Consider the following 72089-nt stretch of genomic DNA (forward strand, 5'->3'; position numbering starts at 1 on the left):
AAGTTCTGAATAGCTTTATAAAAGGCTGGGAACATGGAACACCATTGGGATTCTTTTAGCCAATCAAGCCAATGTCTTGTGGTGTTTGTAGTACATTCTTTTGAAACACATGTATCATAGCCCTGAAGCCACTTCACATCTGTGGACATTTTACATTTATTGGCCATTATTTTGAGGTCATCTTTGCCAATGGTTAAACTTAACAAATTACCCATTGCAGTTAATAATATACAGGTTTCTTGTTCAAATCTCTGGTCAATGCCATCTATCATGGAGTCAGGGAGTGGATAAGATGAAGTAATTCTCTCCTGTTCATCTTGTATTGAAGTGATGCTGGGATTTAAATGCATAGTCAATGCGAGTCGATATTCTGCTCTTCCTAACGGAAGGCGTTGATATATCTTTCTCTACATATTGGGGGTCCAGTTGATCACACGTAGCATCTTTTTGATGCTCGTGCGATCAACTAGACGCTGCCTTTGGGGGAGGGTATTTTAGCATATCAAGGCTGCGATCGCTTGTGCAGCCCTGCTATGCTAAAAAAGTTTCCTGTAAAAGAAGACCAGAGTAAGAGTTACTTACCCTGTGCGATGGATCCAGCGATGAAGGTCCCGGAATTGACGTCAGACGTCCGCCCTCCAAACGCCTGGACACGCATACGTTTGGATCTCCACGCCCGGAAAATGGTGAGTTGACGCCCCGGATCGCCGCCTCTTGTCATTCTTCTTGCGCTCGCTGCTGCGACTGCTTTCTTCGTATGCAGCATCGCTGCCCGTCGCCGGGCAATGTGCGCCTTCGCAATGCGACCGCCGCGCATGCGCAGTTCCAACCCGTTCGCACTGCTGCAATGAACCGCAGCGTGCGAATGGGTCGGAATGACCTCCCATTGTACCATAGTAACATAGTTGATGAGGTTGAAAAAAGACAAAGGGCCAAATGTAATAGAGTGAGAGTTTCAGAAAGTGAGAGATTTCGTAAGGTTGTTCAGTTTTTTTAAAGTGGCAATCATTTACACTGCAAAACCAGGTTGATGATTACCACTTTAAAAAAAAACTGCAAAACCTTACCAAATCTCTTACTTTTTGAAACTCTCACTCTATAAGGCGCCCATAACTTTATTGTGATTAACATAAAACTTTCTTAAGCTAGCTTATCACTAAATTAAAACGACACACACTGAAATAAAGACACGGACACGGTAGCTGGAGTTAAAGGTCAGACGATATTTATTGATCGCTGACCAACTCTTTAAACTATAATTGTAATTGAAATTAATTAGATTGTAAAGTTAAATTTAGATTGGAGGATGGCAAAGAAAAAGTCGCTACCAGACACCTGCTCCAGTCACTTAGATAAAATCCAACAAACCAAGGAGGGGAGTACCCAAACCCTGCCTTCTTCCTGCATAACCCGCATTGTGCTGGCCTCGCCACTCTTTTCTCTGGCAAACGTTCGGTTCCCGCAGGGGACCGTCTAAATGTCCAACCGCAAGAGAAGGACACACCTGCCGTCCTTCTAAAGAGGGTGCCCCACAATGACCACTTATGCCTGTTTGACCGCTGGTTTGTAGCGACTTTCCGCCAATCTGGCTGTCAATAGCCAACTGTAGAGGACAAGAACAAATGAAAAATAATCAGAAAGGGTGGGAGGGCATACAATAATGGCAAGAGGAAGTCTGAGGCACATGACTATGCATTATATATTATCCCGAGACCAACCCCTTAAAACGTGACGGACAGCCCTATGATCCTATAGGAAAAAACAACCGGAAACCATGATCTACCTAGCAACTGCTTAGTCGTAAAACAACCAATCACAAAAAATTGGGCTCTTATATGGCCTCAGGCTTATGCAGCCTTCAGCTAATCTAAGGTGCCCATAACTTTATTGTGATTAACATAAAACTTTCTTAAGCTAGCTTATCACTAAATTAAAACGACACACACTGAAATAAAGACACGGACACGGTAGCTGGAGTTAAAGGTCAGACGATATTTATTGATCGCTGACCAACTCTTTAAACTATAATTGTAATTGAAATTAATTAGATTGTAAAGTTAAATTTAGATTGGAGGATGGCAAAGGAAAAGTCGCTACCAGACACCAGCTCCAGTCACTTAGATGAAATCCAACAAACCAAGGAGGGGAGTACCCAAACCCCACCTCCTTCCTGCATAACCCGCATTGTGTTGGCCTCACCACTTTTTTCTCTGGCAAACGTTCGGTTCCCGCAGGGGAACGTCTAAATGTCCAACCGCAAGAGAAGGACACACCTGCCGTCCTTCTAAAGAGGGTGCCCAACAATGACCACTTATGCCTGTTTGACCGCTGGTTGGTAGCGACTTCCCACCACAAAGGTTTAACAAACCGCCACCGCCATCCGAACAAGCAAACAAAAACAAACTAAAGAGCCCTAACGGAAAGGACCAAAAACATCCTCCAGGAAAACCTGAACTCCGTCCGGAGAAAGATGAACCCCATCCTCCTTGTAGAACTGCCTATTACGCAGCACAAGTAAAGGATACCTGTTACGTTCTTGGTGCTTCAGAACAAAGGTGAGGTGTAGCAAGTCTAAAGCACCAGAACGTGACGCTGAAATAGTGACTAGGCGAGATGGTAGCCCCCAGCAACCTACCTCCGTTGTTTCCCCCGCGTGGTCAGTTCACGCCTGCGAGACTGTGGTTTCTTGGGCCCACGGCAGCCGCGTTTGAAGGGCGGATTAGGTCTGCCAAACTCCGATGCCCCCAGGTCTTAGTGTGAGACAAGGCGTGAACCGAGACGGGAGGATAACAAGGGGACCTCTGACTAAACACAACCGAGAGCTAGGGGCTACTAAGAAACCTAAAAATATATGTGCGGCACGCCGCCAAAGAAAAACGAACAACAAAGGTACCACTGTCCACACCCTACACGGCACCGTCGTGTACCGGGGAGGACAGTGAGGGCGGAAACCTCCGCAAAAACACCAGTACCAAATAAATACAAGGAGTAAGCGACCTAGGCCACAAGACGTGGCAGAAGCCACCACTCACGAAACCGGGAGAGAAACCCCAACGGGCAAGAATCCCGAGAAGACGGTCACAGGTGCACTTGAGTTGAGAATGGGAGAGGTTCACAGGACCGGCTTCTGAACACCAAGACTCAGGATCACAGGGAGCAGGATCAACCGGATAACAGAATGCTGGACAATGGATACAGCTGGGCAGGAACAGCATACAGGAAGCTATCACCGGCGTTTGTGTGAGGCACTGAGGAGGCATATAACAGGGAACCCTCCAATGGCAGTGCAGAGCCTGATTGATGAATGTCGTGCAGCTGCCCTGCTGCACGACCAGGGGAGAACAGGTGTGAGTACTCTCATGGCAACGGGGAAAGCAGTCCGCCTGTGGCGTCCCCGTTGCCATGGACCCGGCGGCTCTGGGCGCACGGCGTCCTAGCGTTGCCAGGTACCCGGCGGCTATAGCGCGCACGGCGTCCTAGCGTTGCCAGGTACCCGGTGGCTATAGCGCGCACGGCGTTGCTAGGCACCGTGCGGGAGCAGACAGAGCGAGAGGCGCGGTCTCCGTGACCGCTGCTCGGTCAGAGCGCAGACAAGAACCGCCACGCCTAACAGTACCCCCCCCCTTGAGGAGGGGTTAAAGAACCCCTAGAGCCGGGTTTCTGAGGAAACTCCTGAAAGAATATTTTGTTAAGTTTAGGAGCATGTAAATCCTTATCCAGCACCCAAGACCTTTCTTCAGGGCCATAGCCTTTCCAGTGGACCAAAAAATAAAGCCGGCCACGAGAAAGCTTAGAATCTAAAACCTTCTCCACCAGGAACTCTTGTTGACCCTGAACATCCACCGGAAGTCTACCCTGGGAAATCTTCCAGGGGAACCTCCTTGAAACAATATATCTCCTCAAAAGAGAGCAGTGGAAAGTGTTGCCAACTTTAAGTGATTTAGGCAACCGCAGCCGAAAAGCCACTGGATTGACTTTCTTGACAATAAGAAACGGTCCAATAAATTTGGGTCCCAATCTAGCCGAGAGTTGTCAGAGCTCGATGTTACGGGTTGACAACCACACCTTATCTCCCACCTTAAAAGTGCACGGCCGTCGGCACCTATCCGAAAAAAAATTATCTCGGAAGGCAGCCTTCTTCAGGGCAAGGTGCACCTTTTTCCAAATCATTCTGAGGCGGGAAGTTAAGGTCAACGAAGAGCCTGGAAAATGAGGATAAAAGGAATTGGCTCTAGGATGAAAGCCCAGGACCGAAAAGAATGGAGACTCCTTGGTGGAAGAATGGCAAGAGTTATTATAGGCAAACTCGGCCAAAGGAAGAAATTCAGACCAATCATTCTGAAGTTTGGCCGAATACAGCCGTAAATACTGTTTTAATGACTGATTAACACGTTCAGTTTGTCCGTTAGACTGTGGATGGTATCCAGATGTTAAAGAGAGTTTCATATTTAATGAGGCACAAAAACGTTTCCAGAAACGGGCAATGAATTGTGGTCCCCGGTCAGAGACAATATCCACGGGTAAACCATGGAGCCTGAAGACATGGCTGAGAAACAAAACTGCCAAAACTTGAGCGGAGGGTAATCGGGGAAGAGCAATGCAGTGGGCCATCTTACTAAAACGGTCTACCACCACCCAAATGACCCGGAATCTGGATGAAAGAGGAAGGTCCACCACGAAATCCATGGAAATGTGTGACCACGGCCTGAGAGGGATGGCTAAAGGCATGAGTTGCCCGACTGGCAACGATCGGGATATCTTGTGCTGAGCACAGACCTGACAAGAAAGGACAAATTCCCTTACGTCCTTGGAAAGATTAGGCCACCACACCGAGCGAGAAATTAATTCCAAGGTTTTAGTAACACCCGGATGACCAGAAACTTTATTATCGTGGAACTCAGCTAGGACAGTGCCTCTCAGGGACGAAGAGATGATCAGCAGGAGTAACACTGGGAGCCAGCTGCTGAAGCTGGACTAGCTGTGTGAACAAATCCTGTGTGAGGCCAGCCCGGATGACGGACAATGAAACAATGGGGGTTGTGGCCGGGTGGTTATTGTGAACAGGAAGAAAACAACGTGACAGGGCATCGGCCTTGGTATTCTTAGAACTGGGCCTGAAGGTGATGACGAACTTGAATCGAGTAAAAAACAGCGCCCAACGAGCCTGCCGAGCATTTAGCCGTTTTGCTGATTCAATATACTGCAAGTTCTTGTGGTCAGTAAACACAGTAATGGTATGTTTTGCTCCTTCAAGCCAATGCCTCCACTCCTCGAAAGCCCATTTGACTGCCAGCAATTCTCGATTACCAACATCATAGTTGGATTCTGCGGAGGAGAATTTCCTGGACATAAAGGCACATGGGTGTAATTCCAGAGACTCCGGGTCTTCCTGAGAAAGGATGGCTCCCACTCCAACCTCTGAGGCATCCACCTCGACAATAAAGGGAAGATCTGGGTTAGGATGTCTGAGTACAGGAGCTGAGACAAAGGCCTGCTTTAGGGCCAGGAAGGCAGACTTGGCTTGAGGCGACCAATTGGAAGGATCCGCTCCTTTCTTAGTCAACGCCACTATAGGAGCAACTAAATCTGAAAAGGTATGAATGAAACGCCTATAATAATTTGCAAAACCTAAAAATCGCTAGATTGCCTTTTAGTTCGTGGGTTGTGTCCAACTTAGGATTGCCTGCAGCTTCTTTGGTTCCATATAAAACCCCTTTGGAGAAATAATATACCCCAAAAAGGATACCTCCGTGATGTGGAAATCACATTTCTCCAATTTGGCGTACAGATGATTCTCCCGTAACCTCTGAAGTACCCGTCGCACATGGATAACATGTTGTTCAGAGGATTCTGAATAAATCAAAATATCGTCTAAATAAATGACTACGAACTTTCCAAGAAAGTCGCGGAGGACATCATTAATAAGATCCTGGAACACAGCAGGAGCATTAGACAGACCAAATGGCATTACAAGATATTCATAATGTCCTGACTGTGTACTAAAAGCCGTCTTCCATTCATCCCCAGATCTTATTCGGATGAGGTTGTAAGCCCCTCTGAGATCGATTTTGGAAAAAATAACGGCAGTACGGAGCTGATCAAACAGTACCGAGATCAGCGGCAAGGGGTAGGTGTTTTTAACAGAAATCTTATTCAGAGCCCGATAATCAATACATGGTCTGAGCGACCCATCTTTTTTCTCAACAAAAAAGAACACTGCACTTAATGGAGATTTCGAGGGCCTAATAAAGCCCTTCTTCAGGCTCTCCTGTACATACTCATCCATTGCCGTAGTTTCCGGGCCAGACAGGGCATATAGTCTCCCTTTAGGCAAAGAGGCACCGGGAACTAGGTCAATGGCGCAGTCATAGGACCGATGAGGGGGCAGAATATCCGCATTACCCTTGGAGAAAACATTGGCAAAGTCCTGATATTCCAAAGGAATAAGTTCTGGGGTGACAGCCGCAACCCGGACTGGACGGGAAATACATTCCTTAACACAAAAGGGATCCCATCGGGAAATCTCCCCAGACCGCCAATCTATGGTGGGATTATGAAAGGCAAGCCACGGGTGACCCAAAACTACGGGGACAGCCGGACAATGGGTAAGGTAAAACTCGATTTTCTCTGAATGCAGGGCCCCCACTGTCAGTTGTACTGGAGGTGTGTGGTGAGTGATTACCCCATTAGAAAGCGGACCACCGTCCAAGCCGTGCATGGTGATACATTTATCCAAAGGTATCTGCGGAATGCCCAAAGCCTGAGCCCAACCAAGATCCATAAAATTTCCCGCAGCTCCACTGTCGACGAAGGACGACACCAACGGACTGAGACTACCAAAGGAAATTTTTACAGGAATTAATAAGGAATCATTAGAGGAGATCAATTGCAGACCCAAGTGAACCCCCTCACAATTCACTTGGTCAGAGCGTTTCCCTGCTTATTTGGGCAATTACGCGCGACATGTCCCTTGCCACCACAATACAAGCAGAGACCAGAATTTAGCCTTCTGGCTCTTTCCTCTGGGGACAGCCGGGAGAGACCCATTTGCATGGGCTCCTCGACGTCCTCAGGGAAAGCATACACACATGGACTAGGCCTGAAACTAGCTCCTCTTTGAGCCCTCCGCTCTGGGAGACGACGATCAATTTTAATAGCAAGCTCCATGAGTTTGTCTAAAGGCTCTGGAGCGGGGTACTGAAGGAGACTGTCTTTAATAACTTCAGACAAACCGAGGCGAAACTGACTGCGCAGGGCCGGGTCATTCCAGCCACAGTCGTTCGACCAACGGCGAAACTCGGTACAATACGCCTCTGCTGGATTTATCCCTTGCTTAAGTGCACGCAGGTGGCTCTCAGTCGACGCTTCTCTATCAGGGTAGTCATACAAAAGGCCTAAGGACTTAAAAAAGGCATCTACCGATAGCAAGGCTGCGTCATCGGCTTTTAACCCAAAAGCCCAGGTTTGTGGGTCGCCTTGAAGCAAAGACATCACAATCCCGACCCGTTGAGACTCAGTACCAGAGGATCGGGGCCTTAACCGAAAATAAAGTTTACAAGCTTCCTTAAAATTAAAAAAATCCTTTCGGTTACCCGAAAAACAGTCAGGAAGATGCATCTTTGGTTCAGGAATCATACCCGGGGAGGCTCAAAAAAGATCTTCCTGCGATCTCACCCGAAGGGTAAGATCCTGAACCATCTGAGTGAGTTCCTGAATCTGATTGGCCAAAAGCTGGCTGGGATTCGGTCCTAATGCCGCCGGATTCATGAGGCCGAATTTCAAGGCCAACCAGAAACAATTAACCCCTTTTTTTTTTGTTTTTTTATTTCTTTTTGGGCCGGTGATAATGTTACGTTCTTGGTGCTTCAGGACAAAGGTGAGGTGTAGCAAGTCTAAAGCACCAGAACGTGACGCTGAAATAGTGACTAGGCGAGATGGTAGCCCCTAGCAACCTACCTCCGTTGTTTCCCCCGCGTGGTCAGTTCACGCCTGCGAGACTGTGGTTTCTTGGGCCCACAGCAGCCGCGTTTGAAGGGCGGATTAGGTCTGCCCAACTCCGAGGCCCCCAGGTGTGAGACAAGGCGTGAACCGAGACAGGAGGATAACAAGGGGACCACTGACTAAACACAACCGAGAGCTAGGGGCTACTAAGAAACCTAAAACTAAATATATATGTGCGGCACGCCGCCAAAGAAAAACGAACAACAAAGGTACCACTGTCCACACCCTACACGGCACCGTCGTGTACCGGGGAGGACAGTGAGGGCGGAAACCTCCGCAAAAACACCAGTACCAAATAAATACAAGGAGTAAGCGACCTAGGCCGCAAGACGTGGCAGAAGCCACCACTCACGAAACCGGGAGAGAAACCCCAACGAGCAAGAATCCCGAGAAGACGGTCACAGGTGCACTTGAGTTGAGAATGGGAGAGGTTCACAGGACCGGCTTCTGAACACCAAGACTCAGGATCACATGGAGCAGGATCAACCGGATAACAGAATGCTGGACAATGGATACAGCTGGGCAGGAACAGCATACAGGAAGCTATCACCAGTGTTTGTGTGAGGCACTGAGGAGGCATATAACAGGGAACCCTCCAATGGCAGTGCAGAGCCTGATTGATGAATGTCGTGCAGCTGCCCTGCTGCACGACCAGGGGAGAACAGGTGTGAGTACTCTCATGGCAATGGGGAACGCGGTTCGCCTGTGGCGTCCCCGTTGCCATGGACCCGGCGGCTCTGGGCGCACGGCGTCCTAGCGTTGCCAGGGACCCGGCGGCTATAGCGCGCACGGCGTCCCGGCGTTTCTAGGCGCCGTGCGGGAGCAGACAGAGCGAGAGGCGCGGCAGCCGTGACCGCTGCTCGGTCAGAGCGCGGACAAGAACCGCCGCGCCTAACAATGCCTAATAGCTACGCCACCTATGGCCCTAACAAACAGAGACACCGCCGAATTCACCTTGCGAGCCTTCTCCAGAGCCGAGATACGCACCGCACTTTGCCAATGAAAACGCGGAACTATCTCAGACCAGATAATACGGACTCCCGGCCAGTGACAACGAATCGCCACCAAATCCGCCTTAATGGACAAAATTAAATTGATGCCTTTAACTCGGCCCAAATCATTGCCGCCTAAATGCACTACAATACAGCTGGGACGACCCCAGCGGCGCTCACGCTGAAAAAGGAGACGCAACAAATCACCCCAAAGCATGCCCCTAACAACTAACCAACGCAACTCTCTAGTCCCAAAAACGTCAGCCGCCCTAAGTGCCATAGGATGCCTTGCCGCCCAAAAAATATAAGAATGGCCAACCAGCCACACTTGCTCCCCAAAATCAACGACAGCTGAAAAAGAAAAACACCCTAACATCAGAAATTTGAACACAAAACTTAGATAAATGCAATAAACAGAAATAACCCAAGTGAAGGAGAAAACTCAAAAAACCTCCCGTGGACCTTAAGAGAACAGCCAATTGAAATTAGGCCCCCTCGGAGGAAAATGTAAAAATTCACTTCACACCCTCGATTCCTGAACGGTAAGCGGTCAAAAACCGACGAGTAAACAAGTTTTTGGGTTAGCGCAACAGGCGCACCTAAATCTTATCAAAACGAACATAAGACTTATAGGAGGCAGACTTCCAACGGCCCAGCTCCCGAATAGCCGCCGGGGAGGAGCCCGTACCTGCGGCATGGGTAGCTGCCCCAATCCGAAAGGAATGGGTGCCGAATTCCGCCCCGTGCAAGCCGAGCGCCTCCAAACATTTCTTAAACACTGCAGCAAATTGGAACTTAGTCAGCGGGCCAGCGTGCGCGTGCACTTGCAACTGATCGCCACCCGAAGGCCTCAACCGGAGATACTCCTGTGCGAGCCGCAGTGGGCAAACACTCGCATCCTCCCGGGCCTCCAAGGACACCCAGCGACCCCGACCTGTTTGATCTGTCTTGGACCGCACAATCCTACAGAGCAACAAGCCATCCTGCAGGCGCACATTCTCGTAAAGCATACCGGACTCACGAGATGACTTACTGCACGCCACTAACTCGCTCACTCGGAAAGCCCCAAAGGAAGCCAGGGCGCACAACTAAATAGGGCCACCTCGAAATCCGAGGTCGCAATTCGAGGCAGCACACGCAGCAACTCCGTGAGACGCTGCAAAGTCACGGGTCTACGGGAGTCCGCGGGCGCGGTCGCATCCTAGCCCATCCTTTAAGCGCAAGACCCGGTGGGGTCCGTCATCCCGTGGAGCCGAGAGTGAAAGGAAATGCCCGCAAGGGCAGAAGACATGGCTGCTTTCGACCTACCCCCTTGATAATGTTCCCAAACAAAGGCCATCAAAACGTCACCCGGGGACCCACCTACTTTGAAAGGCCGACCAATCACGCCAGGCCGCATCATACACCCTGAGCGTGTAAGGAGCCAATGCACACCTGGCCAGAGCAGCTAACCTGACTCGACAATCTGCCAGACAGAAGGCGGGCACGGTAAACCCTCCGCCGCCGCTCCCGGAACCAACGCCCGGAATTGATCAAACTGGAACCGAGACAACGCATCCGCAATTCCGTTGTCGATTCCGGGAACGTGACGGGCCCTGAAATTAATATTGCTTCGCAAGCAAACTACACCAGATGTCGCAAAAGCCGCAAAGCCTGTGCAAAGGAAGAACGCTGGTTATTGATAGCGTGCACCACTCCCAAGTTGTCGCAACGGAACGAGATGTCCCGATTCGAGAACAGGCAGGCCCACAACTCCAGAGCAACTATGATCGGGAACAACTCCAGCAAAAGGAGGTTCTTGGTGAAACCCCGTGCCACCCAAGAGGACGGCCAAGCAGCAGCGCACCACGACCCGGCAAAAAATGCCCCAAAGCCCTGACTGCCCGAGGCATCAGTGAACAACTGGAGCCAACTGTTGGAACAACAAGGGGGAGGCCACAAAACCTCCCTGTTGAAAGACACCAGGAAAGAAACCCAAATCCGCAAATCATCTCTGATCTCGCGGGAGAGGTACACGGTGTGATGCTGCCGGACCGTCCCCGCCGTGGCCCGTTCAAGTTTGCGACAGAAAACCCTACTCATGGGGATAATCCGGCACGCAAAGTTGAAGGAACCCAGCAAAGACTGTACCTGCTTAAGCCGAACCCAGCGCTTGCCCAAACAATCGTGAATTAAACCCAACAGCTTACGCACTTTATCCTCAGGGAGGCGACAGCAACCCGCCACCATGTCTATTTCAATTCCCAAATAGCTAAGACAACTGCAGGGGCCCTCACACTTGTCTGACGCGACGGGAACCCCCAAACTGTCGAACCAGGACCTGGCAACCGACAGAATATCGCCACAGACTGAACTTCCCCCTGGGCCCATAAAGAGAAAATCGTCCAGGTAGTGAGCCACCCCGGGTTGCTCGGAGGCGGCCTGGACGCACCAGTGCAAAAAAGTGCTAAATCTCTCAAAATAGGCGCAGGAGACCGAACAGCCCATTGGGAGACACCGATCCACGTAAAACTCGGCCCCCAATTTGAAACCCATGAACCGCAGGGAATCCGGGTGCAGGGGAAGGAGCCGAAAAGCCGATTCGACGTCTAATTTCGCCAACAGGGCCCCCGGCCCACAGTCCCGCACCAAGCGCAGAGCGTCATCAAAAGACTGATAACGCACCCTGCACACGGCCTCAGGAATGGAGTCATTAACCGAAACGCCAGGAGGATGCGACAAGTGCTGTATCAGGCGGAACTTACCCGGGGCCTTCTTGGGCACCTCCCCCACGGGAGATATGCACAAGGAGGGCAGAGGGGGAAAGGCGTAGGGCCCACACATGCGCCCCAAGCCGATCTCCGCGTCCACTTTCCGCCGGACCTCATGCAGGAATTCGCGAGCCGACTTCAAATTCTGTCGCGCCACCACGTGCACCGAATCCGAAATGGGCAGGCGAAAACCATGCCTAAAACCCTCCAAAAGGAACAACGCAGCCGACTTGTCGGGGTATAAACTAAGCCAGCAACGCAATTCGGGAACCCGAATAGGGGAGGGAGCCTTACTTACCAACTCCCCCGGCCTCGGCTGGAGCGGAGGTCTTACCGCTCGCTGCCAAGGTGCAGTCCTTGGCTACCCCGCATCCACTGGTGAAAATTACGGAAAGCACTCTCCCCAATGCCCCCCGGTTTCTTAGCTGCGTCAAAAGCCTGCCGCATCTCAGCAGTAAGGGTGAAGATGTCAACGTACTTCCCCTTCCTGATTTTTTCCCGCATCCGCTTGCGAACCCCCCTTGTAACGGCCATATTGGCGCAGTGCACCATCTCCGTATAGCGGGGGGGGGGGGGTCAGAGGGAACCGGCGCTGCCGCCTTACGCGATTCCTTAGCCACGCGCCTCGCAATAAGTCTAGCCAATTTACGCGGGTGCCGCGGAGAACCTGAAGAAACACTAGTAGAGGAGGAGGAAGTGCTAGAAGAACAATGAGTATGAATAGCGTGCTCACCAGCGCTTGAAGGCCCCGGGACAGCGTCATCCGCTTCACCCGTCTCCGGTTGGGGTGGAACATCTCCTCTCGGTGCCGCGGCCTACAGCCCCCTCTGACCTCCGGCACCTCCGCGACGAAGTCCCGGAACTCGCCATCACCTGAGCGGAGGAAACAGAAGGGACAACAGGCGCAGGAGAAAACAGCGCATCAACAGACAGGGGTGGAACAGGCAGGAGCGGGGGCAAAGCACATTCGCTCGGCGGAGGGGGACCTGCGGGCAGCGGCGGGGGAGGACCCCCCAAGGAGGAGGACGCAACGGTGGAGGGGAAAGGAGCCCTGACCCCCGGCGCGCCACCAACGGCGTAGGCAGGAAGCCACGCGGGAGGTGAAAGGCACCCCGCCGACCCGGGGAATCCCGACGAAACAGTATGGAACGGAGGAGGAACGGGGGGTGGCTGCCAAAATTGGGCCAACGGGTTCGTCCCAGCCGGGGGGGACCCGAAATACGAGTCCGTAAAGGCAGGGGGGGATAGCAACCCGAGGGCCGCCGACTGACCGCTTGCGGCCGGACTGGCAAAATACGGTGAAATGTGCGGTGCTGAGGAAACCTGGAGGCCCGTGAAAGGCGCCCCGGAGGACGCGGGAAACGCCTGCGCAACTGGCCAGGGAAGGCCACCGGGGAAAAACTGTCCCCCGGCAAAACCGTGTGGCACAGAAAACGACAGCGGAGGGCCAGGCAGGTGGAATGCAGCAGCAATGGACGACTGCGTCGACACCAGCTGCACCGCCCCCACCGGGCCGTGGGGAAATGCCTGGAGCCCAACGCCCGGGGACGCCGTCGCGCGCCGAAACCCAGCAGGTGACCGGGAACCCAGCGTAAATGCCCCCGCCGAAATATCCCCAGCCGGGGACCCCGGCGCCGACACCGTCCGCGGGGCCCTTGACGTGGCATTCCGAAAAACCTCCCCCCCCCCTCCCTAACGCACCAGGGCCAGTCCTAATGGCCCCATCCCCAATAAATGAACTGGCAGAAAATGCCCCCCCCCCGCAGAGGGGAGCCCGTCCGTCGCAGCCCTGGCCGTCGGCATACAGGTCACAGGAGACCCCTGAAAACCCGCAGCAATAAATCTCCCTTGGGCGCCCGTGCCGCTGACCGCAGCCGCCGGCGGGGGAGGAAGGGGAGACATGTTAGCTCCGGCCGCGCCGGGCGAGGGAGCCGCCCGGCTCACAGCAGCCGCCGGGGACACCCGCGGCCCGGCCGAGACCTCCCTCGTAGCCGCACGGGCATCGCGCCCGCTGGCCGCACTATCGTCTCCGGCAGGGGTGCGGGCCGCAGCGGCCCGACCCCGCCGCGACACGGCAGACGCCGGGGGGCCGCACTGCGGGATCGCGGGCGCAGTGCACCAGCGGCCTCCACGAGGTGGTGGGAGGGGGGGGGCGGAACACCGGGGACGCGGCATGATTAGAGCAGCAAAAATGAACAGCAAGCAGGGCACGAAGAATAAGTGAGGAGGGAGGGCAAGGGAGGCAGCAATTGTACACAGAAATAAAACAATGAAAGTAATACCAGAGATGCAAACTGAAAGAAATACAAGGCAAACCAACACAGTACCCAAGGGCAGCAATATACTCAGCCTTCCTGGGCCATACAATAATGGCAAGAGGGAGTCTGAGGCACATGACTATGCATTATATATTATCCCGAGACCAACCCCTTAAAACTTGACGGACAGCCCTATGATCCTATAGGAAAAAACAACCGGAAACTATGATCTACCTAGCAACTGCTTAGTCATAAAACAACCAATCACAAAAAATTGGGCTCTTATATGGCCTCAGGCTTATGCAGCCTTCAGCTAATCTAACATATGGCCCAAGATGTCCATCGAGTTCAACCATGCTGTCACAGATTCTTGATAAATTGACGGAAAATGTTGTTCTGGGTCATTTCTCATCGAAGATAATAAGTTTTGCAAGTTCTTCACACCTGCCATTGCTGTAAGTAAGTTGAGTTCTGAGTCTTGAAGACTTTAACCACTATTTGAAGTATAGGGTGCATCAAGTGAAGGCCAAAGATGAAGTCAAATGACTTAAGCTCACAGATAAGACCTTTGGCTTTTATTTTTATGTCTGGAAGTTGAGTTTCTTGAATAATTTTATCTTAAGCTTGTAGAATGATGGAGTAGTTTTGTTTTACAGCAGGCACAGCTTCTGCTATGCAAGCTCATCTTGTGTTTGACAGGGACTTCAAAGTCTTCAACTGGGATCCTACAGCTTGGCAAATTTTCTCCATTCTTGCATGTCGAACTGAACTGCCCTCCGTGAAGTTAAAAACAGTTCTGTTCTGTTTACTTGAAGTGCATGCATCTGCTAGGATGAGATTCAAACAATGCGTTTTCACACAGCAGGGGATCAGATCCGAACATGCGTCTGCACCGCAATGTGCAGGCGCGTCGGACGGCTACATCAGGCATCGCTAGTCAGCGACGGGATGGTGCGAAGAATCCATTCGCAAGGTGATTGACAGGAAGAGACCGTTTGTGGGTGGCAACTGACCGTTTTCAGGGAGTGTCTGGAAAAACGCAGGCGTGTCCAAGCGTTTGTCCCGAACAGGCTGATGTGATCGCTGCGGCTGAATAAGTCCTGGGCTGCGCAGAGACTGCACAAAATCAGTTTGTGCAGCTCTGCTACACATGCGAGTACACATGTATTCAGTTGATTAAAAATAGGCTGAGCATCAACCGTGAAAAGTCTGAACAGTCAACTGGACTATGTTTAGGAATGTCAAAATACCGCACCACAACAGACATCTGTTCATGATGTCCACAGTCAGTGGTGTCATCTGCAATTATCGCAAGCACTTTTCCATTTAGAAAGGACACAATGTTTGGTAGTACAAAGTTGTGTATGGCCACAATTAAATATTTTTGGATGCGATTACCTAGATGGGTAGCATTTCGAGGAGATTCTTTTGTATGGTTTGCCATCACAGGATCATATTTTTGAAGCATATTTACAAGACTAAGAAATAATCCTCTTTCAAGTCTATCACATTTTTCATTGTGACCCGTGGATTGTCTTCCACCTTTTGCCAAACACAGAACTATGACCATCAGTCATTCCATTACACGTCGGTTATGGCATCGCAGGTCTTCTGCTTGCCTTCATCTAACAGTATATCAACAGGTTTCTCTTTAATAAAAGAGGTCCATGATGCATGGCTGAATGCATGGGATTTAGACAGTTGATGATTTTTGAAACATTAATTTGCCTTATGCCAACCATTATTAATAAATGCCGAATCAGTGCGACCTTTGCTTACTGCATCATTACTGGGGGGAAAAACGTCAGTAAAACAAAATGCTACGTCTTTTGATGGGTTGTATTCTAACCATATCAGCCCTTCATACCAATATTCATACCAATCAGAACGAAAACTTCTTTGTTTAGATCCTATTTTACTTCTAGGATACATACTCATTCTTGACGGAAAGGGCCCTCTAGATCAGAGGTTCTCAAACTCGGTCCTCGGGTGCACACACAGTGCATGTTTTGCAGGTAACCCAGCAGGTGCACAGGTGTATTAATTACTCACTGACACATTTTAAAAGGTCCACAGGTGGAGCTAATTATTTCACTTGCGATTCTGTGAGGAGACCTGCAAAACATGCACTGTGTGTGCACCCGAGGACCGAGTTTGAGAACCTCTGCTCTAGATATTCGTAATTGGCGTTTCAATCTGTTTTTTGGAAATTTGGAGGCTTTGAATAGTGACTTGAACTAAGATACAAAGATGTTTGTTGTTCACAAATTGAACTACATGCACCAACACTGGTGTCTGCATTATCTTCCTGTAATCTTGCAATTTGGGATTCGGAGGTGACTGTGGTTTGTTGTTGGTCAGAACTACATGCACCAACACTGGTGTCGCCATTATCTTCCTGTAATCTTGTAATTTAGGATTCAGAGATCACTGTAGTTTGTTGTTGGTCAGAACTACATGCACCAATACTGGTGTCTGCATTATCTTCCTGTAATCTTGCAATTTGGGATTCGGAGGTGACTGTGGTTTGTTGTTGGTCAGAACTACATGCACCAACACTGGTGTCAGCATTATCTTCCTGTAATCTTGTAATTTAGGATTCAGAGGTCACTGTAGTTTGTTGTTGGTCAAAACTACATGCACCAATACTGGTGTCGGCATTATCTTCCTGTAATCTTGCAATTTGGGATTCGGAGGTGACTGTGGTTTGTTGTTGGTCAGAACTACATGCACCAACACTGGTGTCGGCATTATCTTCCTGTAATCTTGCAATTTGGGATTCGGAGGTGACTGTGGTTTGTTGTTGGTCAGAACTACATGCACCAACACTGGTGTCGGCATTATCTTCCTGTAATCTTGCAATTTGGGATTCGGAGGTGACTGTGGTTTGTTGTTGGTCAGAACTACATGCACCAACACTGGTGTCGGCATTATCTTCCTGTAATCTTGCAATTTGGGATTCGGAGGTGACTGTGGTTTGTTGTTGGTCAGAACTACATGCACCAACACTGGTGTCGGCATTATCTTCCTGTAATCTTGTAATTTAGGATTCAGAGGTCACTGTAGTTTGTTGTTGGTCAAAACTACATGCACCAATACTGGTGTCGGCATTATCTTCCTGTAATCTTGCAATTTGGGATTCGGAGGTGACTGTGGTTTGTTGTTGGTCAGAACTACATGCACCAACACTGGTGTCGGCATTATCTTCCTGTAATCTTGTAATTTAGGATTCAGAGGTCACTGTAGTTTGTTGCTGGTCAGAACTACATGCACCAATACTGATGTCGGCATTATCTTCTTGTAATCTTGTAACTTGGGATTCGGAGGTGACTGTGGTTTGTTGTTGGTCAGAACTACATGCACCAACACTGGTGTCGGCATTATCTTCCTGATTTAGAGGTCACTGTAGTTTGTTGCTGGTCAGAACTACATGCACCAATACTGGTGTCAGCATTATCTTCATGTAATCTTGCAATTTGGGATTCGGAGGTGACTGTGGTTTGTTGTTGGTCAGAACTACATGCACCAACACTGGTGTCGGCATTATTTTCCTGTAATCTTGCAATTTAGGATTCAGAGATCACTGTAGTTTGTTGCTGGTCAGAACTACATGCACCAATACTGGTGTCGGCATTATCATCTTGTAACTTGGGATTCGGAGGTGACTGTGGTTTGTTGTTGGTCAGAACTACATGTACCAACACTGGTGTCGGCATTATCTTCCTGTAATCTTGTAATTTAGGATTCAGAGGTCACTGTAGTTTGTTGCTGGTCAGAACTACATGCACCAATACTGGTGTCGGCATTATCTTATTGTAATCTTGTAATTTGGGATTCGGAGGTGACTGGCTTGTTGTTGGTCAGAACTACATGCACCAACACTGGTGTCAGCATTATATTCCTGTAATCTTGTAATTTAGGATTCAGAGATCACTGTAGTTTGTTGCTGGTCAGAACTACATGCACCAATACTGGTGTCGGCATTATCTTACTGTAATCTTGTAACTTGGGATTCAGAGGTGACTGTGGTTTGTTGTTGGTCAGAACTACATGTACCAACACTGGTGTCTGCATTATCTTTCTGCAATCTTGTCATTTAGGATTTAGAGGTCACTGTAGTTTGTTGCTGGTCAGAACTACATGCACCAATACTGGTGTCAGCATTATCTTCCTGTAATCTTGCAATTTGGGATTCGGAGGTGACTGTGGTTTGTTGTTGGTCAGAACTACATGCACCAACACTGGTGTCGGCATTATTTTCCTGTAATCTTGTAATTTAGGATTCAGAGATCACTGTAGTTTGTTGCTGGTCAGAACTACATGCACCAATACTGGTGTCGGCATTATCTTCCTGTAATCTTGTAACTCGGGATTCTGTGGTGACAGCGGTACTGTTGGCACCTTCATTAGACTTCACCTTGTCTGTTTCTTATCTTAAAAACAAACCTATCCATTTTTCTGGGACTGGTAACATAAAAGAAACAAAAAAATACAGTAGATCGGTTTGCCCTTTTAAGAAACTTGACATTCACAATAAAAAATTAATCATTAGCGGGCTGGCTTGTGATCGCAATATTTGCAGTCAAATCAGCATTCGCACATGCGTGGTGCAATTTTTGTGCATGCGCAGTTGCCCGATAACTGATCTGCGAAAACGTAGATCTGTGATCTATGATGAATAAGGTCCCATCTATAGCACTTGTCCTACATTGTCCTATACAGTAAGTTGCTGTTTTCTTGTTTTGCTAATTTGTTTATGAACTTTGTAAGGTGCTGCGGAACCCTTGTGGTGCCCTTTAAATAGAGAATGGTAATATATCAATTAACCCCTTTTTCCATATTCTGGGCATTCCAGTACAACGCCACCACATATCAATTAACCCCTTTATTAATATTGATGATAGAGAAGTTGCACTCACAAGATTGCTGCATCCACATTAGCTGGGGTGCATGAATCCAGGGATTTACCTGCTCCTGCAGGATCACTATAATAATACAATTTCAGCCAAGGAATGCACACACCAGTCTTGCTTTAAGTGAAACAAATTTTAATCCAACCTCACATCAGCGGCAAGAATAGATACAGGGTCAACGTTCGGTCCTTATCTGGACCTTTCTCAAGACCAGTTGCACAGCAGGCAGTGTCACAATTTGAATGCCTGTCCCTGTGGAACTACAAATACCAAGGCAGCCACACCCCAATCACCACTAGCCAATCAGACATCTGGGACATTAATCAATGTACTACTGAACAGCTGCATATACCTATAAAAACCTCAGGGACAGATTTTCTGTACCTTCTCTTGTGCATATAATCAGAACAAGCTCTAGTACCGTTCCTCATGAAACGCCCGCCACCGTGTTGCAGCTGCGGGTGAACCGCATCCTATTTCCATCCATGCACAGACGTCACTTCCGGTTAGTCGCTCCCGCTATTGAATGCAAATACCCGGAATTGCGCGTCTCATGGACCACATACATTAAGAATAAAACTTCCTGATAATCTGTGCTCTCTACAGTGGTTTATTTTAACAATGGAATTATGACTTTAATGTATATCATTAATACAAAATGCACAATGGTTTGTAAGCATATTACATCACAGTATGATCAAGGCTATTAGTAATACATGCTATATTCCCAAGCCCTTTCAGCATATAATACCCACAATAGATTTTTAACCTGGCATGGCAGCCTGTTGGTATCAGTAGTTCCACTGATCGCAAGGATGACAATTATCACAAAAATGCTCAGGTATTAACACACCTGAAGCCGCATATTACAAAAAATGTTAGCGTGCATAAAAAAAGAAGTGACAAGAAATACACCATATATCACAAAGTGCTTATTTAGACAATACAATATGTATAAAAAGGGGGAGGGAAATTGAATCATCAGGTGTGGATGGTGTTGAACTCATCAGATCATAACCATAGAGCCTCTCTTATTGTATAAAGCCCACAAAATTATTTTTTATAAATTCCTAGAAAAATATTCAGGGAATTCTGTTCGTTAAGGCCTTTCGGTGAGAGAGTCTCAAGGAAATGAGGGGGTAATTCAGATCTGATCGCTGGGCAACGATTTTTGCAGCCCTGCGATCAGATAGTCACCGCCTACAGGGGGAGTGTATTTTAGCTTTGCAAGTGTGCGTACGCATGTGTAGCAGAGCTGCACAAACTGATTTTGTGCAGTGTCTGCACAGCCCAGGACTTACTCAGCCGCTGCCATCACTTCAGGCTGTTCGGGGCCAGATTTGACGTCAGACACCCGCCCTGCAAACGCTTGGACACACCTGCGTTTTTTCAGACACTCCTTGAAAACAGTCAGTTGACACCCACAAACGCCCTCTTCCTGTCAATCTCCTTGCGAACGCCCGTGCGAATGGATCCTTTGCAGAAACCCATCGCTGACCGACTATCTCCGTTGCAGCTGTGTGACGCGCCGGCGCAGTACGGTGCATAAGCAATTGTGCAGTTCGGATCTGATCGCCCGCTGTGTAAAAATGCACAGCAGCAATCAGATCTGAATTACCCCCAGAATCCAGTAGGCTTCCTGTTTCAGGAGAAGTGCACCCCTATCACCTCCACGTAGTAAAGGGGGGGATACTTTCAATGATCATACAGCGTAACATGGATAACTGGTGTCTCAACTGCAAAAAATTCAATGCCTGTCTTTCCATTAGAATATGCCAGGTGTATGGAGGACCTTATTGGTTCATCCGTTCCTTAAAGGTCCTGTCTGTCTTACCGACGTACATTTCGCCACATGGACAGATCATATAGTATACCACATGGTCTAGTAGACAGGTTAGCTGATGACGCAGTGGAATCTTAGTCCCATAAAGTGGGTGACAGACATATTGTCTTGTGACCATAGATCTGCACGTTGTGCATTGTAGACAGTTGAAGCATCCATATTGCTTATTCAGCCACATGGAGTCACATGATGCCACTGGCCTCATGGTCGGCCTCAATAGCATGTCCTTAAGATTACTCGCACATTGCACACTAAGTAAAGGAGGCTGAGTATTGACCTTTTTAAACTTTGGGTCAGTGCTGATAATGGGCCAATTTTTCTTAATAGATCTTTCAACTCAGTGCAAGTTGGTGCTGCAACTGGTCTTGAATATCATGCGATTAGACCCTTTATCCTGCTTCCGCTTCTGCAATGGCTCATTGTATATTTTACGAGCCTTCTTCAGACATCTCGACACATCAGTGTGTTTGTACCCACGCTCAATGAATCGCTGTCTGCCTTCCTCTGGCTGTACGTTGGCCTTCTCAGCACTTGAGTTGTTCCTTAGGACCCTTAGGAACTGGGATACCAATAGGTTGGATTTTAACTTGTCAGGGTGATGGATTGTAGCCAACAGTAATGTATTGCGATCCATAGGCTTTCTAAACAGTGTATAATCCAAAATAGGTGGATTACTGTAAATCCTGATGTCCAAGAAGTTGATGGAAGTGCTACTGGCCGTAGCAGTAAATTTTATCAGGTTGTCCAATCCGTTAAGTTCATCAACCGTTGTGTGAAAGGTTTCAAGAGGACCCATCCAGACCATGAAGAGGTCGTCTATGTATCTCTTATAATGCACTAAATATTTGGCATATTTGGGTATGATGTGCTCATTCTTATACTTGACCATATACAGGTTCGCAAACCCTGGGGCCAAATTAGAGCCCATTGCGGTCCCCGTTAGCTGTATAAAATGCTCGTCCTGATATTGGAAGTGGTTGCAAGTCAGCACTAGTCTAATCAATTCCAACACAAATTCATTGGCGGGCCTTCATAAGGGCCTGCAATCAAAGCCTCTCTCACCACCGCTATCCCTTCATGCGGGGTAACGATGTACAGCAAGCTGACATCCATAGTCGCCAGTAGGCAATTGGAAGAGATGTCACTGATCAGTGCTAAACTCCCCAAGAAGTCACCCGTGTCACTGACATAACTCCCCATTGCTCTCACACAAGATTGGAGGAAATGATCAACAAAGAAGATGAGGGGTTGAAAAAATGACCTACGGACAGATATTATGGGCCTCCCGGGCAGGTTACTCATAGACTTATGCACCTTTGGGAGAGTGTATATCACAGGGCAGATGGGAAAGATGACAGTTAATAACTCAAAAATGTCTTCACTAATCCAAGTGTTCTGTAAAGCTGTTAATAATACAGAGTCGACTTCTTTTTTAATCCTAGAAATAGGACTATAGTTGACACGTAGATAGGTTTTACCAGTTGCCAACTATGATCTGACCTCACGATCATATTCATGTTTTCATTCCTTGTTTTAGACTTTGGCTTGTCCTATTGACTGATACTAGTCTTCCTTCCCTGACTCTGTTCTGCCTGCCTTTACCCTGTTCTGCCTGCCCTGACCCAATTCTGCCTGCCCTGACCCAGTTCTGCCTGCCCTGACCCAGTTCTGCCTGCCCTGATCCAGTTCTGCCTGCCCTGATCCAGTTCTGCCTGCCCTGATCCAGTTCTGCCTGAGCTGACTCTGTAGTTCCAGCCATGACCCTGGAGTGTTCATGACTATTCCTCTGCTTCAGCCGTTCATATCATGGACATCATGTTTTATGTTTATTATATCCTTTATTTCATACCTGGCATTGTCTCTATTACTGATTACCACCCACTGCCAAAGGATTATTACCTTATCCTGCAACGGTAGTTATTGTGTGTGTGTGTGTGTGTGTGTGTGTGTGTGTGTGTGTGTGTGTTATGCTGCTGCAGAACCTCTTGCCAGAGGCACTTACATCATTTCACAGGTAATCTGTTTGCAGCATTATAAATTAACCCTTGCCTGTGATTCCTGTTTGCATTGTTAATCTGTATTGTTTAATTGTTAGATCAGATTTGTGTACCGTTGATCCTTTTGAATTACCCTAGTCATTGTTAGCCATTAATATACACAGCGAGGTCCTTGCAGCATCTACAGGATGCACCGGTAGCTATACCTGGGTTTATGGCAAAGGCGACTGTTATATGTATTATATGGTTCAGGTTCTAAACGCTCATCACAAGGTTATTAGTGTGATTCTTACAAGGTTAAACCATGCCTTGTACAAGATTGCCCCTTTAAAAGAATGTCCAAGTTCGGCTGGTATCCCGCACGGCCGCTGAACTCGGACTTCATTAGATCCCGCCCCAGGTATCTCTGTTTCAATAATAATTAAATTATCAAGTATTTAGTTAAGTGCATTAATCATTTAGAAACATTGTACATAACTAAATAACTTAATCTCCTCAATCCTGAACATATAGAAAAACCTAACCCTAAACACAAACCTAACCCTAGACACAACCCTAAGCCTAACCCTAAACACAACTCTAACCCTAAACCTAACCCTAAATAGAACCCTAACCCTAAACACAACCAAAACCCTAAACCTAACCCCTAAGACAAACCTAACCCTAAACACAACCCTAACCCTAAACACAACCCTAAACCTAACCCTAAACACAACTCTAACCCTAAACACAACCCTAAATAGAACCCTAAACATAACCAAAACCCTAAACCTAACCCCTAACACAACCCTAAACACAAACCTAAACACAAACCTAACCCTAAACACAACCCTAAATAGAACCCTAACCCTAAACATAACCAAAACCCTAAACCTAACCCCTAACACAACCCTAAACACAAACCTAACCCTAAACACAACCCTAAATAGAACCCTAAACATAACCAAAACCCTAAACCTAACCCCTAACACAACCCTAAACACAAACCTAACACTAAACATAACCCTAAACTCAACCCTAAACCTAACCCTAAACACAACCCTAAACCTAACCCTAAACACAAATATATAAACAAAACAAGTATTGTACCTGAATAATTATGTAAAAAAGAATTAATATTCAGCTACTACCCTATTGGGTACCAGGCCTCACCCTCCAATCCATGCAGAGGATGGGACACGTTACTTCCTGAATGTATTCCAATTATGCATTCCAAATTCCACTGTGGAACTGACAGCCCCACAGCGCAGTTTCAGGGTGACAAATGAGGGCCCACAACTGTTACCACAATTTGTGCAATGGTCGTTGATGGCCCAGAACACTGGCACAGTGACAGCAGAGGGCGCCAATTCATTATTCATTCATTATTCATAGGGTGCTACAAATCAGCATTCAAAGTGCATATACAGCACACACATGAAATAGCATAAACTGCATAATAAACACAAAAGATACAAAAATGCATCTATGCCAATACAGTCGCCATAACTAAAAGATCATTGCTGGAGGAACTGGAAGACACGCGATGGGTGCAGTAGATAGTTCTATGCCGCACTTTTCAAGGACGCTGCTTGTTTGGCTGTTTTGTCCACTGGACTTAAAGGGGCAATAATATTAAATACAAAATCAGATGTGTATGGTATGGAATATTATTGCCCCTTTAAAGATGCAGCAGCTTTGAAAAGTGAACTGACCTCAATGTGTGCAAGGGGGAGGAGATAATGACCTAGGTGATGAAAAGGAGGAGGGCCCTGCTCGTGAGAGATTATGGTATAGTATATACAGTACATTCTGGTGAATATTAAAGCACATCAACCTTTAATCATGACTTTTGAAAGCTTGGAATCAATTTCACGGTAAATGTTTGTGACTTTCATGTTGAAGAAAACAATCTTTTTTTTCTATTTTTCTATTTTCATTTGTTTTCAGAATTGCAAAAGTTTTTTGGGTGAATTTGGCCCAATATTTGTCAATATCTCATTGGAAATGATCATTTATATACTGTACATGTAAATTGGGACTGTCTGCATACCGTCTCATGGCTGGACTGCGGCACTATACCAGGTAGTAATATTGCGGGTTCTAGTATGAATGGTCGACCAGGTTAAAGTCGACAGTCATTAGGCTGGCTACTGTTGCTCAACACTGACATGGGCAAATGGTCGACACATGAAAATGGTCGACACAGGACAAGTCGACACACACAAAATCGACATGGATTTTGAAACTATTTTTGGTGTCATTTTTTCCGTAACATGACCAGGAACCCCAATTAGTGTACCGCTTCCCCTTGCATGGCGAGCGGCTCGGCACAGGTTACTATTCCTAATCGTAGTCCACGTGGATGGTAAAGTATGAAAAAGGAAAGAAAAAAAATCAAAGCCACGTCGACCTTTTCATGCATCGACATGTCATGTGTCGACCATTCACATATGTCGACCATATCAGTGTCAACCAATAGTGGTCGACCTAGTGACTGTTGACCTACCAAACCGATACCGCATTGTCTACCCTACAAATGTCACCACTCCTGAATTCTCCGTAACATTTACACCCGACCTGCGCAGTTACTGAGTGCTCGTTATATAATCAATGTATAGTATGTACAACGTACATCACTGTTACATTTTATTCTCCTGCCACTGTATATCATTTTCCTGCATTAAAGCCCATTATCATATACTATTCAGAAACGTCGTTCCCTAAGTGTGTAATTGCAGCCGGCAGATGAATACACAACGTAACATAAATTCCTCAGTAAGTAGATTACAGACTGAAGACTTCAAGCAGCCAGACGCGGAATATTACATTAGAAAAACTCCTGTGGACGATGACAGGATGGAGCAAGGAAGGATTTAATTACAGGCATTCGGATTACAGTGCACGGGCAATTACTAACACGTGGGTGACAACAATGAAAAGGCCAAATCTGCATGTACGGCGATTAACCCCTTCACTCCAAATAACGTATGGAAGCATAATATCCAGCGGTGTCGCACATGGGGTTTGTAATTGTCATCACGCATACAGGGGGGGGGGTCATTTTCCCGCGTGACCCCTGCATCTTCCAACTACGGCTGTTACTAACCAATGACGTGACGGCACCAGAATCCTTCTGCATCACCACAGGAAGTACCAGTGATGTCATCACGTGACATCATCCGTGAACACCAGGAACTGAATCCGTTAGTAATAAAAATAGGGGAAAGCAAATAGAGTCTGGTAACTCCTAATGGTCTCCCCTGGTTTAAGATGAAGTCGAAATGATTCTTGTCAAGTATGTCTTTCTTTTTTTTTTATTGAATAGTACGACCCATCCAGGGCCGGATTAACAATGGGGCGGATGGAGCTGCAGCTCCAGGCCCACTCTCCAAAATAGGCCCACTGCATCCGCCCATAGATGTCCATGCTGCTGTAGACAGGAAAAACAAATTTCCTCCTACTGCAGCCTACAGCGCCAGACCCGTCCCCTCCAGCATCACTCTCTTCTTGTGCACATTCGGAGGGGGGGGGGGGGCACCAAGGCACGTATAGTGCACCATTGTAAGTTCCGAAATGTAGCCCCGCCCCCTGTACTCAAGCCACGCCGCTCAGTGATGAGCGTTTAAGCTCCGCCTCCCGGTGATGTCATCTGTCAGTCACCGGGAGGGCAAGGGGAAGCGGACTATGACAAGGGGGCGTGGCCTAACAGAACGTGATATCCGCGGCTGCCGCTGTAGCGGCAGCCCATGATGAACCTACTCAGGTACCCGACGTCTAAGGCTGAGGAGGTGGCTATTTTTTGTAGCTGGGACCGCGGGACGGGTGGAGGTAGGTAGTAGGTACCCTGGATCTGGAAATGTGTGCGTGTAGGGGTGTGTGTGTGGAGGGGGGATGCGTGATTAAAAGGGGAAAGCCCTGTATGTCCAGGGCTCCCCTACAAATTGCCCCTATATATATACAAAAGGGGTTTCCCCCCCACCCACCGCATCACACTACAAAGAAGCCCCTGTTTATATACAAGAGGGGGAGTTGTTGCTCCCTCTCACAGCAAAAAGTCCCTGCTGTCAACCCATGGGTAGTGTTTGCAAAGAGAGGGTGCAGGGTTATGGGTAGTGTTTGCAAAGAGAGGGTGCAGGGTTAGGGGTAGTGTGTGCAGGGAGCGGGTGCAGGGTTAGGGGTAGTGTGTGCAGGGAGCGGGTGCAAGGTTAGGGGTAGTGTGTGCAGGGAGCGGGTGCAGGGTTAGGGGTAGTGTGTGCAGGGAGCGGGTGCAGGGTTAGGGGTAGTGTGTGCAGGGAGCGGGTGCAGGGTTAGTGGTAGTATAGTGTGCAGGGAGCGGGTGCAGGGTTAGGGGTAATGTGTGCAGGGAGCGGGTGCAGGGTTAGGGGTGGTGTGTGCAGGTGCAGGGTTAGGGGTAGTGTGTGCAGGGAGCGGGTGCAGGGTTAGGGGTAGTGTGTGCAGGGAGCGGTGCAGGGTTAGGGGTAGTGTGTGCAGGGAGCGGGTGCAGGGTTAGTGGTAGTATAGTGTGCAGGGAGCGGGTGCAGGGTTAGGGGTAATGTGTGCAGGGAGCGGGTGCAGGGTTAGGGGTAGTGTTTGCAAAGAGAGGGTGCAGGGTTAGGGGTAGTGTGTGCAGGGAGCGGGTGCAGGGTTAGGGGTAGTGTGTGCAGGGAGCGGGTGCAAGGTTAGGGGTAGTGTGTGCAGGGAAAGGTTGCAGGGTTAGGGGTAGTGTGTGCAGGGAGCGGGTGCAGGGTTAGGGGTAGTGTGTGCAGGGAGCGGGTGCAGGGTTAGGGGTAGTGTGTGCAGGGAGCGGGTGCAGGGTTAGGGGTAGTGTGTGCAGGGAGCGGGTCCAGGGTTAGGGGTAGTGTGTGCAGGGAGCGGGTGCAGGGTTAGGGGTAGTGTGTGCAGGGAGCGGGTGCAGGGTTAGGGGTAGTGTGTGCAGGGAGCGGGTGCAGGGTTAGGGGTAGTGTGTGCAGGGAGCGGGTGCAGGCTTAGGGGTAGTGTGTGCAGGGAGCGGGTGCAGGGTTAGGGGTAGTGTGTGCAGGGAGCGGGTGCAGGGTGAGGGGTAGTGTGTGCAGGGAGCGGGTGCAGGGTTAGGGGTAGTGTGTGCAGGGAGCGGGTGCAGGGTTAGGGGTAGTGTGTGCAGGGAGCGGGTGTAGGGTTAGGGGTAGTGTGTGCAGGGAGCGGGTGTAGGGTTAGGGGTAGTGTGTGCAGGGAGCGGGTGTAGGGTTAGGGGTAGTTTGTGCAGGGAGCGGGTGTAGGGTTAGTGGTAGTATAGTGTGCATGCGGAGCGTGTGTAGGGTTAGCGGTAGTATAGTGTGCGTGTGTAGGGTTAGCGGTAGTATAGTGTGCGTGCGGAGCGTGTGTAGGGTTAGCGGTAGTACAGTGTGCGTGCGGAGCGTGTGTAGGGTTAGCGGTAGTATAGTGTGCGTGTGGAGCGTGTGTAGGGTTAGCGGTAGTACAGTGTGCGTGTGGAGCGTGTGTAGGGTTAGCGGTAGTATAGTGTTTGCTGGGAGCGGGTGCAGGGTTAGCGGTAGTGTAGTTGTGCAGGGAGTAGGTGCAAGGAAAGTGTAGTGTGTGCGGGGAGCGGGTGCAGGGGAAGTGTAGTGTGTGCAAGGAGCGGGTGCAGGGAAAGTGTAGTGTGTGCGGGGAGCGGGAGCAGGGAAAGTGCAGTGTGTGCAGGGAGCGGGTGCAGGGGGAAGTGTAGTGTGTCCGGGGAGCGGGTGCAGGGGAAGTGTAGTGTGTGCTGGGAGCGGGTGCAGGGTAAGTAGTGTAGTATAGTGTGTGCTGGGAACGGGTGCAGGGTTAGTAGTGTAGTATAGTGTGTGCAGGGAGTGGGTGCAGGGTAGTATAGTGTGTGCGGGGAGCATGTGTAGGGTTAGCAGTAGTATAGTGTTTGCTGGGAACTGGTGCACGGTTAGCGGTAGTGTAGTGTGTGCAGAGAGCAGGTGCAGGGGAAGTGTAGTGTGTGCGGGGAGCGGGTGCAGGGTTAGCGGTGCTTTAGTGTGTGCAGATAGCGGGTGCAGGGGAAGTGTAGTGTGTGTGGGGAGTGGGTGCAGGATTAGCGGTAGTGTAGTGTGTGCGGGGAGCGGGTGCAGGGGAAGTGTGTGTGCAGAGAGCGTGTGCAGGGTTGGCAGTAGTGTAGTGTGTGCGGGGAGCGGGTGCAGGGTTAGAGGTAGTGTGTGCGGGGGGCGGGTGCAGGGGAAGTGTAGTGTATGCGGAGAGTGGGTGCAGGGGAAGTGTAGTGTGTGCAGGGAGCGGGTGCAGGGGAAGTGTAGTGTGTGCAGGAGAAATGTAGTGTGTGCGGGGAGCGGGTGCAGGGTTAGCGGTAGTGTAGTGTGTGCAGAGAGCGGTTGCAGGGGAAGTGTAGTGTGTGCGGGGAGCGGGTGCAGGGGAAGTGTAGTGTGTGTGGGGAGTGGGTGCAGGATTAGCGGTAGTGTAGTGTGTGCGGGGAGCGGGTGCAGAGGAAGTGTAGTGTGTGCAGAGAGCGGGTGCAGGGTTGGCAGTAGTGTAGTGTGTGCGGGGAGCGGGTGCAGGGTTAGAGGTAGTGTGTGCGGGGGGCGGGTGCAGGGGAAGTGTAGTGTATGCGGAGAGTGGGTGCAGGGGAAGTGTAGTGTGTGCAGGGAGCGGGTGCAGGGGAAGTGTAGTGTGTGCAGGAGAAATGTAGTGTGTGCGGGGAGCGGGTGCAGGGTTAGCGGTAGTGTAGTGTGTGCAGAGAGCGGTTGCAGGGGAAGTGTAGTGTGTGCGGGGAGCGGGTGCAGGGGAAGTGTAGTGTGTGTGGGGAGTGGGTGCAGGATTAGCGGTAGTGTAGTGTGTGCGGGGAGCGGGTGCAGAGGAAGTGTAGTGTGTGCAGAGAGCGGGTGCAGGGTTGGCAGTAGTGTAGTGTGTGCGGGGAGCGGGTGCAGGGTTAGAGGTAGTGTGTGCGGGGGGCGGGTGCAGGGGAAGTGTAGTGTATGCGGAGAGTGGGTGCAGGGGAAGTGTAGTGTGTGCAGGGAGCGGGTGCAGGGGAAGTGTAGTGTGTGCAGGAGAAATGTAGTGTGTGCGGGGAGCGGGTGCAGGGTTAGCGGTAGTGTAGTGTGTGCAGAGAGCGGTTGCAGGGGAAGTGTAGTGTGTGCGGGTAGCGGGTGCAGGGGAAGTGTAGTGTGTGCGGGGAGTGGGTGCAGGGGAAGTGTAGTGTGTGCGGGGAGTGGGTGCAGGGGAAGTGTAGTGTGTGCAGGGGTAGTGTGTGCGGGGAGCGGGTGTACGGTTAGCGGTAGTGCAGTGTGTGTGTGAGGAGTGGGTGCAGGGGTAGTGTAATGTGTGCGGGTGTAGGGTTAGCGGTAGAATATTTTTTACATGGTTGAGGCATGTTAAAAAAAATCTGAAAATGCATATTTGAAAAAACCATAGCAGTAGATGCTCATTGATGAGTTTAGTCATAGGATAGCATTATATAAATGTATTTTTTAAATGTTCTGGGGGGAAAATTCCCATGTTGCTTGGACTGCCACCACTAACAGGTCTACGGATGGTGTAATGTTTAACTTTTACTGCCTTACAGCAGTTAGGTCATGGGTTTGATTCCCACCACGGCCCTAACTGTGTGGAGTTTGTATATTCTCCCCATACTTGCATGGGTTTCCTACTGCCACAATCCAAATATATACTGGTAGGTTAATTGGCTCGTAACACAAAAATAAACCATAGTTAGGTAGTGGATAGCTATGCTCTCCATGGTGCTAGCCAGACCACACTGCACAGACCACACCCCCATATCAGTAGTCACACCCTCACCATGCTGGTCCTACCCCCTGCAGCGGCGCCCAGTAGGCCCTTCATAAATTACAGCTCCAGGCCCATGAGGACCTTAATCTGGCACTGGACCCATCCCCCTCGTTTGAAGCCGAGAAACAACTTCAAACACTCCTGCAGCGGTCAGATAGGGAGGTGGGATCTGGGGTGCCGCACACGCTCTCTTGCGCCGGACCTCCTGAACCCGTTAAGGCAATCTGAAGGAAGTACGGCACACTCTAAGCTAGAAATTGCTCAGTATGGGGGTACACATCAGATAATCGCTGTCAGATCGGAGCATTTACCGGAACGGCATACACTATCTGATAGTGTGTACCCAGATTAACCCACATAGGGAAATAATGTAACGTGGGCGAAACATTGTGATGTCTTATAGCACAGCGTACACTGCACTGCGTTCACAATCAGTCGTATCTGGTCACCGATTGGCCGCCCTATGCTGAGCTATAGGGCCTGATTCAGTGATGTACACTATGCTGATATTTACAGAGTTAAGCGATTATCGGCATCTAAGTTACACTGCGCACATGCCAATTTACCTTAGCGATGTCACTCGCAGTGATAAAGTGACAGTCAGGGACTGTTTGCGGGGCAGAGGTTACTGCACCGTATATCAGCCTACAACTACGATCCCATACGCACAAAACATGGCACCAGCATTCGAATTCCCGCAGCCATTCTGTGCGCATGTAGGATTACTCAGCTGATTACGGAAAGATGTGCGACTGACATGGCGCCTCTGTGCGCAGTTGCTCGAATCTGCGATGTCGCGGTGGGTTCCTGAATACATTTCCAGGCGGCTGCAGCATTAGCATATGTTCACACATTAGCTGCGTACAGGATTTCAGCTGCGGATGCATTAGCGTCCAACTCTGAAGCAGGCCCATAGCCCCCAGTATCGGACTGTTGCAGTTAGGAAAACCGCCAGCTTGGAAATTGGTATCCGGATGCTCCGGAGAAAGGCTGGCAACACAAAGAGGACGCCATGATCTGTCCCCGGGACACTGGTCCAGCACTTCCCCAAATAAATGCGGCATCCTTATATAAAGGGGGGGTCATTGCTGTATATTCCCATCACTCACTGCTGAGAGGATTATCACACTTTCCTCACACTCCGGTTACTGTGGTTTCCCTGTTACATTATATTACACCTGCCCCACGGGTCAGAGCAGAAGCTGCAATGAAATATACATCTGGAACATTACTGGGAAGCGGCCCTTGTTGCTGGGAATACAGCTGTCCTCTCCTGAGAAGGTTACTGGTAATTAATGTCAGTCATCTGTTTACTATGTCATGGTTATCGGACCTTGGGGATGATGCTCCATCGCTCTCTGCAGCCGATACTGTGTCGTTTATCCTGCTCAGGGTAATAAAAAAGTGCAAATATGCATTGGCGTAATTACTGTAGTTTCTCAGCACTTTATAGATCTATGTGTGACACACGGACTGTTTATAGAGAATGAAACCCATCTGTCAGTAGGACAAGTTTCCCATATGACACAGTGACTATAGTGGCATTTAGGGACAGTGCTCAAATGCAATTTGCTGTCATACTGCAGACATTTGTCAGACGTCAGGTCCAGTACACCGAGTAATATCTGGAAGATAGAACTCTTCCTAATAAGAACAAATGAACACTTAAGATCAAATATAGATATGAAGCTTTGGGGTTTGAATTCTGACCACAGTATCACTTGTGCAGGGTTTGTATGTTCTCACTCTGTTTATGTGGCTATAGTCTGGGTACTTTGGCTTGATCCCTCAGTCCAAATATGTACTGGTAGGTTAACTGACTTGATTATGTGGTAGAGAATATAGGATGTAAGCTCTGTGCCCAATATGTTGATAACAAAGATTATTCTTAATCTCCAGTCCTGACTCAGCACGTTGGTCTGTGCAGACCTTTCATAGACCGGCTGGCACAGTCACAGTTATGTAAAGCATCAACGCCAAGAATAAAGAGCTCATTAGAATGCTGGGAGTTGTAGTCCCCACTCCACGCGGGGGTAGCATCATCGCCAGTCCAGCTTCAGGGTATCGCATTCCAAACAAAAGAAAAATATGTGGATAGGGTGACAAGAATCACATACACCGGAGTAAAATCCAAGATCAGTTTTATTCTCACCACAGGCAGGTTATAGGCAATTGCAGGAGTCACAGGACAGGTTAGTTCTTTACAGCCCAACAATGTTCACAGAGTCTTCAAACACAGCAAGCACAATTCTTCAGTAGACCCTAAGGTCCAGGACCCCTAACAGTAACCAACCCCTTGCCTGTCACCTGGGCAGCTTATCCACCATCAGGAGCAATGTTATTTGTGTCTGAAGACCTTTGACCAGCAACTGACAGGTGCCTGCAAGCAGCTGCTTCTCAACACTAGCCTCAAGAAATACCTGGCCTGGATTCCCTCCAGCCACAACCCTGCAGTTTTACACCCATGTCCAATTTATACTGTCTCTGTCACAATAGGCACTGGGCAAGCTTTGCTTACACTGGAATCATTCTCATGTTGAGTGGAATTAAAAAAAATAAACACATTCCCTTTGTACAAAAAATCAGGACCCCTTCCTGGGAACCCTCACCTCTTGTCAGGTGCCTGACTTCCATTAATGCTGCTCAATTTTATTAAATTACTTTCCATCTAACTTCCAGATTGTTCCATCTAACTTTCCAACTTCCCCCATACAACTTTGGGTTTGCTGACAAAAACCTGTGAATCCTAAAATGCTGTGTACCCTCCTTTAAAACAACAACTCTTAGTACAGTATAAGTTCTAGATGACCCCTGGGCAGCACTCCCCCGTCCTTTGTGCCTGTGTCAAAGTCAGAAAAATGTCTCAATGCACGTTGCCATATTTGCACCGCACACTGGTCCGTGCTGCGCATGCGTACGCTCTCCCGTGGAAGCGCATACCCGCAATAGCGTGCACTCGCACGCGCAGTATGCGCATTTACGGTAGAGTTTATGTGATCGTAGCGTGCGACTCATTAGTTACAAATGTTCACAATTAATGTAGTTTATAGATCATGATCCCTTTGATAGTTTCTGTAAGTTTGGTTAAAGTACAATGTCCCAGAGCTGAGGAATCCCTCTTTGCATCGTACGAAGGGTCTAACAGGAATCATACTGCAGTGTTTGGTACCCATCGGAAGAGTATTTAATTAGCAATATTCCGGTGTTGGTTTGGAGCGTATTAATCGCTCGTGCGAATAGTTATGGACATAAGAAGTTTATGTCCATTTCTATGATTTACACATACTCAGGTATGCGGCGGGAAACCCAGTTTCCCACCCACCTGAGCTGTTGGAAATCGTCACAGCCCACCTGTATGAACCACCCTATGACCTTTTGTTATGATGCAGGGCCGAATTCCTTCGGCCAATGGACAATGGGATTGTAGGACCAGGAGATTGCATTGTGTGTGGAGCATAAATAGGCAGGCCGACCACATCCAGCTCTCACTCTCTCATCAACGGTTATCTGCTGATAATCGGGAGCTGGATATCGAGGCGCTGGCGATCATACCCTTTGTGCGTAAGTTCTCTCCATAATCATTGTCTTTCTGCGAGCCAATCTCTCTCTCTCTCTCTCTCTCTATCTCTCTCTCTCCTCTTTTTCTCTTAAATACCTTATAGTATTATAGTATTGTATCGTATTGCATTTAGGTCAGTGTAGTATTGTCTTTTTGTATTTATTGTTTAGTTCTGTGGTTAGGAAGTCTCTGTTATATTGTAGTGTATCATATGTACTGTTATCCCCTTTTACAAGTATATTAGACATAATACAGTTAATAGGCCTTGGAAACCTAAACCAGTATCTGTGTATTTTCTATAGTGATAAGTGTTCATTTGAGCGTCGGTGACGCTCATGCAGCTTTGTAGATAGTCAGGTTACACAAGGTTGCACTTACACCCTGTACTCACATTAAGGTATTCAGTGTATTTCATTGGTATAAGGTTTTAACATAAAGGTATAGTGTTGTGAGCGTCTGCATCGCTGGTGACCCCCTCGTGGTCTCTAGCGTACGCTACGTTACAGCGAATCTTTCCCCTAGACATAACCAATAACGTGTCCTGTGATCCCTGGGCCGTGAGCGAACGTGACGCCTGAGCGTCTCGCCTACGGCTGAGCGATCGTTACGCAACTAGCGTACCATTACGGTACTTCTTAAGTAAACAGCGTACAGTGTTCTTAGCTTCATAAAGGGTTGTTTATACGACAAAGGAATTTAGCATTGTCAATTGCGGGCTCGTCCGGTCCTTTTCACATCTGCACTAGGTAGATCAGCAGACATTATCCCTCCAGCAAAGGGTGGGAGGTTGTCTCACAGTGCTGACGGGATAAGCGTCTGCTTCGCTTAGACAAAGAGTGCTGAAGGAACCCGGTAACCGGAAGTAAGAACAAAACGCTTGTGTCTTTTTAAAACTGTTTATTTTTCTTTTGTCTTGCGTACGCATACATACCTGCATTTCTTTTCACTTGTGTATTTCATTTTTTCGTATATCACTATTCCTGTTTGCCAAATTTTATAGTTGATAGAAAGTGCTAAAAAGAGATTTGCTGTTATTTCATAGTAAAGGTAATAGTTAAAGTATAGAACAAACACACGGTTTGTCTGAGATACAAGGCAGTCAGTGTGGATTGCGGTAGATGATCAGGGATCACCTACATTGATAAATAAATATATTGTGTTACGGTGGATCCTTTGCATTGCGTACACGTGTCGCTAACAAAGACTAGCGTACGCAATCCAAAAGGCAGACGCACGCAGCGTACATTACGCAACGTAGCGTCCGGTTACGCTCACGTAGCTCAAGTCACGAAAAAGTTGAATTAGCGCAAGGCGATAAGTAACGCACAGCGGTAGATAACGCGAAGCGATAAATAACGCAAATCTATTTTTAGAAAATCTGAAATTTAGTTTAACAGATCCTGCTCCTAATTGGTAACACTCTTGGCCTGAAGACAATTTCTGCGCAGAAATAGATATAGAAACAAAGTGTACATGTGTTGAGTGAGTGTGTTTTGTATACAAAAGTTTATATAACTTTAAGGTGGAACCAAAAGGAAAGCCGGGTACTCGTCAAGGGACATACGTGTAAGTGACATATACGGTGGCCAGGGAGGCATCCCTGGTTAAATAATATTTGAGCATTAGAGTATAGCGGACCATAAGGTAAAGGTAACAAGACCAGGAGGTCATAAGGTAACAAGACCAGGAGGTCATAAGGTAAAAAGGTCCGCTATAAAAGTCCAGTGGCACAACGCCTGGGGTGTTGGTGCAGAACCCATATAGGCCATAAGCTCTTGCTGAAGGAATCGCGGCCGGAAACATCGATTCCATTGATCTTTCAGTACATGACAAGTAGTGCTCGTGTACTGAACGATTGGACCGCACGTAATTGTGTGCAGTAGTTAGTGATCTGACCTAATACCATTAGAGTAAAGTGGTCACAAACGCTATTTGTACATTCTGACGTGATTTGTGTAATTTTTTATTTTTGGAAGGGAAGTTCGCTGGTCACTCAGGAACTATCTAACAACCCCACCTTTACTGGAAAGAGTAAGTGTCCTGCGGGTAACCCTCATATGTTCCAGTAAACTGAAGGTTCCATAGGGGCCCTGTATCGAGTACGCCAGCACCACGTCGGTGTGATCAGGTCGTATTGGTCGAGGTGGGCGAGTGAGTGGGGTACTCGGTAAACCGCCACCGCCGGCCTACTGTGGAGTAATTTGGTTGTCTGAAAAGGCTTGCTGAAAACCTTGATACAGAGATCCAAGGAGGACTAAGCAACACCTGCAGACTATGGGGGCCAGTTGCTCAGGTAGGGGGCGATCAACCCTGGTTCAGGTTGATTCTGTGAACCGACCAGTTGGGTCGGCACGATATGTAATGTGTGAAAAATATGGAATTCACACCGAATCTTTATGTGATGAATGGGAGAGAATGACTGTACAAGACAGGGACAAATTCCCAAGAATAGGTAGCTTCAGTCCAGAAGTGTTACAAAATTTAAGGAGGAGGATATGTCTCGTAAAATCAGCAAAGAGACGAATTCAGCATCATGATTATTTACAGTTATGGCACCAGGAAGGTGAGATACAGAGAGGTTTGGCTCTGGCGGCAGGATCTGGGGCAGTCAGGAAGTTGATTGCCACAGCTCCTCCCCCACCATACATTGCAGGAGAAAAGTTGATTGCGGAGAGAAACGCACTGGGTTGTAAAACACAAACTCTTAGTAACACTGTAAATGTTAATGATGTTAACCAAATAACTCATGCAAGTATTAACCCGTGCAAGATGTACCCTGTTTTGAACCTTCCTCAGGAGTGTGATCAAGAAGACGATTCAGCAACAATTTCAGCTCTCTCTCTTGCAGCCACCATAGCAGAGACCACAGTAGGCACAGCGACACCCACGAGATTAGTGAAAGCCCCTAGCGGAGGGATAGGTGAGGTCGTGTCAACGGGTAAGTACGGCACCATGCACTACACTGAAACAATTGTACCACAACAAGCTGTAGAATCTACACAGGAAGAGGCTGTTAGAATTGCTCCTGTAAGGGTAATAGCAGTCCCCAATGGAAAAACAGATGTCTCTGGAGCCACTCCCATAAGGAACATAGCCATGTACACTCCATTTTCCAGAATGGAATTAAGAACAATAGTGTCCGAATTTCCTGACCCCAGGAAGGATTTAATTGCTAGCCAAAAATACATCAGGGATTTAGGTAACACGGTAGAACCCAACAACAAGGATTGGCAGATACTGCTAAGAGCTTGTTTACCTTCCAATGTTGATGCAACTCAGTTTTTAGCTGATTGTGCATTGGATAAAGATGTACCGCTTACAGACGTGTACAACAAGGATAATGTAAAAAGGATAAATTTACAGCTAAAAGAGTATTTCCCAGCCGTTGTTAAATGGAATAAAATATTTTCCATTAAGCAAAAGGAGTCCGAAACGGCAACAGAATATTTTCACCGGGCACTATTAGAAATGGCAAAGTACACTGGTATAGAAGACATTAAGACCAACCCAAACCATCGGGAAGTAGCAGTATCTGTACTGATGGATGGTTTAAAGGAAACATTAAAGACTAGGGTTCAGACCACGCAACCATGCTGGCGAGGTCTGTCAGTGTCCGGCTTGAGAGAGGCTGCTATTGATCACGACAGAAATATCACTAGGCACAGGGAGTCGCAAAGTGATAAGTTGATGTCCGTAAGTATACAGGCGCTGACCACAAGGCAGCCTGCGTATGTACCACCGAATCCTGTGGGTAAGGCAAGTGTAATAACATGTTTTTCTTGTAACAGACCGGGACACTTTGCACGAGAATGTAGAACAAAGAATGTACAAAGGTCTTTTCAGCCCCCTAGACAACAACACAACACACGACATTGGGAGCAGGGTCCACAGAGGCGGAGTTTTGAGCCACATACAGGGGAAACAAAAAGATATCCCCCGAACAGAGATCGGCATGCCTCTGGTAGTTCCCAGCTAACTCCCTCACAAGTAGTTGCTGCCAGCGGGATTCAGGGAGGTCAGCATACCCAATAGGGGTGTGGCCATACCTGTAATCTGCAGCCAGTTAAGTTGATTGCTAGTCTTGGAAACGAACCAGAAATTGCAATCAATGTAGCTGGTAAAACTTTAAACTTTCTTGTAGACACAGGGGCGGCCAAGTCAGTGATAAATTCGACAGTGGGCATGAGAACCACTGGTAGGACAATTCCAGCCATGGGAGTAACAGGAGTAGTCCAGCACTACCCTGTTAGCAAACCAGCCGAGATTACAATAGGGCCTTTGCATACCAAGCATTCCTTTTTGCTGGCTGCATCTGCACCAACTAATCTCCTGGGAAGAGACTTACTATGTAAAATGGGTTGCGTCATTTATTGTACTCCTGAAGGTGTATTCTTGGACATCCCTGAGAATCACGCTCAGGAAGTACGAGACATGTTAGACTCCCCATCAAAATTAATGTCACACACCATTATGACAAATAGGAATCCATCCCAAGTAGAAGAGATGATATCTCAGATACCAGAGTCACTTTGGACAAAAGATGGACAGGACACTGGATTAATGGCAAACGTAGCTCCAGTAGTTGTGCAAGTAAAAGATGGTAGGATAGCTCCAAAAATCCCACAGTATCCTCTGAAGCCAGAGGTGGAGTTAGGAGTTTTTCCCGTAATAGAGCGCTTGCTACAACAGGGCATTCTAGTAAGAACGTCCAGCACAGCAAATAGTCCCATCTTCCCTGTTAAAAAGAGTGGGGGGAGGGGTTACAGGCTAGTGCAGGATCTAAGGGGGATTAACAAAATAGTTGAGAGTCAGTTCCCCGTAGTGCCTAATCCAGCTGTCATCCTAATGCAAATTCCTCCCACTGCCAAATTTTTCACTGTTATTGACCTCTGCTCCGCTTTCTTTTCGGTACCTCTGCACCCTGACAGCCAATATTTGTTTGCATTCACATACAGAGGAGTCCAATACACGTGGACTCGGTTACCCCAAGGTTTCATAGATAGTCCAAGTATATTTTCTCAGGCTTTGCATGATTGTTTACAGTCTTTCCAACCGGAAAGTGGATCAGTGTTGATACAGTACGTGGATGATTTATTACTGTGTTCAGATTCACTGGAAGCTTCCCTGAAGGATACGAAACAGCTCCTGTTTCATCTTTCAGACACAGGTCACAAGGTTTCCAAAGACAAGTTGCAATTATGCCAGACTAAGGTAAAATATTTGGGACACTGTCTAACACAAGGACTGAGACACTTGACCGCTGATAGAATCCAAGCCATTAGAGACATGACACTGCCACAAACCCAGCAACAGATCAGGACGTTTTTAGGAATGTGTGGGTATTGCCGTAATTGGATCCCAGGGTTTTCCATATTGGCACTACCTTTGCAGGAAATGGTCTCCTCAAACAAAGCTGATCGGATTTCGCATACAGACGAATCCGAAACAGCATTTGAGAGACTCAAACAGTGCCTAACGCAGGCACCAGCACTAGGTATGCCAGACTATGGGAAACCCTTTGAACTATACGGAACAGAAAGTGCTGGGTGCGCAGCAGGTGTACTAACACAAAAACACGGTGATGCCAGCAGGCCAGTTGCATACTACAGCGCTCAGCTAGATACGGTAGCGCGGTCCCTCCCCACATGCTTGCGTAGCGTTGCAGCGATAGCATTGCTAGTGACAAAAAGCGAAGATGTCGTGCTAGGCCACAACCTCACAATCCATACACCGCATGCGGTATCTGCCTTATTGAATTCTGCCCAAACCAGACACGTCTCATCAGCAAGGTTTACGAGATGGGAATTGGCATTAATGGCCCCCGTAAACATCACCATAAGGAGATGCAGTGCATTAAACCCTGCAACATTTCTCCCAGGTGTGCCTGGTCAGACACAAAGGGTGGGAGGTGAGAGTGATGGGGAAGGAGGATTTAATGCAAAGGAAGATACACATGATTGTATGGAATATTTGACCCAAAATTTTACCGCAAGGCCTGACATCAGTGACAATCCACTAGAAGATGCAGAACTCACGTTCTACACGGACGGTAGTTGTCACAGACAGTCAGACTCGGGAGACTTGTGTACTGGATACGCAGTCGTAGATGACCAAGACACCATAGAAGCGGAACCACTAGGCCCACCTCACTCAGCCCAGGTTGCTGAACTGGTCGCCCTAACCAGAGCATGTGAATTGGCTAAGGGAAAGTCAGCCAATATCTACACCGATTCCAGATACGCGTTCGGGGTAGTACATGATTTCGGAGCGCTATGGCGTCTCAGAAATTTCATGACGGCAGCTGGTACACCGATAGCGCATGCAGCTCACATAAAAAGGCTTCTAACAGCGATACAGGAACCCGACAGAGTGGCTGTTATCAAATGTAAAGCACATACATATAGCCAAGACCCAGTATCCCTTGGTAACAGCCGAGCAGACGAAGCTGCAAAGCTTGCAGCTGCTACCCCCATACGGACAGACACCACACAGTTGATGGTATTTAATACCATCAACACACAAAAGTTGTGTGAAATGCAGAATTTGTGTTCCACTCAGGAGAAGGCAGTCTGGAAGGCAAAGGGATATGGCCAGGAGTCCTCAGGGCTCTGGACGGATGGACATGGTAAACCAGTGGCCCCCAGGGCATACCTTCCGTGTCTGGCTGAAGCAGCTCACGGGCTGACTCATCTAGGCAAGGAGGGGATGTGCAAATTGGTAAAAGCATACTGGTGCGCCCCAGGATTCTCCTCTCATGCTAGTAAAAGAGCAATGTCATGCCTTACCTGTCTGAGAAAGAATATTGGAAAGGCAATACCTACAGAACCATCCCATGTCCCACCTGCCGGCGGCCCTTTCCAAGTAATACAAATTGACTTCATTCAATTGCCCCCATGTAGAAATTTAAAGTATGTACTTGTCTGTATAGATGTTTTCTCAAATTGGGTCGAAGCTTTTCCAGCAGCTACAAATACCGCTATGTTTACAGCTAAGAAAATTGTGCAGGAATTTGTATGTAGATATGGTATCCCTAGAATCATTGAAAGCGATAGGGGTACCCATTTTACAGGTGATGTCTTCCAAGGAATGTGTAAGTTGATGGGAATTGATAGCAAGCTGCACACTCCGTACCGTCCACAGGCGAGTGCGAAGGTCGAAAGAGTGAACAGCACTATTAAAAATAAATTGAGTAAAGTAATGGCAGAGACAGGATTGACGTGGCCAGAAGCTTTACCCATTGTTTTGTATAGCATCAGAACCACTCCCAGGTCCCCTCTTAATCTGTCCCCTTTTGAAATCTTGTTTGGTCGACAACCGCATGTCATGATTAACCCTCAGGATGATTTGAAATGTAACAATGAAGTAACTGTAAAGTACTTGATTAATATGAGTAAGCAGTTGAGGAATCAAAATGATAATCTGAAGTTGGTGATTCCTGATTTACCAGATAGTAATTGTCATGACATTGAACCTGGGGATTATGTAATGATACGAAATTTTCTACGCTCAGGTTGTCTTATTGATAGATGGGAAGGACCATACCAGGTCTTATTGACTAGCACCACAGCATTGAAGGTTGCTGAGAGAGAGACTTGGGTCCATTCATCCCACTGCAAGAAGGTTGCTGATCCAGAGAAGTCCCGTGATAAGGAACAGACGGTAGAGGTTGTATCACTGGAGTGTCTGTTCCAGGAGGACTGAGGCGGCACCTGAGCCTTGAAGACCGGAAGCAGTTGTCGACTCCCCTCTCCTTTTTATTGTTTTCTCCACTTCCCAGCCCCTCTCCCTTAAAATTTCTTTTTCCCCCTCCTCATTCTTCTCTATTTCCTCCTCAAAGATGGACTTGCCCCAAGAGACTGTGATCCGGATTTTTATGTTAACCATGATGTTGACCAGAGCAGTCTATTCCGGCGAGAGTACCATAGAGGTCGAGAGAGGTTCTGGAATGGGTTCCAATTATGATGATGGAGGCGTAGTTTTCCAAGATCAACCAATCCAACAAGCAAAGGCGAGTATCAGAAAACGATCCGATAGAAGAAATTGTGATGGATTGTTAGCTGAGGAAAATTGTATCTGTAGGCTCTGTGATAATCTGGTTGAAGATGGATGCATAAAGAAATGCCAATCTAGTTTTAATATCCATATAGACCGGCATCCATTGAGTGACTATCACTCCTTAGTGGGTAACGTGTTAAACCAAACAGATTGTTGGGTATGCTCTCAAGTACCTCAGGGTCACAGCAAATCAGGGCTAGTACCATTTCCTTTAACGTTAGGGGAGGTACTTGAGCTAAGTGGTGGGAGACCGGTGGACCGGAGGTTTAACATCTCCAGCCCTCCTAGTTTGAAGCTCCACCAATACCATGTGGATAGGTCCCTCATATGTTTTAACATCTCCAATCCCAGAAAACCGGGAAATTGGGAAGTGTCATGGAGCAACCTTACCATGACCTTTTCACACAGAGCAGATAGAATGCCTACAGATACAGAGCTCGTACGCCACATAGCCAGTAGAGGAAAATCTTTCCGGTATCGATATACCTTAGGAAATAGGATTACTAAAGTTGGAGAGGTATCACCAGGATACTGTGCACATATCGTACAAACCGATACGTGCATTAGGCAGATGGAAGAATTAGGGTCAGGAGATTTCACCTGGAAGGTTTGTAACATGGTCATGTCCTTCTCCGTCCCCTATGTTCTCCCCGATGACGCATATTTCATATGTGGGAGAAAGGCGTACAAGTGGCTTGCCCCAAACTCTGAAGGATTGTGTTATATTGGAAAAGTATTGCCTGAAGTGATGACTGTTACACATGACAAAATGAAGGACATACACCGTGGTGCCCAAGCTCCTTATACTCACACTCATTACGAACACCGAGTTAAAAGACAACTGTCAGAAAGGTTAGAGCATCCGGCCTCTGATCTTATCCATGAATCCACCGGGATTCAGGTTCTGGTAGCGTTAGATTTCACTCGTACCGCTCGAGGAGTGATGAATTATAGATACATTTCCGCACTCGCCAATTTGTTAGATAATATCACTGAAATGTATGATGACACGTTTAGATACACTGGAAGAGAACTTCAAGCTTACAAAACAGAACTAGTTCAGCATAGGATGGTTCTTAATTATCTTACAGCAGTAACAGGTGGATATTGTGTTACATTGGCAACACAGTACGGCATAAAGTGTTGCACGTATATCACCAATAGCACCGAGGATCCGGTAGAGGTCATAGACCAAAAGATGGATGATATTCTGCAATTAAAGTGGGAATTTCGTCGAAAACACAATCTCACCCTTGCTGCTGTAGGTAATGAGCTGACTGGTTGGGTGTCATGGTTGAACCCGCGAAATTGGTTCTCCGGTTTGGGAGAGTGGGCTCAAGGAGTCATAATGGATGTTGGAAAGTTTCTACTGTGTATTTTGGGTGTCGTTATATCGTTTGGATTGATATTTAGATGCGGGCAGGCTTTGATGAGGTGTAAACAAAGTACGAAAGTGATGAGCTTGAGGAGTGAGGAAACTGTAATTAACCTGGATTTGATTTATGACCCAATGCTAGAAACCATGACGTAATGATGTAATGAGTATACGGTCCGTCTTTCACCCATTTCTATGTTTTCCTCCGAGGTACAAAGACCCACGTAGACGAAGGATTTGATGAGCCAAGGGGCCGACAACGGAAAGATGGAAAGAAGAAGAGCAGACGACCTGATATACAAGATTTTGATGGACAATGCCATGGGTACCCCAGTTTCCCTAGGAACTTTAAAATCACGCTAGCCCAACATTTTTTGTAAATCCATGGACGTTGTTTGCTTTACTCACGATTTATGAGCAAAAGCACAAAGAAGAAGACTCCAATCAACCGACACCAATCAAGACCTCAATCGACGAATGTACCTTTCCCTGACATAGAATACCATTGCATTTTCCATAAGTGTTCTCTATCTTCATCTCTACAACCCTCAGGTAATGACACACATAGACGATAGGGAATTCAGGCACAGATATCAGCAACCACATACCTCCCCCATTCATGTATCATCAACTAAAATGTGCATCCCCATTTTGTTACAACTACAGCCGAAATGAGCTCGGTAAAGTTTGACAGCCCATCCACAGACCTGTACCACAGGATAAGAAGGAATTCAAATGTATACTTCGCAATACCTCGAAGCTTGATTTACCACACGTACGGCACGATGATACATGACCCTCCAAACATGGACTCATACACACATGCTTCTGCTTTCTCACTAGGTCATACCCTCTTCACACCTTCTCCTCTCTCCTCCCCTACCCAACCATGGAAATCAATTAACCCCTGACTTACATTTTTCTCCTTAAATGTTTTGTGGCAGTTATTATTGACTGCCAAAGGGTGGACTGTCAAAGTCAGAAAAATGTCTCAATGCACGTTGCCATATTTGCACCGCACACTGGTCCGTGCTGCGCATGCGTACGCTCTCCCGTGGAAGCGCATACCCGCAATAGCGTGCACTCGCACGCGCAGTATGCGCATTTACGGTAGAGTTTATGTGATCGTAGCGTGCGACTCATTAGTTACAAATGTTCACAATTAATGTAGTTTATAGATCATGATCCCTTTGATAGTTTCTGTAAGTTTGGTTAAAGTACAATGTCCCAGAGCTGAGGAATCCCTCTTTGCATCGTACGAAGGGTCTAACAGGAATCATACTGCAGTGTTTGGTACCCATCGGAAGAGTATTTAATTAGCAATATTCCGGTGTTGGTTTGGAGCGTATTAATCACTCGTGCGAATAGTTATGGACATAAGAAGTTTATGTCCATTTCTATGATTTACACATACTCAGGTATGCGGCGGGAAACCCAGTTTCCCACCCACCTGAGCTGTTGGAAATCGTCACAGCCCACCTGTATGAACCACCCTATGACCTTTTGTTATGATGCAGGGCCGAATTCCTTCGGCCAATGGACAATGGGATTGTAGGACCAGGAGATTGCATTGTGTGTGGAGCATAAATAGGCAGGCCGACCACATCCGGCTCTCACTCTCTCATCAACGGTTATCTGCTGATAATCGGGAGCTGGATATCGAGGCGCTGGCGATCATACCCTTTGTGCGTAAGTTCTCTCCATAATCATTGTCTTTCTGCGAGCCAATCTCTCTCTCTCTCTCTCTCTCTATCTCTCTCTCTCCTCTTTTTCTCTTAAATACCTTATAGTATTATAGTATTGTATCGTATTGCATTTAGGTCAGTGTAGTATTGTCTTTTTGTATTTATTGTTTAGTTCTGTGGTTAGGAAGTCTCTGTTATATTGTAGTGTATCATATGTACTGTTATCCCCTTTTACAAGTATATTAGACATAATACAGTTAATAGGCCTTGGAAACCTAAACCAGTATCTGTGTATTTTCTATAGTGATAAGTGTTCATTTGAGCGTCGGTGACGCTCATGCAGCTTTGTAGATAGTCAGGTTACACAAGGTTGCACTTACACCCTGTACTCACATTAAGGTATTCAGTGTATTTCATTGGTATAAGGTTTTAACATAAAGGTATAGTGTTGTGAGCGTCTGCATCGCTGGTGACCCCCTCGTGGTCTCTAGCGTACGCTACGTTACAGCGAATCTTTCCCCTAGACATAACCAATAACGTGTCCTGTGATCCCTGGGCCGTGAGCGAACGTGACGCCTGAGCGTCTCGCCTACGGCTGAGCGATCGTTACGCAACTAGCGTACCATTACGGTACTTCTTAAGTAAACAGCGTACAGTGTTCTTAGCTTCATAAAGGGTTGTTTATACGACAAAGGAATTTAGCATTGTCACCTGCCGAGTCCTCTGGATGCTTTGCACACAGGGCTGATCAATATTTCACTAGCTGGCGATCTGCTGCTGAGATATAATGTAATTTTTCAGGTCAACTAATACGGGAGAGATATTCAGCTGCCAATTAACGTGACGGATTCCTCATATCGCGGTCAAAATCAGAGTTGTACCCGCTGTACAGTGTCACCCGTCTCTGTGATTAATAGATTTAATCTTCCTTTTACTAACTGAAAATCAATAGCTGTCAGTGCTGTCAGTTTGGTGGCAGGAATCACATTCTGACTGTAGCAATCCTCTTCTAAGACACCTATTTGAAATCTATTATGTGGAAATAAAACACATTTCAAAGCATCAAAATGTAGGGTAAACCAGGTCACTCAACATTAAACACCTGCAGTGCCCCCGGTAAGGTGCCGGATCACTCCTTCCAATGTGTTATCAATAGACAGATTGCTGCCTGGTCCGCAGGAGCTGGGAGCATGACACTATGGGGGCAATTCATCTTCAGACGTAAATGACTGAAAGCGCAGATTGGCCAATTACCAGACGTCTGAGCTTGCGCTGCATCATGCGTGCTGAGTGTTTCACAATGTGATCGCATCCTGGCACAATACAATCGCATAGTGATTGACAGGTGGCGGGCGTTGCTGGGGAATGGTGTATGAAACGCAGGTGTGTCATTTTTGGGTGGCCAGGTAACTTCACCTGCGTTTCCTGTGACGGGAAACATGGCTCCGGTGTGCCTGCATAGTTTAAATGTAAGATAGAAACATAGAATTTGACGGCAGATAAGAACCACTTGGCCCATCTAGTCTGCCCCTTTTTTATCCTTTAGGTAATCTCAACCCTTTTTTTAACCTTAATTCTTTGTAAGGATATCCATATGCCTATCCCATGCATGTTTAAATTTCTCTACAGTCTTAGCCTCTACCACCTCTGATGGGAGGCTATTCCACTTATCCACTACCCTTTCTGTGAAGTAATTTTTCCTTAAATTTCTCCTGAACCTCCCCCCCTCCAGTCTCAGTGTATGTCCTCGAGTTCTAATACTTGTCATCCTTTGAAGAATGTTTCCCTCCTGAACTTTGTTAAAACCTTTGGTATATTTGAAAGTTTCTATCATGTCCCCCCTTTCCCTTCTCTCCTCCAAACTATACATGTTAAGATCTTTTAGCCTTTCCGGGTAAGTTTTGTGATGTAGGCCATGCACCATTTTAGTTGCCCTTCTTTGTACACTCTCTAATGTATTTATATCCTTCTGGAGATATGGTCTCCAAAACTGGACACAGTATTCCAGATGAGGCCGCACCAATGACCTATACAGTGGTATTATCACTTCTTTTTTCCTGCTACTGATTCCTCTCCCTATGCAACCAAGCATCTGACTTGCCTTTCTCATTGCTTTGTTGCATTGCTTTCCTGCCTTCAAGTCACTTGAAATAGTGACTCCTAAATCCCTTTCCTCCTCAGTAGTTTCCATTATAGTACCCTTGATACTATATTTAGCCTTTGGGTTTATGAGACCCAAGTGCATGATTTTGCATTTTTTAGCATTAAACTGTAGTTGCCATCAGGGCCGGCAAGAGAAATCTTGGGGCCCGGTACACCAATTTCTCCGGGGCCCCCCACCCTGCCTTGACTCCCCCCCCCTTATAAAGTACAAAGTCGCTGTAAAAAAATTATATATATATATATATATATATACACACACACATATACTGTGTATATATATATATATATATATATATATATATATATATATAAAATATACAGTATATATATTATAATTTATACATATATATATATACACACACACACATATATATATATATATATATATATATGGTCCTTGTATGGGCGGCATACAAGGACCATATACACAGATCTGAGGGGAGGGCACCGGAGCAAGGTGAACGGAAGTCCGGAGTGCCAGGGACATTTTTTGCATATATATATATATATATATATATATACATACACACACACACACACACACACACACACACACATAGAACTCACCATACACACATTTATATAGAATAATATGGCAGTACCTTGACATAGTATACAGTATGACAGGCTGTGAGGGTGCCATCCAGGCACGTAGGGAGCAGGGTTGGACAGAGGTAGTGCTGCGGGCAGCTGCTATAAGGAGCCCTGACTCACACAGTCAGTGTAGCCTGTGTTTGCTGCTCTGCTGCCCGGCTCTTCAGCGGCAGCGGCAGCAGATCGTCAGACAGGGACGGGGCGGCAGAGAGGCATGCCGCAAGCATAATGAAGGCAACAAAGCGAAGACCAACCAGACCAAGCAAGTGATGGGGCCCCCCTGAAGCTCGGGGCCCGGGAGGGTGGTCCCCTTTGACCCCCCCTGTCGCAGGGCCTGGTTGCCATGTTCTTGACCATTTTTCAAGCCTAGCTAGGTCATCAATCATTTGTTTTACCCCTCCTGGTGTGTCTACCCTGTTGCATATCTTTGTATCATCTGCAAAAAGGCATACCTTCCCTTCAATACCATTTGCAATGTCACCAACAAAGATATTAAAGAGAACTGGTCCGAGTACAGATCTCTGGGGTACTCCACTGGTAACATTTCCCTCCATAGATTGCACTCCATTTACTACAACTGTCTGTTTCCTATCCTGCAACCAGGTTCTTATCCATTTAACTATTTTATAATCCACCCCCACACTTTCAAGTTTATTTAGCAGTCTGCGATGTGGGACAGTGTCAAATGCCTTACTAAAATCTAGATATGCTACATCTACAGCTCCCTCTTGATCTATTATTTTTATCACAGAGTCAAAAAAATCAGTAAGATTTGTTTGGCATGATCTCCCACCAGTAAACCCATGCTGTTTTGGATCCTGTAAGTAAGTAAGTTTGATTTAAGGTATTCCACAACTCTTTCTTTTAGTAGTTTGTCCATTACTGTCCCTACTACTGATGTAAGGCGCTAACTGGTCTGTAGTTACTTGCTTCCACTTTTGTACAGTGGAACTACATTCGCTCTTTTCCAGTCCTCTGGAATAGCACCTGTATTTAGTGACTGGTTAAATAATTCTGTTAATGGTGCCACCAGCACATCTTTTAGCTCTTTTAGTATCCTTGGGTGTATCCTATCTGGCCCCATTGATTTATCCACTTTTAGTTTTGAAAGTTCAGTTAGGACCTTCTCCTCTGTAAATGTACTTTCATCTACCTTATTTTTATGAATGTCCTTGCAACTTAACTGTGGCCCCTTCCCTTCTCCTTCTGTAGTAAATACTGAGCAAAAATAAGTATTTAGGTGATCTGCTATTGCCTTGTCTCCCTCCACCAAATTCTCACTCTCTGTCTTAAGTCTTATTATTCCTCCATTTCATTTTCTCCTTTCATTTATATACTTGACAAAAGTTTTGCCCCCTTTATCTACTGACTGGGCCATTTTCTCCTCAGCTTCTGCCTTTGCACGTCTGATCACTTTCTTAGCATCCTTCCGTCTGTCCAGATACACCTCTTGGTCATTATTATTTTGAGTCTGTTTGTATTTCCTAAAAGCCATCTTTTTTGCTTTCACACCAGTTGATACTTCTTTTGTGAACCACACTGGCTTCCTTTTCCTGGTGCTTTTCCTAACCCTTTTGATACAGAGGTCTGTTGCCCTTAGTATTGCACTTTTCAGTTTTTCCCACCTCTCCTGCACCCCTTCCAAGTTCCTCCAGTCCGCCAATGAATCACTTAAACATCTCCCCATTTTTGCAAAGTCAGCATTTCTAAAATCCAACACCTTTGTTTTTGTGTGACAGGAGTTGGATCCTGTCTTTATACTAAACCATACTGTTTGATGATCACTGGATCCCAGGTGCTCACCCACATATATGTCTGATATCCTGTCACCAGTCTTTCCAAGTGGGCTCCGTCACCAATTGCTTGAGAGATGCTCCCTGTAAGGAATTTAGAAATTTGCCACTTGCAGCTGAACTTGCAAAGGACCCCTCCCAATTTATATCAGGTAAATTAAAGTCTCCCATGATTGACTTCTCCCTTTAAAGCCATTTAAGAGATGTCGAACAATAGATTCCTGTCCAAATCCTGCCCCTGGCCTAGTGGTCTATAGATCACCCCAATGCGAATAATGTCCTCCCCGGTTTCTGTGGTGACCCAAAGGGCCTCAGTTTGTCCTCAACATTTTGTATTAAAGTAGCATTTATGCTTTTTTTCCACATACATTGCTACACCTCCTCCTATTCTTCCCATTCTATCCTTCCAAAATAAATTGTATCCTGGTATAGCTATGTCCCAGTCATGATTCTCATTGCACCATGACTCAGTAATTGCGACAATATCCAGGTTATCCCTTGTCATTATTGCAATTAGCTCTGTCATTTTGTCTCCTAAGCTCCTAGCATTTGCACACATAGCTTTAAGAATTTTGTCTGTGCATCTGCTATTAGTAGCCATTACCTGTTTGGTGATGTTGTTCAGTGTTTGTTTGTTTTGTTTTTCCCTAATCAGGAATCACACTCTGTCCTTTACTCCATGTCTAAACCTTACTAAATGAAAAGATATAGTACACCTGTCCACAAATGGCCAAAGGAGGACCAGACAGCATGCAGTAATAAAACTGTTTCACTGAACAACTTCCCCACACATGCAATGCCAATTACAAGCAATTCATTACATCAAAAACATACATGAGTTTGCATAATAGAGAACTGTAGTGAGCAGATTGGGGATGTCTTTTCTTATAGGCCCTACACATTGGCCGATCCGCCGCCGAGCTGCCCAACGGCGGATACGGGCGACCCGGCGGCGGGGGGGGAGTGAAGTTTCTTCACTCCCCCGTCACGCGGCTCCATTGAAGTGCAGGCAAATATGGACGAGATCGTCCATATTGGCCTGCATGCACAGCCGACGGGGGACCAGCGATGAACGAGCGCGGGGCCGCGCATCGTTCATCGCTGGAGCCTCCACACTGAAAGATATGAACGAGTTCTCGTTCATTTATGAACGAGATCGTTCATATCTTTAACACAAATCGGCATGTGTGTAGGGCCCTTTAGTTTAAAAGACAGGCTTCCATGTTTCCACAAGAAGTTTTACCTCATTTACACTAAATTTTCATTTTTATTTTTTTTTATGTACTTTGTTAACTTGACAATTGTTGGGCGCTGTGCTGGGAATGCCCCTGTTGCATAATAAAAATAAAAAAAAGAGAGTAATTTGCACAAGTTTCTTCTAAATACTTTCAAAAATTAAACAAATATCTAAATCAAAGTATTCTAATTTTTTTCATAAGAATATAACTATTTTATATAAATAGATTAGTGGATGTGCAATAAGATGTTGGCAATCAATGTTGACGCTTATCGCATACAAATTTAATAATGGCCCTCATTTAGTAACCGTTGCAGATTTTGCTAAAAAGCAAAATCTGCTACTGCCTGTCCCAACCACTCCCACAAAAACGGGCCGTAGCCACTCCATAAATGCCAGACGCTGTCAATCACGTGATCGAATAATGAATATTTGCGCACGTGCAATGCAAAGTGAGTGTGCAGATTGCCGAACAGTGGCTGTTTGGTTGTTTATAAAAAGAGCAACCCGTACTGAATGAGGGCCTTTTGTGAAGATAGGCAGTTGCAGATTTTGCCTTTTTATCAAAATCTGCAATTGTTACTGAATGAGGACCAGTTATACTTACTGATTATATTCTTTACTCTCTTCTTATAGTGTCGATCTTTCCTTTCTTTTTTACAGTGATACCAATGTGACAATGATTGGTCTTGAAGTTCTTCCCTGCTTGAAAATAAAATAAGACGTACAATACATATGATGGGGGGGGGGGAGTAAATTATAACAGATGCAAGGCTTCAGAAAATACAGGATACAGTAGTGAAGGCATAGAGAATGAACTGATGTAATAAAATATAAGGAATTCACACTGAACTTTTTTGTGTGTCCACTCCTTCACTCTTATATCCAAGCTGGGTGACCAGTCTTAGAGCCAAGACATATGTTCTGTAATGTCTTTTCCCTATAATGTCGATCTGCTGTCAAGTTGGTATGTCCCAGATATTTGGCAAAAAGACTCTTCTGAACATCTGAGTACTGAGTTAAAATACAAGTGTCACATTCTCTCCGTACCATCTGGCTTGTAATATGTTGCAGTCTATGCTTAAATGGTGTTATAGGGAAAATATATTTAGGTTACAAAAACTTAAGTAATATTTTATTTCTCTTTTGTTAAGTTTGTTTACTGCCTTCATAACGACAGGACATGCTGCCATATATGTGTTGTGTGTGGGCAGATTATGGGTGGCAGTGTGATCAGTATCTGTTGACAAACTCAGTATGTTATTGTGTATTGTATCTAGTGCAACTAAATATAGGCAGATGTGTGTAATATTACACGAAATTGATCTAGCATTAGTATCATGTATTTACAGTTAAGATGCACCATAAATATTACAATTAACTGCATAGTTACTATATTTGGGCCACCATAAATGTGTATAATTTACCAGACTACTTACTTTACATGAAAGTGACGAAGGTCGTTAGAAACTTTATATATTTTATTTCCCGATGTTGAAATAAAAAATGCTTCTTGGGGATTATCTTCTTTTACTAATGAAAAAGAACAAAAATATACTTGGCGCCTGCTCCTTAACCCACTGGCAAACGTAAACCTGGAACTGGGCTGCAGCTTCCTAATCAGGGCTATTGCAAACACCCTTAAAGCAAGCAATCTAAAAAATTTAAACCAAAGTTTTAATAGGAAGCGCTGTCCAGTCACAATTCATTTATAATCAAATACACTTAATACCACAAACAACATATATGGCCATATAATAAACATAAATACCAAGTTAAAACCAAAAAAAAAGGATATCAATAATCACACATGAATAATTAGATTAAAAAATCGGGTATTAGTCGATTAGTAAACTGGTATAAATAGGGCATGCAGTCCTGCTCACTTCTGTTATTAATCATCCATTCAGGTTAGCAGAGAAAAGTCCCTTATTCGTGGATCCAATGACTGAAAATATTCCTTACAAGTCACTGTTAAGTGTCCTCCTACCTCCCGTATGTAGCTGTTTGCGGGGGCTTTACAAAGCGGAGACTGATAATAAGGTCACAGCTGTGATCATCTAACGCACGGGCACTGCAGAGGTAAAGGGAGGAAGTCGAGGGAGCGCTCCCTGGTGTATAAGTCCCTGCTGGATCATAGTAACATAGTATCTGAGGTTGAAAAAAGACAATTGTCCATCGAGTTCAACCTATTTGTGGTCTCCTATGCATGATGATTTGACTAAAATTTCTGACTGATGCTGCTGTCAGCCGTTGCATTTTATCCCTATTTATAGTAACTATAATGCATGACTATGCACCATACCCCTGGATATCCTTATCCATTAGGAATTTATCTAACCCATTCTTAAAGGTGTTGACAGATTCCGCCATTACAACTCCCTCGGGCAGGGAATTCCAAACACGTATTGTCCTTACCGTGAAAAAACCTTTACGCCGTATTGTGCGGAATCTCCTCTCCTCTCCTCTAACCTGAGCGAGTGTCCACGAGTCCTCTGTGTTGATCTAACCAAAAACAGGTCCCGCGCAAGCTCTGTGTATTGTCCCCTTATATATTTGTAGATGTTGATCATATCCCCTCTCAGTCTCTGCTTTTCCAATGTAAACATGCCTAGTCTTTCAAGCCTTTCCTTGTATTCCATCGTCTCCATGCCCTTAATTAGTTTGGTCGCCCTCCTCTGTACCTTTTCAAGCTCCAGGATATCCTTTTTGTAGTACGGTGCCCAGAATTGTACACAGTATTCAAGGTGTGGCCTCACTAGTGATTTATATAACGGGAGTATAATACTCTCGTCCCTAGCATCAATACCCCGTTTTATGCATGCTAATATCTTATTAGCCTTCTTTGCTTGATCCATTGGTTTACCATCTAAAAAGACCTTATTATCAGTCTCCGCTCTGTAAAGCCCCCGCAAACAGCTACATACGGGAGGTAGGAGGATACTTAACAGTGACTTGTAAGGAATATTTTCAGTCATTGGATCCACGAATAAGGGACTTTTCTCTGCTAACCTGAATGGATGATTAATAACAGAAGTGAGCAGGACTGCATGCCCTATTTATACCAGTTTACTAATCGACTAATACCCGATTTTTACTAATGAAGGCCGTACCACATCATAATAAGTTTTGAACCACTAGGAAAAAAAAAAAAAAATGGTGTTAATATTCAATAATGTTTGAATTTTCTTCTAGAGCTCAAATTCTATCATTTTGATCTAAAACCTATCCTTGTGTATCACTGCCTATTTCCCTATAGGCTGTAAGCTTGTGAGCAGGGCCCTCCTACCTCTATGTCAATCTGTTAGTACCCAGTTTTGTTTTATCACTGTTTCCAACTGTAAAACACAATGGAATATACAGAGCAAAATAAACAAAAACTGATAAATATAAACCATTTCTTCTTCTGTAACTGCAAATGTCTCCACTTGATTTGCAGCTGTTTTATGGTTTTTTAACTCCTATGATAACAAGGATTTCGGAAATAAATTCTGATGTGAAGGTGTGATGAACCCTCTCATGCCATTCCTCAACCTGAGAACATGAGGATACAATATCAACAGTTAGGGGTATATTCAATTAGTATTTGTCGGAATGGATCTGACAACCCCTAATCAATCCCATCTTAATTCGACTTTTTCAAGTTGAATTTAGATGGGACGCAGAGGAGGAGAAAGGGGGCAAGCCGCGGTGGGACAGCCGGCGGGCATACAGGGAGATTAGCACTACGGAATAGCGCTGCAGCAGGATGTCACTCAGCCACCCGACCTCACAGCAGTTTCCACCCGACTCCAGCAGCGTTCTGGAGCCGGGTGGAAGCTGCCGAGAGGTCGGGCGGCTGAGTGACATCCAGCTGCAGCGCTACTGTAGCACTGATCTCCCTGTATGCCCGCCGGCTGTCCACCCGTCTCCCTGTGGCTCCCCCCCCCCCCTCGCCTCCTCTGGGTCCGCATCTCCGTCCTACATCATTTTGATGTCGGACTGAGATGGTTGAAAAGGAGGCCAACACCTGACGGATTTGGCCCCGTTTTCGACATAAACACATGGATCGGCAGCTATTCCGCCGATCCACGTGCTTTTCGACAAGTCGAATTTATCGACTTGTCGAAGAATTTAGCAAAATATTTAATAGGTTGAATCAGGATTCGACCTTAAAAAGTTGAAAACTGACGTCTTTTCGACAGACGGCAGTTTTCGACTTCAATTGAATATACCCCTAAACATCACATTTATTTTTTATATTTAACATTATTAATATTTTAAGTTTCAATTATCAATGTCAAATATTGCTTACAGTCATATTAGCAACCACTCCAGGTCTTTGGAGGTGTTTTAGGATAAGTAATGCCTCTAGATAGTACAGAATACAGATCTTATCTTTGACCAACAGTTTATCACCGATATCAGCCCTGTAGATGCAATTCAGGAAATCTGGTTTTGCAACATCTAGTAGCTGATGACAATTCAGTGGCTGCAATGGCTCTTTTGTCAATCTTTTGTACCCTGCAGATCATATGATAAACAGGTTGATTAAAAATGATTGAAGTAAAATGAAAGATCATAAATGAATGTATGAAGTCCAACCTCAACAGGTACAAGTTCAAAGGTACAAATGGAGGAGATTATAGTAACTGACATGTCATTCAAAAGCATGAATTGCATTGATTACTGTAAGAAAATGTCTGCAGGCTTGAAATAGCTGTGGATCAGTTGCTCCAAGATTGGTGGCTGTTGTCTGATATTGTATAAATCTCCGTATACTTTTTAAATAATTAAATTGTGTTTGGCTACAGAGACCTGTTTCTCCCAGCTTTGTGAAGTAGAGATTAGTTTTCTCTATGTTCTCCACAAACTCCATGGATGCTTTTTGTGGGTCCATGAAATGCAAATATCGTGCAACATTTTCCACCTGTATATAAAGCAAAGGAGAGAATTAAGTTTTGCAAAATAGTCAGCTGACTTTATTAGATGAGTAATACTATACTACAATGGTATGAGAATCAAATTGTTACTGACTGCAAGACATGCTATTTATATAAAAAACATTGTTTCCTTGCATATGGGTAATAAAGACCTTGGGAGCCTCAGAGGCAAAATATCTGCCTTAATATATTACCTAAGGGCGGGAACACATCAGGGTGATACCAGTGGAGATTGGCTTTACATGTTACCCCATGTAATGAATGAGTGAATGACATATCATACCATCCTTACACTGCACTGTGTTGCAGGTGATATCTTCCAGGTAACTGTGCAGCATGGTGTACCAATAAATATAATATGGGAGTGTGCAATAATGTTTACTCATCATTAGGCGATATGCATGATTTGTCATTCTGATGTGGCAAATCGCGCAGACACTGCGTTAGTGTGTACCCGCCCTTAGAGAAATATATAAAATAGAATGTACAAATCAAGACATGTCAAAGAACTGTCATCCAATCCTAAACCTATTGTCTCATGTACTCTGAGGAATGCAGTTCTACTTATCAGGGATACCAATATAAAGGGGAGTACACACAGAGCGATATTTACTTAATTTCTAAGCAATCTGACTAGATTGCTTAGAAATGAAGGAAACATCACTCCGTGTGTGGGGGTGCATGCCCAATCTAGAGAGATTACTCGCTTCACCGCTGGCTGAAGTGAGCTCTTTTTTCTCCCTCGCTCAGCGCACATCTCCGGGACAAATCTCCAGTGTGTACGCAGCTTATGTGAGAAAAGAAATAATCCAAAAATATACTGGTAGGTAAACGGATTTACAACAAAATGAACCCTAGGGGTATATTTACTAAAATGGGAGTTCTATTGAAGATGGGATGTTGCCCATAGCAACCAATCAGATTCCAGGTATTATCTTCTAGAAGGTGCTACATAAATGAGAAGTAAAATCTGATTGGTTGCTATGGGCAACTTCCCATTTTAAATAGAACTCCCATCTTAGTAAATTTACCACCTAGTATGAATGTGTGTGCATGTACAAGTGGTAGAGAATATAGACTGTAAACTCCACTGGGTTACGCCTGATGTGAATGGCCAAATACTCTCTACAAAGTGCTACGGGATATATATGTGCACTATATACATAACTGGTAAATAAATGATAATGAAAGCCAAGAGGTTGATAATTAACAATGAGAGTATATTTCACACTGTCTCAAGCATATTCAATTGGAAATGATATGCAGAAAAAAAAGGCATTACCTCTTGTTTGCTGTTGCACACTTCCAATGTCTTGACCAAATAATTCCTGAAAGCCTTTATTAATGGTGTACGCATAGAATGCTTGGGATACATTCCAGCTGTGTGCATATTCTTCCGCACTGTCACAGTCCCTCCTCTCTCATCCCGTAGCCGGCAGCTCCGTCTGAGTGCTAGAGACTGGCACAGTGCCAGATTCTACAGCGCATGCACAAGTCTCCAAAAAATTGCGGTGGCCAATTCTGGCACTGTGCCAGAGTCTCTAGCGCTCAGACAGAGCACTAACAGCGCTGCTGCCAGCTACGGACTTGTGGGAGGAGGAGACCCACATCTGGGACACCAGAGAAGGTAAGCATTTAGAAGAAATGTGTGCGGTGTGGGCCCCCTCTGGAACCAGGGGCCCGTGTGCAGTGCACACACTGCACTCATTATAGATATGCCAGTGTAGAAAGTTGTACAAACTATGGGGTATATGCAATTGCCAGCGAATCGCGGCAATTTTTCGCCCATTTTTTAATTCGACACAATTTGACCGTCGAATTCCGGCAGGTGGGTGCCGGAATTCTACATATTCAATAAAAAACGGATTCGACAGTCCCGCTGTCGAAAAACGGCCGATTTGACGGATTTTGATTAGATTTTTAAAAATGTTAAAAAAACGGGGAAAAACGTTAAAAAAAACCAAAAAAATTGCGTGGGGTCCCCCCTCCTAAGCATAACCAGCCTCGGGCTCTTTGAGCCGGTCCTGGTTGCCAAAATACGGGGGGAAAAATTACAGGGGATCCCCCGTATTTTAACAACCAGCACCGGGCTCTGCGCCTGGTGCAAAAAAAACGGGGGACAAAAAGAGTAGGGGTCCCCCGTATTTTTTGTACCAGCACCGGGCTCCACTAGCTGACAGATAATGCCACAGCCGGGGGTCACTTTTATACAGCGCCCTGCGGCCGTGGCATTAAATACCCAACTAGTCACCCCTGGCTGGGGTACCCTGGAGGAGTGGGGACCCCTTCAATCAAGGGGTTCCCCCCTCCAGCCACCCAGGGGCCAGGGGTGAAGCCCGAGGCTGTCCCCCCCATCCAAGGGCTGCGGATGGGGGGCTGATAGCCTTGAGTAAAATGAAAGAATATTGTTTTTTTTCCAGAAGAACTACAAGTCCCAGCAAGCCTCCCCCGCAAGCTGGTACTTGGAGAACCACAAGTACCAGCATGCGGGTGGAAAAACGGGCCCGCTGGTACCTGTAGTTCTACTGGAAAAAAAATACCCAAATAAAAACAGGAGACACACACCGTGAAAGTAAAAGTTTATTTCATACATGCCGACACATACATACTTACCTATGTTGACAGTCCGACACTGGCCACGCCCCCCTCATCACTGAAGAATCCGGGGTACCTGTAAATAAAATTCTACTCACCTAAATCCAGTGTCCGGATCTTTTTTAATAATCCTCGTACTTGGCAAAACAACAAAACGGCAATCCGAACCAAACGGACTGAAAGGGGTCCCATGTTTACACATGGGACCCCTTTCCACGAATGCCGGGACCCCACGTGACTCTTGTCACAGAGGGTCCCTTCAGCCAATCAGCGAGCGCCACGTCGTGGCACTCTGCTGATTGGCTATGCGTGTCTGAGCTGGCAGACAGCGCATCGCAAAGCTCCTCCATTATAGTCAATGGTGGGAACTTTGCGGTCAGCGGTGAGGTCACTAGCGGTCAGCCGCTGACCGCTAAGTGACCTCACCGCTGACCGCAAAGTTCCCACCATTGACTATAATGGAGGAGCTTTGCGATGCGCTGTCTGCCAGCTCAGACGCACGGCAATCAGCAGAGTGCCAGGACGTGGCGCTCGCTGATTGCCTGAAGGGACCCTCTGTGACAGCAGTCACAGGAGGTGTCTTTCAGTCCACCTGGTCCGCGTGTTCGTTTTTTTATTTTGACAAGTACGTGGATTATAAAAAAAAGATCCGGACTCTGCTTTTTGGTGAGTATAATTTTTTTTGCAGGTACCCCGGATTCTTCACTGACGAGGGGGTCGTGGCCAGTGTCGGAGTGTCAACATAGGTAAGTATGTGTGTGTCGGCAGGTGTGAAATAAAGTTTTACTCTCACGGTGTGCGTGTCCTGTTTTTATTTGGGTATTTTTTTCCCAGTAGAACTACAGATACCAGCGGGCCCGTTTTTCTCCCGCATGCTGGTACTTGTGGTTCTCCAAGTACCAGCTTGCGGGGAGGCTTGCTGGGACTTTTAGTACTACTGGAAAAAACAATATTCTTTCATTTTTCAAAAGGCTATCAAGCCCCCCATCCGCAGCCCTTGGATGGGGGGGGGACAGCCTCGGGCTTCATCCCTGGCCCTTGGGTGGCTGGAGGGGGGGACCCCTTGATTGAAGGGGTCCCCACTCCTACAGGGTACTCAGGCCAGGGGTGACTAGTTGGATATTTAATGCCATGGCCGCAGGGCGCTGTATAAAAGTGACCCCCGGCTGTGGCATTATCTGTCCAGCTAGTGGAGCCCGGTGCTGGTACAAAAATTACGGGGGACCCCTACTCTTTTTGTCCCCCGTATTTTTTGTACCAGGACCAGGCGCAGAGCCCGGTGCTGGTTGTTAAAATACGGGGGATCCCGTCATTTTTCCCCCCGTATTTTGGCAACCAGGACCGGCTCAAAGAGCCCGAGGCTGGTTATGCTTAGGAGGGGGGACCCCACGCATTTTTTTTTCCAGAATTTTACCATTCCATTAAAAAAAATAAAAAAAAAATAATATTTTTAAAAATATATAAATAATACTTGTGCCTCCAAAATAGACAAACCAAGTACCTAATCCCTTCTAATATAAATAGATATGCTATTACCAATAAAACCACCAAAAAAAAAATGTTTTTAAAATTTTTTATTAGATTCCGCCAGCAAAGTGTGGCGGATTGAAAATGACAAATTTACGGTCTAAAAGCACTGTTGTCAAATTTACAATCTTCAATTGAATATACTTTTGTCGAATTGCCGCATTTGTACCATTGCAGAAATGTCGAATTTGACAAATGTCGAATTTCAAAAAGTCGAATTTGGAAAGTCCGTTTTTTTGACGAAAAGTACTGAATTGCATTGTCGAATTTTTTTTTTTTGGCGGAAATGTCCCGTTTTTCGACATTTTCGGGAATTCGACCGCAATTGCATATACCCCATTAGTTGTGTAAATATTAAAAAAGTTTTATTGTAAAAAAATGACAGTAGAAACAGTAATACAGGTTGAGTATCCCTTATCTAAAATGCTTGGGACCGGAAGTATTTTGGATATCGGATTTTTCCGTATTTTGGAATAACTGCATACCATAATGAGATATTATAGCGATGGGACCTAAGTCTAAGCACAGAATGTATTTATGTTTCATATACACCTTATACCGGTCATTTTAGCCAATATTTTTTATAACTTTGTGCATTAAACTAAGTGTGTGTACATTCACACAATTCATTTATATTTCATATACACCTTATACACACAGCCTGAAGGTCATTTAATACAATATTTTTAATAACTTTGTGTATTAAACAAAGTTTGTGTACATTGAGCCACAGAAAACAAAGGTTCCACTATCTCACTCTCACTAAAAAAAGTCCGTATTTCTGAATATTTGGATATGGGATACTCAACCTGTATAACAATTAAGCCAAATATAATACATATGTCTTGTAAAGCTTTCTTCCTATAATGTCTATCTTCGTTGCTACACATTTATGTTGGATTGAATTGGATTCCCCCTCAGACTCTCCACCTCCCTACAGAACATAAAATGGGCTCATAAAAGATACAAGATAAAACCATAAATAACAATGATTTTGCCTACTGCTGCCTCTAAAGAAACAGATCTTTTCTCCACACAATGTATTGGTTGGTAATTGGCTGAAAGGTGTCAACTCAGTTATCAAGAGCCGACCGTTTGGGTTACACAGAGCTAACTTACAAATACAATTGAATCCTGAATTTGTTCTATTGAAGAAAAAGCTGATAGCCAAGGTTAGAACTAACTTACAGTATATTTGTCAAAAAACTGTACATTTCAAAGTGTCTATTTTTGCCACCAGAAGTAAAGGTGTTTCACTATATATATGTGTGATTGAAAAAAACACTACTACAATTAGCATCATAGTACAGATGGGCCCAGTCTTCTCTTAAATATTCAAAAGCGGCAGACACACAGGAGTCTGACCCATACTCTAATACACAGCAAATGCCTAGTTTTTACACAGAAAATATATAAATAACCCATAAAAACAGAATACATTTCATTGTACTCTTTTCATACAATAAACCAGACATTCATTTGAAGAAAATTATTATTGAAATGTACACAGCTGTAAATAAACTTACTTTCTTTTCTTGTTCCCCATGATAAAATGAAACTTGTAACAATGTTTTCAGATAGTTATAAGGTGCTTGAAGGAATGCACCCATCCCCCCCTAGAACCAAAAGATAAAAAATAAAAAACCTACTGTCCCTTTCTCAGTCTTTATTGGGGCTTATTTAGCAGTGATTGCATTTTCTGGGCAAAATGTATAAAAAAAAACCCATAAGGATTATTTGATAAATGGGCGTAATGCCTGATATGTATTATACTGTATATTATACATTATATACCTAATAGGGTGGTATTCAGGTCACATGACCTCCCCAAAAATCCCACCCCCTCACTATCTCGACGGTTGGCATGCCAACCAACAGGAGCTATTTCCACTCGTGGGTGTCCACGAACCCATAGAGTCAGACTAGAACCTGTGGCGACCATAGATCGCCACTGAGCCCGCAGCATGGTGAGCGCAGCAAGCCCGCAAGGGGCTTGTCGCACTCACCCCTCCCTGACAGGATCCTGGCGTCGGTAAGCTGACCGGCAGTCAGGAGATCGGTCAGCCAAACTATACCCTACCTCATACACTAATATAAACAACAATATAATCCCTGATCTGTATTATACTGCATTGTATATCCATGTTATGCCTGAAACACTTCAATAAACAGCAATCCGTAGTGTTGTGATTCTGGTGTCAGTATTTCATGCACTGGGATCCTGACCGCTAGGTTATTGAACGTATCCACTCAGATATGATATTGGATTGCAAAAGCACCTGTGATTTTAATTCTCTCTCTTCAGGAACAAAATCATTCTCCTACAGAAAACATGGTCAGAAAGTGTCCAAACATTAAGTATAGAAAGTTGAACAAACTAGGTCTCATTCATTAGTTTGTGTAAATAAAAAAGTTTTATTGTAAGGAAATGACAGTAGAAACAGTAATATAACAATTAAGCCAACTATAATACATACTGTATGTCTTGTAGAGTTTCTTCCTATAATGTCTATCTGCTTTGCTACACATTTATGTTGGATTGAATATACAAGAAAAACCATAAATATAACAATTTTGACTACTGCTGCCTCTAAAGAAACAGATCTTGTCTCCACACAATGTATTTGTGGGGTAATTGGCTGACAGGTGTCAACTCGGACGACCCAGTTATCAAGAGCCGACTGTTTGGGTTTAAGGCCCTACACACTTAAAGATTATCTGTCCAATCTGGCTGATTGGAAAGAAAATCTGGCAATGGCTGGGAGCAAATGACAATCAACAATTTGCTACCAAAATCAAGAAAATGGACAAAACAAGTTCAGATAAATTGGTTTAATGAAACAAACTTAACCAATTTGTCTTAAAGTCCATTTTTGTCTGTTTTCCAATGTTTGAGAGCAAATAGTGAATTGCCATTTGCTCCCATACATTGCCAGATTTTCTTTCCAATCAGCCAGATTGGACAGATAATCTTTTAGTGTGTAGGGCCCTTTACACAGAGCTAATTTACAAATAAAATTGAATCTGGAATTTGTTCTATTGAAGAAAAAGCTGATAGCCAAGGTTAGAACTAACTTAAAGTATAGATGTCAAAAAACTTTACATTTCAAAGTGTCTAATTTTTGCCACCAGAAGTAAAGGTGTTTTACTATATAAGTGATTGAAAAACACTACAGGTACTACAATTAGCATCAAATTACAGATGGGCCCAGTCTTCTCTTAAATATTCAAAAGCGGCAGACACACAGGAGTCTGACCTAGCTTATATACTGAACAAAAGGACCCTGTTCACACTGATTTTCTTGGTTGGGTTGGGATAATAAGATTTTACAGAAAATAAAATATTTTGTAAAATGAAAAAAGTTCCAGCAAAGTCTAGTAAAACACTAGTAAAATGTTACTAGCACATTTACTTATTTTGCTCATTTGTATATGTACCTTTAACAGACACTGTGGATCCTTTGTGATGCCATATAACTACCCTGGAAGTTGCGAGTTTTGATCGGAAAGGTGCGGAAAAGATTGCAAGGTGAGGCACTGCATCTCCTGCCGTAAACTTTACTGCAGAGATTTGGCTATAAAAATGATTAGAATACAAAAAAGATATTTCAAACATACTCTTTATTTTACATATACTTTATACAGTGGAAACTCGTGCAAATGTTAGTATGACAGGAAAGGCTCTGCCTCACCCCACCGGATGTCACTGTAAGTACACACCAGACAATTTGGAGGCATGCTGACACCTTTTTTGGGGAGTTATGAAGCCAGGATTTGATGGATCTGCGGAGGCCGGCTTGCACATCTCCATGGATCACACAGCCAGCCAATGGTGATGCAGGTAATCTGATGCTGTGTCGTAGGATTCAGCATGAAATGGCTTCCCATATATCAGGTTTTAAAAATAGGATTTTGATAACCTACCGGTAAATCCTTTTCTCCTAGTCCGTAGAGGATGTTGGGGACGACATCAAGACGATGGGGTATAGACGGGATCCGCAGGAGACATGGGCACTCTAAAGACTTTTCATTGGGTGTGAACTGGCTCCTCCCTCTATGCCCCTCCTCCAGACCTCAGTTGTAGGAACTGTGCCCAGGGAGACTGACATTTCGAGGAAAGGAATTACTTAACTAGCGGTGAGATATCTACCAACTCACACCCTCAACCATGCCGCACACATGGCATTCAATATAACACACGCCAAGAGGCATGAACTAATTGCAGCAACATGCTGAAACCAAGATAACACAACTTGTGTAACTGTAATAACTAAACTGCAGGTAAAGTACGCACTGGGACGGGCGCCCAGCATCCTCTACGGACTAGGAGAAAAGGATTTACCGGTATGTTATCAAAATCCTATTTTCTCATACGTCCTAGAGGATGCTGGGGATGACATCAAGACCATGGGGTCTATACCAAAGCTCCAGTACGGGCGGGAGAGTGCGGATGACCCTGCAGCACCGATTAACCAAACTTTAGGTCCTCATCGGCCAAGGTGTCAACTGTGTAGAATTTTGCAAATGTGTTTGACCCTGACCAAGTAGCTGCTCGGCAAAGTTGTAATGCCGAGACCCCCCGGGCAACCGCCCAGGAGGAGCCCACCTTCCTAGTATAATGGGCCTTCACCGACATCGGTAACGGCAATCCAGCCGTAGAATGAGCTTGCTGAATCGTACCTCTGATCCAGCGCGCAATAGTCTGCTTGGAAGCAGGACACCCAATCTTGTTGGGAGCATACAGGACAAACAAAACCTCTGTTTTCCGTATTCGAGCTGTTCTAGCGACATAAATCTTCAAAGCTCTAACCACATCTAGAGACTTTGACTCAGCGAACGTGTCAGTAGCAACTGGCACCACATTAGGTTGGTTTATGTGGAAAGAGGAAACCACCTTTGGAAGAAAATGTTGACGAGTTCTCAACTCTGCCCTATCTTCATGGAAGATCAGGTAAGGGCTCTTGTGGGACAAGGCCCCCAATTCAGACACCCACTTTGCGGATGCCAACGCCAAAAGCTTCACCACTTTCCAAGTGAGAAACTTCAACTCTATTTCTTGTAGAGGCTCAAACCAACCCGATAGAAGGAACTGCAACACCACATTAAGGTCCCATGGTGCCACTGGAGGCACAAATGGAGGCTGGATGTGCAGAACCCCTTTCACGAACACCTGAACTTCTGGAAAGGAGGCCAATTGTTTTCGAAAGAAAACTTATAAGGCCGAAATCTGGACCTTGATTGACCCCAATCTAAGGCCCGCATCCACACCAGCCTGCAGAAAATGGAGAAAACGTCCGAACTCAAACTCTTCCGTAGGAGCCTTCTTGGATTCACACCAAGACACATATTTTCTCTAAATACGGTGGTAATGTTTAGACATTACTCCTTTCCTGGCCTGAATAAGAGTGGGGATGACTTCCTTGGGAATACCCTTTAGGGCTAGGATCTGATGCTCAACAGCCATGCCGTCAAACGTAGCCGCGGTAAGTCTTGATACACACACGGCCCCTGCTGTAGTAGGTTCTCTCGAGGAGGAAGAGGCCAAGGATCTTCTATGAGCAACTACTGAAGATCTGGATACCAATCCCTCCTTGGCCAGTCTGGGGCAATGAAGATTGCTCGAACTCTTGTTCTTATTATTATTTTGAGAACTTTTGGAATCAGTGGAAGTGGAGGGAAAACATACCGACCGAAACACCCACTGGGTCACCAGTGTATCCACTGCCATTGCTTGAGGGTCTCTCGACCTGGAACAATATCTCTGAAGCTTCTTGTTTAGACGAGATGCCATCATGTCTACTTGAGGAACTCCCCAAAGACTTGTCACCTCTGCGAAGACTTATTGGTGGAGGCCCCACTCTCCTGGATGGAGATCATGTCCGCTGAGGAAGTCTTCTTCCCAGTTGTCCACTCCCGGAATGAAAATTGCTGACAGAGCTCTAACATGTCTTTCTGCCCAGAGGAGAATCCTTGTCACCTCTGCCATTGCCGCTCTGCTTTTCGTTCCGCCTTGCCTGTTTATGTACGCGACTGCTGTTACATTGTCCAACTGGATCTGCACGGGATCTTTAAGAAGATGTACCGCTTGTAGAAGGCCGTTGTAAATGGCTCTCAATTCCAGAACGTTTATGTGAAGGCAGGCTTCCTGACTTGACAATTTTCCATGGAAGCTTTCCCCCTGTGTGACAGCTCTCCAGCCTCGGAGACTTGCATCTGTGGTTATTAAGACCCAGTTGTGAATCCCAAACCTGCGTCCCTCTAGTAGGTGAGAACTGTGTAGCCACCACAGGAGCGAAATCCTGGCTTTGGGGGACAGGATTATTTTCCGGTGTATGTGTAGGTAGCATCCGGACCACTTGTCCAACAGGTCCCACTGGAATACTCTGGCATGAAATCGGCCAAACTGTATGGCCTCGTAGGCCGCTACCATTTTCCCCAACAACCGAATGCATTGATGGATCAACACGCTTGTTGGTTTCAATATTTGTTTGACCATTTTCTGGATTTCCAGAGCCTTTTCCACTGGAAGAAATACTCTCCGTACTTCTGTGTCCAGAATCATCCCTAAAAAGGACAATCTTGTCATCGGTTCCAACTGCGACTATGGAAAATTCATGATCCAACCATGTTGTTGGAGTATTGACAGGAAGAGTGCGATGTTCTGCACCAACTGTTCCCTGGATCTCGCTTTTATCAGGAGATCGTCCAGATAAGGAATTATATTGACTCCTTTTTAACGAAGGAGGACCATCATCTCCGCCATCACCTTGGTTAATACCCTCGGTGCCGTGGAGAGTCCGAACGGCAACATCTGAAACTGGTAATGGCAATCCTGTACTGCGAATCTCCGATAAGCTTGGTGAGGAGGATAAATGGGAACATGCAAGTAAGCATCTTTTATGTCTACTGACACCATGAAGTCCCCTTCTTCCAGACTGGAAATCACTACCCTCAGGGATTCCATCTTGAACTTGAACCTTTTCAGGTAGAGATTCAGATTTTCAGGTTTAAAATCGGTCTGACCGAGCTGTCCGGCTTCGGAACTACGAAGAGGCTTGAATAAAAAAAACCTTCTCCTTACTGTGCCAAGGGTACCAGGACAATGACCTGATCCTGACATAATTTTTGAATTGCCGTTTTTACTGCCTCTCTTCCCGGAAGAGAAGCTGGCAAGGTCGATTTGAAAAATCGGCATGGGGGGACGTCTTGAAACTCTAGTTTGTACCCATGGGACATTATTTGTAAGACCCATTGGTTCAGGCCAGATTGAATCCAGATTTGGCTGAAAAGTTTCAGACGTGCTCCCACCTGAGTGGACTCCCGCAAGGGAGCCCCAGCGTTATGCTGCAGATTTGGCAGAAGCAGGGGTGGACTTACCTGCGGTAGCCGCCGAGGCTAACGCATCCAGCCCATCACCAAACAAGGCCTCACCTTTATACGGGAGAGCCTCCATATTTTATTTTGGAATCTACATCAGCATTCCACTGGCAAATCCACAACGCCCTCCGAGCCGGTACTGCCATGGTGGTGGTTCTTGATCCAAAGAAACCAATATATTTAATGGATTCTAGTACGTACGCAGCAGCGTCTTTGATATGACCTAACGTTAGGAATATCTCGTCTCCATCTATTGTGTCAATGTCTAATGACAAGTTTTCAGACCACTTTTCAATAGCACTACTCACCCACTCACAGACAGTGGTAGGCCTGAGTAGTGTCCCATTGGCCACATCAATAAATCACCTCACTCACTTGCGGTCTGTCGGCTCCTTAAGTGAAGCCATTCCAGGCGCAGGGAGAAACACCTTTTCTCTTTTATGACAGGGCCCTGTCTAAAATGTGGGGTGACTCCCACCTTTTTTGGAAAAAGGTAAGCTGCCTGAATTCCTTTTGGGAATCTGAAATTTCGTTTCAGGTTAAATCAGACCTGAGGTGGAGGGAAAATTACATTACTTCTTTACTAAAGTAAACCCTCTCCTTGTGGTAAAAGAGGGGGCTTCGTAACTTCTAACACCCCCTTTATAGCTAAAACATGTTTTGAATGCTTTTTTGCTAACTTAAGACCTATTCCCCTGGAATCACTAGTGTCGATACAGGAATCAGAGTCCGTGTCGGTATCAGTTTGTACTACTTGTGCAAATTTGTATGTGACCCAGAGGGGTCCCTGTGGATGAAAGGCAGAACTATTAAAAATCACATCTTCAACAGATTATTTTCAGTTTTCTGTATGAGATTCAGTCCAACCTCTTACTGATATGATTCACACTACAGGTTGAGTATCCCATATCCAAATATTCCGAAATATGGAATATTCCGAAATACGGACTTTTTTGAGTGAGATAGTGAAAGCTTTGTTTTCTGATGGCTCAATGTACACAAAGTTATTAAAAATATTGTATTAAATGACCTTCAGGCTGTGTGTATAAGGTGTATATGAAACATACATGAATTGTGTGAATGTACACACACTTTGTTTAATGTACAAAGTTATTAAAAATATTGGCTAAAATGACCTTCAGGCTGTGTGTATAAGGTGAATATGAAACATAAATGCATTATGTGCTTAGACTTAGGTCATATCACCATGATATCTCATTATGGTATGCAATTATTCCAAAATACGGAGAAATACGATATCCAAAATACTTCTGGTCCCAAGCATTTTGGATAAGGAATACTCAACCTGTATCATATAACCTTTCACCCAGTCAGGCTCTTGGTGTCATATTACACCTCTGTGTCCCTAACATGTCTCCACAGAGTTCCCAGCCACAGATATGTCACACATGTCCAGAACCACACCACAGACACTCCGGGACTTATAGGGTGACAGACCCACAGTAAAATCTGTCAGAGGGACACAGATGGGATTTGCCAGATCACAACCCAGCGCCAGTAACACAATGTCTGTGAACACAAAATGCCCACTGACATTCAGCGCTTTTATAATGTTAATCACACAATTATATAGCACCAAATTCACTGTGGCCCCCCTGTTTTGCACCCTGATACTTGTTCAGTAGTGGAGGAGGACCAGCGTTGTCTCTGCAGCCTGAGGAGAGAGAGAAAATGGCGCTGAGCAGTGTGCTGGCTGCCTGAGGAGGAAGCTCCACTCTTCAATGGTGTGTTTCTCCTCAGCTTTTATGAGGTAATTTTTTATGCTGGTGGGGGAAGGACTGTGCCTCAGCAACTTATGCCCGTTATTTATGCCAGTTTCCATAGGTTTCATGCTGCCCAGGGCGCCCCCCCCCCTGCACCCTGCAGTGCCTGTGTATATGTGGGCAACATGGCACGCTGCGCTCCCGCCAGCCGCGCGGTACCTTTAGCAGTCACTTTCTTGATTGAAGATCTGTCTTCTAACACTCACCTGTCTTCTGGCTCTGTGAGGGGGTGATGGCGTGCTGTGGGAGTGAGCATCTAGGCACGGCTAACGTTCAGTTCTCTTCAGGAGCTAATGGTGTCCTGTCAGCCAGAAGCAGAGCCATGAAACTCTTTAGGAAGTTGGTTCCTACTTCTGCCCCCTCAGTCCCACAAAGCAGGGAGTCTGATGCCAGCAGATCTCCCTGAAAATAAAAAACCTAACATAAGTCTTTTCAGAGAAACTCAGTAGAGCTCCTTAGAATGCATCCAGTTGACATGGGCACATTTCTAAAACTGAGGTCTGGAGAAGGGGCATAGAGGGAGGAGCCAGTTCACACCCAATGAAAAGTCTTTAGAGTGCCCATGTCTCCTGCGGATCCCGTCTATACCCCATGGTCTTGATGTCGTCCCCAGCATCCTCTAGGACGTATGAGAAAATAGCTTTGCATAAAGACATACCCCTCCAACCCTGTTTAGATTCTCCAGGTCTAATTGGTCAGGTTCTTGTAGGTTTGTGCAATTAGAGTTGGACACTGACAAAGATGAAACTTACTAGTTCAGTTGCATGGTTCAGCAGGAAACACTTGAGGCAGAGCTGGCCATAGGCATAGGCAAACTAGGCAATTGCCTAGGGCATTTGATATGCCTAGGGGCATCAGCAGCTTCTGCTGATTAAAATGATATGCGGCATGCCCATATTCTGTGTGTAGCATTTCATATGCAGATACAGACACAGTCTCACACAGAATATAGGCATGCTGTATATCTTTTTAATCAGCAGAAGCTGCTTGTGCATCCTAGCCACATAGCAATGCAAATAAGCTGCATTTTCATAAAAAAAAAGGTGCCTGACGTTAGCATTGAGGCAAGATTTATGAGGACACATCTGTATCCAACCAGAGGCAGAGGTCACAGTGTTAGTGGCAGTGTGAGTGCTGTGTGCATGTGAGTGGGTTGGTTGTGCAGTAGTGTTCTGAATATGTGTAAGGAGCATTATGTGTGTCATGTAAAAATGCATTAATAATGTGCAACATATGTGTAAGGGGCACTATGTGTGTCATTGTGTGTATAAGGGCATTAATGTGCGCCATATGTGTGACAGGGTACTACTGTATGTGTGTCATTATGTGTATAGGGGCACTAATAATGTGCAGCAAATGTGTAGGGGGCGTAGTGTGTGTCATTATGTATATAAGGGCATTAATAATGTGCGGCATATGTGTAAAAGACGTTATGTGTAAAAGGGCATTACTAAAGGTTGTTATAATGTGTAAGGAACATTATGTTTATAAGGACATTAATAATGTGTCTCATATGTGTAAAGGGTATTACTGTGTGGAATTATGTGTATAAGGTGCTCTACTATGTGGCGTTGCATATAGAAAGGGCACTACTGTGTCGTCTAATGTGAATAAAGAGCAATAGGGTGTGGTGTAATGTTAATAAGGAGCAATTCAGTGTGATGTAATGAGAATAAGGGGCTCTACCGTGAGGAGTAACGTTTATAAGGTAAAGTGATACTACTGTGGGATGTAATATGAATTATGGACACTATCGCATGATCAAATGTGAATAAAGTTGCAGTACTGTGTGGCGTAATTGGAATTGGGGTTACTATTGTGTGACCATGCCCCTTGCCAGCAAAAACACACCCCTTTTTGGGCTGAGCACCAAATGTGCGAACTGTTCCTATTTAAAATATAGGGGGTACAAACACCAAAATAAGGACTGCTATAGGTGAGGGGTGATGGTGCTGGGAAAGAGGTGCAAGGTCAGAGGCGGAACCAGCGGTGGTGCTAGGGGGCACCAGCCAAAATCTTGCCTAGGGCATCATATTGGTTAGGGCCGGCTCTGACTTGAGGAACTGATTAGATAAAAACCCAATCCGCTTCTCCACAAAGTGCTCAATCATTGTTAGATGCCCCATGACCTCAGGCTATTCCTATATAGCTGGACAATTTGTCAATAGAGTTCAACCTGTTAGTGATTTCCTACACTGTAATATTTAAGATTAGTTATACCTGTGATGAATTTGTAGCTGTTATGTCTATTCCTCTTCTATTTTTTTTTTTTTTCACTATAGTGCACGATTTACCCACCGTAACCCTGTATAGACTTGTCCATTAGGAAATTATCTAGCCCATTCTTAAAATCAATGGGGGTAATTCCAAGTTGATCGCAGCAGGAATTCTGTTAGCAATTGGGCAAAACCATGTGCACTGCAGGGGAGGCAGATATAACATGTGCAGAGAGAGTTAGATTTGGGTGGGGTGTGTTCAATCTGCAATCTAAATTGCAGTGTAAAAATAAAGCAGCCAGTATTTACCCTGCACAGAAACAAAATAACCCACCCAAATCTAACTCTCTCTGCAAATGTTATATCTGCCCCCCTGCAGTGCACATGGTTTTGCCCAACTGCTAAAAAATTTCCTGCTGCGATCAACTTGGAATTACCCCCAATGTTCGAATCCGCCATTACTACTCTCAGGCAGGGAATTCCAGATACGTATTGTCCTTCGGCTGTTAAAAAAGAAAAAAAAAATTAAAACCAGGAAACTCCACCCAAAGCATCATCAGTCATGACAAGTCTGCTCATATCCCTCCAAAAGATAACTTATTACAGGTTGAGTATCCCATATCCAAATATTCCGAAATACGGAATATTCCGAAATACGGACTTTTTTGAGTGAGAGTGAGATAGTGAAACCTTTGTGTTTTGATGGCTCAGTG

The sequence above is a fragment of the Pseudophryne corroboree genome, chromosome 4 (assembly GCF_028390025.1).
Source record: "Pseudophryne corroboree isolate aPseCor3 chromosome 4, aPseCor3.hap2, whole genome shotgun sequence".
NCBI lineage: Eukaryota > Metazoa > Chordata > Amphibia > Anura > Myobatrachidae > Pseudophryne > Pseudophryne corroboree.